This window comes from Dendropsophus ebraccatus, chromosome 1 (genome assembly GCF_027789765.1).
Source record: "Dendropsophus ebraccatus isolate aDenEbr1 chromosome 1, aDenEbr1.pat, whole genome shotgun sequence".
Lineage (NCBI taxonomy): Eukaryota > Metazoa > Chordata > Amphibia > Anura > Hylidae > Dendropsophus > Dendropsophus ebraccatus.
Window position 1 is genome coordinate 202,405,795 of NC_091454.1, and position 68,894 is coordinate 202,474,688.

The 68,894-nt window shown below is 44.4% G+C and overlaps 2 protein-coding genes and 1 long non-coding RNA gene across 5 annotated transcripts; 1 reads left to right on the top strand and 2 right to left on the bottom strand.

Moving 5' to 3' along the window:
• Positions 1 to 6,270: 6,270 nt before the first annotated feature.
• On the bottom strand, positions 6,271 to 38,086 carry BIN3 (bridging integrator 3). Of its 3 annotated transcripts, none has more exons than XM_069944726.1 (9): positions 37,955 to 38,086; positions 16,543 to 16,588; positions 13,215 to 13,251; positions 12,696 to 12,757; positions 11,937 to 12,073; positions 11,751 to 11,791; positions 10,979 to 11,120; positions 7,799 to 7,933; positions 6,271 to 7,719 (listed from the first exon to the last, which is right to left on the bottom strand). In XM_069944726.1, the coding sequence occupies exons 4-9, from the start codon at positions 12,721 to 12,723 to the stop codon at positions 7,573 to 7,575; spliced, it is 630 nt and encodes a 209-aa protein (XP_069800827.1). In that variant the 5' UTR covers positions 12,724 to 12,757; positions 13,215 to 13,251; positions 16,543 to 16,588; positions 37,955 to 38,086; the 3' UTR covers positions 6,271 to 7,572. The 3 variants fall into 3 exon arrangements, with proteins under 3 accessions (XP_069800827.1, XP_069800819.1, XP_069800837.1); XM_069944718.1 differs by having other exon boundaries at positions 13,215 to 13,255; XM_069944736.1 differs by lacking the exons at positions 13,215 to 13,251; positions 16,543 to 16,588; positions 37,955 to 38,086 and adding an exon at positions 12,159 to 12,326.
• Positions 38,087 to 42,243: 4,157 nt separating this feature from the next.
• On the top strand, positions 42,244 to 49,042 carry LOC138767305 (uncharacterized). The gene is made up of 3 exons (XR_011358786.1): positions 42,244 to 42,323; positions 46,510 to 46,734; positions 48,667 to 49,042. It is a non-coding gene; the product is annotated as an uncharacterized lncRNA (long non-coding RNA).
• Positions 49,043 to 52,281: 3,239 nt separating this feature from the next.
• On the bottom strand, positions 52,282 to 60,003 carry EGR3 (early growth response 3). Its single transcript, XM_069944749.1, has 2 exons — positions 59,853 to 60,003; positions 52,282 to 53,962 (listed from the first exon to the last, which is right to left on the bottom strand). Exons 1-2 carry the CDS (start codon positions 60,001 to 60,003, stop codon positions 52,974 to 52,976), a joined length of 1,140 nt encoding a protein of 379 aa, XP_069800850.1. The 3' UTR covers positions 52,282 to 52,973.
• Between the last annotated feature and the right edge of the window lie 8,891 nt (positions 60,004 to 68,894).

A 68,894-nucleotide genomic window follows, 5' to 3' on the forward strand; every position in this document is an offset into this window, starting at 1 on the left:
GCATTAGAGGACATTACATGGAGCACAATGCACCAATGGCTATACATTCACTGACAACAGACAACTCGCGGCTTAATCCTGCCTTTTCTGTGGCTGACACTGCCCCCTCCTGGTGTGATGTGTAAAGGATACACTGGCCCCTGCTGGTGTGATGATGTGGGGAGAACATACTGCCCCCTTCTAGTGTGAGGATGTGAGGAGGACACACTGTCCCCTCCTGGTGTGATGATGAGGGAAAGATACACTGGCCCCTGCTGGTGTGATGATGTCTGAAGGATACACTGCCTCCTGCTGGTGTGATGATGTGGGGATGACACACTGGCCCCCTGCTAGTGTGATGATGTGAAGGACACACTGCCCCCTGCTGGTGTGATGATGTGGGGAGAACATACTGCCCCCTTCTAGTGTGAGGATGTGAGGAGGACACACTGTCCCCTCCTGGTGTGATGATGAGGGAAAGATACACTGGCCCCTGCTGGTGTGATGATGTCTGAAGGATACACTGCCTCCTGCTGGTGTGATGATGTGGGGATGACACACTGCCCCCTGCTAGTGTGATGATGTGAAGGACACACTGCCCCCTGCTGGTGTGATGATGTGAAGGGCACACTGGCCCCCTGCTGGTGTGATGATGTGTAAAGGACACACTGCCCCCCTGCTGGTGTGATAATATGGAGAGGACACACTGCCCCCTACTGGTGTGATGATATGGAGAGGACACACTGCCCTCTACTGGTGTGATGATATGGGGAGGACTTACTGCCCCCTGCTGGCGCCCTCTCATCTTGCATTTTCCAGGGTAATCAAATTTTAAGGACCATAACAGAGATACAGGAGAATTAGGTTTCTGCAGCTCCAATGTATCATCAGTGTATAGAATATCATATTATTAAGTGTGCCGGCCCCATTCTGCACCACCGTACATACACTGGAATAACGTCCCTTAGAGAGCTTACCCCAAGATTAAAATGCATCCCCTATCTACAGGATATGTGATAAGAATCTGACTAGAGGGGTCCAAATACTGGAATCCCCACTGATCAGGAGTATTTGGATCCCATTGCCCACCAAGTAAATGTAGAGTTAAAGGGGTATTCCAGTAATAAATATATATATGTATGTATAATTTGCTGCACTTATATGAAAAATATCAAAGAACCTATCCTCTCCTACCTTGCACCCCCAGTGTCCTCCTACAATTTCTTCAGGTCCCCCTCTGAATGCTTTAGCCGCTACGGCCGCCAAAATTCAGCATTCAGCGGGGGACCCAGAGACACCACAGAAGAACCAGAAGGAGAGAACAGGCATACACTGTATAAAAAGGTATAAAAGGCATATAGGCAGACACTCTAAACAATGCAAATACTCCAATACAATGAAAACTCCATGGAGGTGTTTGGTGCACTAGGTATGAAGCAGAAGCCTTTAGGCCGGCTCACACTGCCGTATAAGCTTGAAAAAAGGCCAATAAAGCAACCAGCGGCCAGATGTTAGCTGGAGGTCAGTGGAAGTTTATGATCGGCCCTACACACATTGGAAGAGATTTATCAAACTGGTGTAAAGTAGAACCCTTTAAAGATCAGTTTTATTCAATATAATATATATATATATATATACACACACACACACACATTTATGTAATATGATAAACCCTACCATGTCTAAGCTTAACTGGCTGATGTCAATGGACGGGGAGTGACAAATGACCTAGATCAGTGATGGCTAACCTTGACCCTCCAGCTGTTGCAAAACTACAATTCCCATCATACCTGGCCAGCCAAAGCCATATCTTTGGTTGTTCAGGCATGATGGGAATTGTAGTTTTACAACAGCTGGAGGGTCAAGGTTAGCTATCACTGATCTAGATCTTTGGTACATGGAGCATAGGGTGAGGTAGCATATAGGGATCATTAATTACACTTATTGGGGGAGATTTATCAAACATGGAGTAAAGTAAAACGGGCTCAGTTGCCCCTAGCAACCAATCAGATTCCACCTTTCATTCCTCACAGACTCTTTGGAAAATGAAAGGTGGAATCTGATTGGTTGCTAGGGGCAACTAAGACAATTCTACACCAGTTTGATAAATCTCTATGTTTTTTTTTCTATCCTTTCGGGCATTTTTGAGGCTCTGTGGCCGTTTGTCCAAAACGCAGCATGCCGAGGGTGTGGCGTTTTTTTGTTTTTTTTTCTTTTTGTGCAAACTGTGGCCTTTTTTCTACCATAGACTTTAATGGGATTGTTCGCATTGCTGTGCGTATGGCGTTTTTTTCTGCTGTTTTTGTCACCTTTTGTGGTCCAGCAGCTAGGTCATGTGATGGCAAAGGAAAAAACAGTTCAGCACACAAAAACACCTAAACCCCAAAAAAGATCATTCGAACAAAGCCAAAAGCGCCAGGAAAAAAAAAAAAAAAAAGCAAAATGCATTAGAAAAAAAATGTCATGTGCCGTATTTGCCTTTTTTGTTTTTTTTTGGTCTGAAAACTCAGACAAAATGTGTGTGAGGGCACTTGGTTGGCGTAAAGTATGTAATATATGATATAGGAGACACAAGTACAACACAAAGTTGATATTTTTATTAAAATACAGAACTATGAAGCACAGGTCCACAGTATTTAAAGACAACATTTCAGTATACGGATTAATGACAGAATGGTAACTCTACAGACAGAGGTGAGAGACAATGCTGTGAGCCCAGGTAGGCTACAATAGGTAGGTCAGGCACCTGCAGGCTCACAGGGAATGGGGCAAAGTAACTATATAAGTGTCAGGAGAGGCAAATATCAGGGCTCGGAGCTCAGTCCAAAAGAAAGACAGGTCATAGTCTAAGTCAGGGGTAGGGAACCTTGGCTCTCCAGCTGTAGCAAAACTACAACTCCCATCATGCCTGGACAGCCAAAGCTGTAGCTTTGGCTTCCCAGGCATGATGGAAGTTGTAGTTTTGCAACAGCTGGAGAACCAAGGTTCCCTACACCCCTAGTCTAAGGAGTGTGCCCCCTGACCACTGCAAAATAAGAACAACTTGCATCATGCCCAGACACCTGAGAGGCCATCAGTTCGTGTTAGGAGTTGTAGTTCTGCAGCAGCTGGGGAGCTTCATGTCTGGGAGCACTACCTTATAACAAGCGTCTGCACCAAAGCCCCAAGTCTGTTAGCAGCTTTTGAGCTCTGTGCCTTACAAAGGATCACATCCTAGTTGGGTACAGGGCAGAAATGAGAAGAGACAGCACTACTCTTGTACATCCCCCTTGCCTGGTACTGCAGCTACATTTTTTTGTGTAACTTTGCTGCAGAGATATACTGTACCGTCACTGGTTTTGCATGGGCACATGACCAATATAGCCAAGCAAACAAAAACAAGCAGAGATGACTGGAACGGTGGTGCTGGAGTGGCTGGTGATCTATCAGGTGATAAAGGTTTTACATTTTATGGCATTTCCTCCTTTAGCCCTGGGTAACATGGATACGGCCATAGGCCATGTGCCCTTCTGTGACCCGGCCGGGTCACGGAAGAGTTGGTCTCTGAAAAGATCATCCCGGATGATCTTTCACGCCACAGAGTTCTGATGCAGGAGCATCGAAGTGCGCCCGCATCAGAAATCCCCACAGCACACTATAAAGCGTGTGGCTGCAGCCGCTCCCTCCACAGTGTGCACTGACAGGGCTTTCTGCTGCTGCTATTTACTGAATAGTGGCCGCGAGCACCGCGAGAGATCCCGGCCGGAACGTATACTATGTGTAAACACTCCAGCCAGGAACCTATAGAAGATAAGGCAGCGTGTCATTTCATACAAAGTACGGCCGTTGTTGCCGATTGCAACAACTGCCGTACTTTTACGAAAAGATACGCTGTGGGAACATAGCCATAGGCTGTATGCAGGTTTTCCTCACAGCTCTAAGGCAGCATCCAACTTCTTCAGATGCCGGGAGTCAAATGCAAAGCGTTCAGGTTCACAGAAAGGGTAAGGGCCCTATTCCACCGGACGATTATCGTTCAGATTATCGTTAAATCGTTCGGATCTAAACGACAATCGTTCGGTTGAAATGCAGTTAACGATTAACGACCGAACGAGAAATCGTTGATCGCTTTATAAGACCTGGACCTATTTTTATCGTTGCTCGTTCGCAAATCGTTCGCATTGAATAAGACGTCGTTTGGTCGCTCGCAATAGATACGAACGCAATAGCGAATAAATAGCGAAGAAAAACTATCGCAATTACGATCATAAGTAACGATTATCGTTCCATGGAAATGAGTGAACCTTTTCAGGTCTTTCGCAATAGCGGTCGTTTGAGACCGTTAATCGTTAACGATTATGCAAACGATAATCGTCCGGTGGCATAGGGCCCTAACACAGCATGATAAACCCTACCAAGCTTTACTGGCTGATGCCAATGGACGGAGAGTGACAAATGACCTAGATCTTTGGTACATGGAGCAGAAGGTGAGGTAGCATATAGGGGTCATGGATTACACTTATATTGTACACTCACGGAGTGTACCAAAACCTGATAACCCCAAAGATTTGGACCATGGGCTGAATTTCCTTCAACATCTTTATATGTGTGTAAGCGTCTGCTTGCAGCCCACTTATGGATACGGTAACATACAGATATCTAATGGATGAACAGCTGCAGACAAGTCAGATCCTTACTTCTATGTAACTTTCAAGCCTTTCCAGGAGACATGTGGAGGTTCACAACTTAGCATATCCCACCCAATAGCTAGATAGAACTGATCTGCAGGTAGAAAAAAAGGATGGAATATGACATTACATGACTAAGATGGCTTTCACAGTGGGTTTTGCTAATAGCAGTGTATTCCAATGCCTCCTTCCCTTTTGCTATACATGGGCTATATCCTAATCCTAAAGCTGGGTTCACATAAGGGTAATATGGGTGCATTTCTGTGTCTGTATTACAGGTCTAATAAATGGAACCAGTATCATCAAAGATCACTACACTTTCAGTACATTAGACCCACAGTCAGGACTGTAATACAGGCACAAAAAACAGATGTATTACGCTTGTGTAAAACTAGCAGAATGGCTCTGGAATAGTCTAGCTGCGCAGTTATAGAGACAAGCTGCACCAAGAGAGTATAGAGCACAGGCAGCTGATTCCAGGGTTGGCCACAAGAGGGAGTATGGGTACCATAAACAAGTGTCTAAGGCCTTATGCACACGTTCAGTATTTTTTTCTGGTCCTGAAACAACCCGTGAAAAATTGCGGATTGGACATCCGTATTCCATCCGTATTCCATCCGTATTTCCGTAATTCCATTTTTTTACTACTCATTGCTTTTCAATGCACTTCATCCGGATTTTTTTGCGGAAATACGGATGCCAACATGTTACAATCCGTAAACAATCCGTAACCAATTGATTTCAATGAGAGGATCCGCAAAAAAAAATGGGTCCGCACCCGGTCCGCACTAGGACATGTCCTTTTTTTTTTTACGGATTGATTTTCATCCATTTCTGCTACTGATCGTGTGAATAGCCCAATAGACTTCAATGTGCACTAACTCGGATCCGGAAATACGGATCCGTAAATTACGGAACGTGTGAATAAGGCCTAACTCTGGTCATCAGACTATACTCTCCTATGTAGGGGCAAGAAGTCTGGGGGACAGGTGCATTCTTCTATGAGGCAAGGTACTCACTCCTATTAGCTTAAATGACACAGATCTGATTAGTTTAGGAATATACAGGACACATAGCTTATGAACCTGGTGTATCTATCTACTTGGGAGAGTAGATATCACCCCCACCTTCCTCATACAGCTGGATGGGATGCTGTAGGAGATATAAATGGTCTCACACTAAATAGGACATGCTTCAATGGGAATAGTAATTACTGTCATATATTGATATGATGCGCCTTGTTTTTTTTAATCCTCTCATAACATCCTAATGTGTCCAGTGCTGGAGGTCGCACATGCTCAGTAGATCTAGATTCTCTTGTACACAGGCTTCTGAGTTACTTCAGCAAATGTACAGGCCAGTCAGTAAAAATTGTGCTGTATATCACCCACACTGGACATGACAGGGAGACACTCTAAGAGGAGAACAAAAGAACAGCAGGGGGCGCCACAGCCGCATGATTTTATCAAATTGAAAATGTCTAGAGGCATCTAACAAGAGTAATATAAATACTTAAAGGGGTTTTCTGGGCAAAATGCACCGATGAGTTATCCACAGGATGTATAGTGTGACACCGAATGCGATTGATGTGGGCTCTGGACATTGGCACACAGTTATTAGAGTCACCCTGTGGAAAGCTCATCAGAACATTTTGCTAAGAAAACCCCTTTAATGGTGAAACATCCCCTTTAACAACTAGTCTGCTTCAATTTAATGGAGCATCCCATACTGTTAATGGAGAAGGACATCTTATCAGCAGGTTAGACATTAAAGATAAGTTTCTTACAGTATCTCCATTCTCTGTGCCATTTCCGTATTAACAGTTGAATCCATATGCAAATATTTCATTTTGGTGCAATGGGGGTGGGATTTCCTCCCCAAGTGCATCAGTCCACCCCTCCTAATAAATAGCAGCAGAATGGATTGGTGCAGCCAGGGCGGATCAGTGGCCCCACCCCCATTGCACCAAACGACATATTTGAATATGGATTAAACTTTTAATATGGCAGAAACTTACCTTTATCCTCAGCACCCTGTGTGCTATAGGGATACTTCTAACCTGCTGAAAGTTTCCCTTTAAGAAGCCTAATATGAAAAGGTTATTCCAAGAGTTTATCTTATCACCTATCCTGCTAATCAGTGGGGTTAGACCCCTGGGACCCTGAATAATCACAAAAATGGGGCTCCCCTGTCCCTCAATTGAATGGAGCGGCAGTGTGCATGCTCGCCCAGAACTCAGTTTACTCGAAGGACCAGGGAGCCATTTTGATTATACTTATTACCTATCCTCTTCATTGCTGATAAAATATAGCTTTTAGATGTGGTGGCAAAATAGTTTTCACACATAAGCCTAGTCTGTTATATCCCTTCCCTCCACACAGAGTAATACACTGCTGAGTCCAAACATGATGAGGCAACCAAAGTTGCATATGAAGAACAACATGGTGTTTCAGTTCACCAATGCAAGTATGGGCAACAAACAACAATCTATATGAAACGTACATGAACTTTTCTGTCCTAGCAATGCTATGAGAGATACTAGTCATACAGCAGGAGGGAACTACTGTATTATGTGCAGCAGGTAGGAAGGAAGATGAAGAACACCGACGATGGCTGACAGGTTTGATGTTAAAAGTATAAGTATTGGGATTTTTTTTCCACACAAAAGGCACTTTAAAATCTGGTTAAGCTCCTAACCTCAACCATGCTGCCCCGATTTCCCCTTTTTGGCCTCCATCAAGTTAAAGGTCCATGTGTGGAGCCACGGGAAGAAATAATGAGGGCAGTAATGTATTACTCTCCAGTATCAGTAGTGTATGTCCAGTCCGGATTAGAATGTTAGCACAGACATAATTACAGTCAGTTCTTCAGACATCACCTGACGTTACGACATCACCTATAACCGTATCATTGGTCAAGTTCATGGTCAGTCATCAGCTACGATGGACAAGGCACGCAGCTCGGCTAGTTTTGCTTCATTTTCTCGCTCTCTCTCGAAGTCGGACAGATGCGCTTCATCCACCTGCTGTGCCAGCTCTCCAAAGACCCGAGACATCTCAGTGTAGTACACCACCTAGTGGAGGAGAGACGACAGGAGTGAGATAAGGAGTGACATCTGTAAGTGTGATCAGACAAAACAGCTCCTGCTATACCTGTGCTCTGATCAATGACTGGAAGCTAGGCTTGAAGAAATCTATGCGACTGTTGTAAAACTTTGGCATCTCATCCAATAGCTGACGGTTCTTCACCTCGAAATCCTCCCGGATGGGGCGCAGCTCCTCCCTGGCCTGTGTGAGACATGAACAGGATGTGAATCTTGAGGCCTGACACTAGATGGCAGTGTTGTGCATGCTACAGGTTAAATAAGAGGCATTAGCGGACTAAACTTTTGTTTGATCTGGAGAAACAATGCCTCCTAGCCCATGGGTTGTGCCTGGCTCAGCTCCACTGCAACCAAAGGCACGCAGAAGACAAAAAAGCAGACCCTAAACCGCTTCTGTCAACTGAAGGCGCAGTTTCCACTTTGCATAGACAGGAAGCGCACTTCTCCATCTCAGCCAGTAAATAGGCGCATTCTTGGTTATATACAGAAACATATAGCCCATAATAACCCAGTCCGCACAGCTAGGTGGTGTACTAACATTCACCAGTCTGGGCAATGGACTGTGAGCTAAACACAGCAACAGTGCAAATCTGTCACTTGTCCTGATGTGATCACTTAGACTGACACGTTGTAACAAACCCTCAGCTGTTTACGCAGGATTAGGCCGGTGCTAGGTCTCAGGCCGAGAATAATTGCATTCACTAAGGTATATTGAAACACAAAGCATATTAGCTAGATTACTATAATGCTTAATAGATACCATGGGCGCCTATGATGATACCACTGACTTATAATGGGGTTGTCAGGTTCTGCTGGGAGATATAGTGACACAGAGGAAGCACTGATCACTGTGGGCCATAAGACAAGCCCCTGCCCTCTAGGAAACCCTATTCACCTAAGGTCCTATGACAGGGGCTTCCATGCCTCACTCACTATTATAGTGGCCACTAGTTATATTTTTATAAGCCAGTGGCATGGTCAGCCTTCTTGCCTTGGAGTCCTGGATCCAGGACAACATCTGTATGGAGTTTGTATATTCTGGCCATGTTTATGTAGGTATTGTCCAAATAGAACGGATACTAATAGAACAATGTGGAATTTAGATGACCAGCCTCAATACATTATAGTTATATCAATAGGTAACCCAATCTTCACAGAGCCGGTCCCCTTTAAGAGCTGAGAGATGTATACTTGTAGTGTAATTTATAAATCCCACAAAGTTCAAGCTGCTCCACATCACGATTATGTATCCCACATCCCACTACTGAGCTGTAAATAAGATACTGAGAAATAGAAAACTAGCGTAGACTGGGAGGAAAAATGTTGATGCTTTGGTACTATGCGTATCGCTACTGCTGCCCCCACTCTACGTTACACAAATTACCCCCTCATAGGTACAACCAGTCACCCCCGACCCGAGATGAGTCTTACGATAAGTGCTCAGATTTTAGATGCTTCGTGTCTTCTTAGGTTTAGTATCTAGCCGGCATCTGCTTGTCAAATAACCCATAACATAAGAGATCTGGATGGTCCTAGATGCTGTGTAAATGATTGCTGATCTCACGGATCGGTGCTTACAGAACCAACTACATGTTTCCGTAATCGTGCAGGGAAAGTTAGTAATAAGTGTTCAGCTGCCCTGCAGCACCACCACAGGTGAAATTAAAGGGGTATTCCTCTCAAACATAACTTTTGATATGTTGCTGCCCAAGGTGAGACTAACAATTCCTTCCATACTTGTTATTATCTTTTCAATCTCCTTCCCCTAGTTCTCAGCTGCTGCTTTCTGCTGAAGACACAAAAATCTGTGTATGAGCTTTTCTCTCCGTCTCCTCCCCCTCCCTTTCAAGACGGCTGACGTAAACAAGTCCCTGTCTGCAACTTTGTAGCAACTCTGTAATGCCGAGAGGATTAATCACTGGGAGTTCATCAGCAACTGGACCTCAGAATAACCCTCCCAGCATTACACAGAAGCTACAATGTTGTATATAAAGCCTGACAGAGACTTGTTCACATTAGCTGTCTACGAAGGGAGGGGGGAGGAGGGGAAGATAGAAAAGCTCACACACAGATTTTTGTGTCTTCAGCAGAAAGCAGCAGCCGGGAACTAGGGGAAGGAGACTGAATAGATAATAACAAGTATGGAAGGAATTGTTAGTCTCACCATGGCCAGCAACATATCAAAAGTTATGTTTGAGAGTAATACCCCTTTAATTTCACCTGTGGTGGTGCTGCAGGGCAGCTGAACACTTGCTACTAACTTTCCCTGCACGATTACGGAAACATGTAGTTTGCTCTGTAATTAAGCACCGATCCGTGAGATCAACAATCATTTACACAGCATCTAGGGCCATCCAGATCTCTTATGCTATGCGTTATTTGACAAGCAGATGCCGGCTAGATACTAAACCTATGGAAGGAATGGAAGGAATTGTTAGTCTCACCATGGGCAGCAACATATCAAATTATATGTTTGAGAGGAATACTCCTTTAAGCATTGTGTCTATTTAAAGAGTACTGGTCATTAAAATAATTTTTGACAAATCATCAGGCGTAACCAGAAAGCAGCAACACCGGCAAATCCAACAGCACCAAGGAAGTCGGTCCAATGTAGCCACAGTAGAGTGTTTATGCACCCTGGGAAGCCTGCAATTCTAAATGCAGTCATATAGAAGAGAAGGAGGTCCAAGACCCTACACAACTGTAGGAAAGTACTCTGAAACAGCAATCTACAGATAGGGGAATGGCTCAGCTAATATCCTTAGTCATATTACAGGGTCAGACATTGACTTACAGGTTAGCTACCTATAGGTGGCACTAGTTTTCCTCCTTCTAATCTGCATAGGAATTTACAGAGAATTGCGAGGGATGAAAATGGATTCTGTGCAATGTGCCCGAGGCCTGTGCTGAAACAAGCGGAAACGGGTCACATTGCGCACACACCCTCAGAGTCCAATCACACATACTGATACTAAGCCCACGAACAGTATTCTACCTGTCACATGCAGCCGATACTCTCTAGAGGATATTTTTAGGAAGTGAAGGGGAGCTGGCTGCCTGAAATAGAGTTGAAAAGGAAGTGGCAGAAACAGAAACCGTAACTACATGTTTCAGATGACAAAGGGTAAGACATGATGCAATGACACTAGACAATAAGGCATGACAGGTACGACTACTGGGCAAACGGTAATAGGTTTGGTGATGTAGTCACTGGGATGAGAGTCCTCACCTGATGTAACTTGGCTATCACTGCCCCTGTTCTCTCCTTTTCTTCATATTTCTCAACCTTTGACTGAAGCCTCTTGTATTCCTGTAGTGCCTGCTCCCTGCGCTTCACCGCCATGTTCAGGGAGGGGAACACATTGCTATACCTGTGTGCAACATATATAGAAAATTATACATACACAAGTACATCCAAAGACTCATCTCAATGACTACTGTATAGTATATACTATATAGGCCTATACACAAATACAGAATATTTATTATATTAGAAGTAGAATATATTATATTCTACTATGCACTATGCACGGATACAGAATCTCCCATGTACAAACAATATATGCAATTACATATATATCTAAGCAACATGTAAAAAAAATTTTTTTTACGGGACACTGACAGGCATAATGCACTGCCATACAGAAGTACTGTGGTGTGTTATGTTTGTGATAAAACTCATATATGTCAAGTCTGCCAAAAATATAAAAAATAAAAATTATTATTATTATTTTTTTAAATACAACCTATTTTCCTCTCGGTTATGTCCCTGCCACTTAATATCACATGATATTGATCAGTTGGGTTCTGAGAGTTCAGCCCCATAAATACTCTCCCTTGGCTCCCTATGATCCTAGGAGGTGGGCTCCATGTTTTTGCAGCAAGACAGAAAGAAGCACTCAGCTGTATGCTTCTCCCTGCTCTGGCAATCATATACACAGACCCCGAGTGATCAAAACGTTTGACAAGTCTCACATGAGTACAGTGTATGTTCTCTATACCTTTTCAGTGGGTCCATTACAGTTTTCTGAATCTGGTTCACCTAAAAGCAGAAAAATGCATGTGAATAAAATAAAATGCATCCAACAAGCTACAGGTTGTTCAAACCTTGATCGTTCCCCAAATATATTGGCCTCAATCCATGTAGAGGCTGCGCATACAGTTACATTAGTAATGAAGCTCAGTACCTTTTCCTGATTAAAGGCGTCCATACGTTTCATTGCAGTGTCCAGAGCAGTCACCATGGCTAGGAAATCTTGGTCTGGCTCACACAGTGGATTCCCAAGAAGGTCTGATGAGATTCTGACCGCAGATTTAGACATGGCTGAAGGAAAATGTAGAAACATAAATTATATTACTGAATGGGGTTAAAAAAAAATAAAAAAAAATAATAAACAAGCTATACTTACCTTCCCTCAGCTCCACGGCTGCTACACCAATAATAACGGTCCGCCACTGATCTCCGCTCCCTCCAGGTTCTGTGCTGTCCTGTCCCAACAGGATCTGCCTCTGTGAGCCAATGAGGGACTAAGGCGGGACACTGCTGCACCCACTATTGGCTGAGTGGGATAGTTATTCTGCAGTAAGGACATCACAGGAATCAGGAAGAAGCCGTGACCAGTGGAGGTTAGGGGCACTGCAGTTGTGAGGAATCAGGGTAAGTGAGTATAGCTTATTACTTTTATGCCATCTCAAGCCATGGAGAATTATTTTTCCCTGGACAACCCCATAATTGTTTAAAAAAAAAACAATAATAATAAAAATACCAATCACTGACAAACTTTTGACATACCCACCAACCACTTAAAGTGGGCATAAAGCTCAGATGGCTGGCTCGGCTCATTGAGTGGTGGGAGCAGTGTATTGTATGGATATATAGAAAAACTACAAGGAAAGCAGAGTACTGCAAAGCAGGAACAAGCAGTAGTTTTACAAGGCTTACATACCTAGGTCAGCCTCTATACTTTTCTTCATGTCTTTTTGCAGCTTTTTGGTTTGTTCTTCCAACCTGTGGACATAGAGATATATTGTCATAATGCAGACACGATGAGAGTGATAGTACAGGTATGATGTGTCAAGCATCATGCAGAATGCTATAAAGTAATGGACATAAACCAGGAGGTAAATGACAAAACTAACCAAAACTAAGTGATACAGTTCTAGTCCTAAGGGTGCCTCCACACACACCGGATCTGCAGCAGATTTGATGCAGTGTTCAGTTATTTAGATCAAATCTGCTGTGGATCCGGTGTGTGTGAAGCTACCCTAAGGGTACCGTACCGTATCCGCAGCAGATTTGGCTAAATGAATGAGCACAGCATCAAATCTGCACCATCGAATCTGCTGCAGATCTGCAGCAGAAAATTCACTGCGATACGGTACGTGTGAAGCTACCCTTAAAGTTGAGATATGAAAGAAGAAGAAAAAAAAAGTCAGGGGGTGGAGAATACAGGTAGGTTACTCACTGCTGGAGTTTGCCATATTCCCGCTCAAAGTCCCTTTCTACCTGGAAAAAAAAAAAGACGACTCATGAGCGCCTCACTGAGGACACACAGAAAGTAACATGAATATGATTAGTCTACAGAAATGTTAACATATGGGTGACCTGTACTATGGGGGATACAGTCAGTGAGCTGGTATATAGCATCTATGAACAATGTAGGGACAGCTCCTCTGCAGTAAGAATACTTATTATGATCAGATCCTCATTGAACATTTTGCAGTATACAGCAGGTATAGGTCCAAGAAAATAAAAGGACACTTTCAACTATTTTACATAATAATAGAGAGTACTTGTGACCTGTATAATTTAGGAAATCCTTGTACTCCCCATGAAACAACAATTCTAGAACATATTTTCTTATAGCTCTGTGATGTGCAGCTCCTATTCTCATTAGAAAATGTGGGGGGCCGATAACACCCAACTGGCTATTTAGCCATGCACTGCTAGCCAGAATAACATAGGAACGGCAAATCACAGAGCTATAAGAGGATATGCGTCAGAATTGTTATTTCATACGGTGGTTATTAAAATACGGGTCCTCTTTAAAAATCACTTCTACTTAAAAAAAAATCTCAAGTCTTCCAGTACTTATCAGCTGCTGTATGTCCTGCAGGAAGTGGTGTATTCTGTCCGTGTCAGGAACTATCCAGATCAGTAGTAAATCCCCATAGAAAACCTCTCCTGCTCTGGACAGTTCCTGACATGGACAGAGGTGACAGCAGAGAGCACTGTGTCACACAGGAAAGAATACACCACTTCCTGCAGGACATACAGTAGCTGATAAGTACTGAGATTTTTTTTAAATAGAAGTAACTTGCAAATCTATATAACTTTCTGACACGAGTTGATGTGAAAACTATTTTTTTATCCAGAGTACCCCTTTAAAATTAGTCCTGGTATCCTTTAGCGCTAAAAAGACGGAAATGATTTGTCTTTTTAAATATAGCTATTTCTCTGGCAGCTTCTGAAAGAAACATTAGATAAAAGGTCAAACTTTCTGGTCCCTTACACCCACAATGCTGAGGGTGGGGTGATGTAATGGGTGCGTCTCGGCCGCTCACATGCATTAGTACTGGGGGTGATGATAAAACAGATGCCTTCCGGGACATTTTTTTTTTTCACCCTTTGCCTATAACTTGGCACAGAGTCAAGGCTGTTATTCACGTAACTTGTCTGTACCTTACAGATCTAGGAATGCTTATTTCACAACCCGGCTCCTATCTTGCCGATTACTAAACATCTACTTTCCATGACTTTGTTGTTCTTGTAGTGGTGGAAAGCAGGACTCGGTAGTGGTGGACATGAATGGGAAGTGTCTCTTAATCTCTGTGCGGGTGAGGTCACAGCTGCGTCGGCCCGCTCTCCGGAGACAGAAAAGGTGGAATTTATGCAGAAGATGTGGGTACGAAGATACACAGTCACATACAATGGAGGCTTTGTGGAGCCAAAATCCCAAAACATACAGACCACATCCATCTACCCACTTGGCAGAAGGGTAAGCACCCACAAGACTCTGCTCATCGTGGGCAAAGTATACATGATGATCAAAACGTCAATACATGGCTTCAGGGTTTATCAGACCTTGTGTACAAAAACAGCATTTACAGACGCCATCTTGGTGGGCCATTGGGTGTCTGGCCATGGCTTCTCAATACAAAGCCCCAGTGGTCACTTGTGAGCCAACCCCCTTTAACTAATTTACTCCTCCTTTTTCTGACACTGGGCGTAAAGACACAAGTACATGCTGGGTGATACATATTCCAAAGGAACTGTATGAGTAATAGTCTAAATATTAGGACCCATGGATGACACTTGTAGCCAACCCTTGTACTTGTCCAGCTATTTCTCTCCATGTCCTATTACACGGGCCAACTACGGCCCGATCATTTTAGTAAATGAGCGCCAATCTGCTACATCGCTGCTCGTTTACTGGACGGCATGATAATCGGGCAGTAAAAGCTGTATGGACATCATTAGCAATGTCCATGCAGCCCTTGCCCAAACACCTGATCCCTTACCTCTCCCCGCTCCCAGTCTTCTCTCCTGTGCTCTGCAGCTTCCCGCCGTGGGCTGTGATTGGCTGAGCGGCCTGTCAGCTGAAAAGCCACTCAGGCGCTGCAGCCTGAGTTACACGTATTACACCTAGCGATGCATGGTCCAAACCTAAACCAGCTATCAGCCGATGATTGTTGTCCAATTGTTGGCCCAATTCGGCTGATTATAGCTCCATGTAATAGGGCCCTATGTCAGATCACATTGTCCTAAAGAGTGGATATGACATAACATAGGTGAGATCCTCACCTATATAAAAATATGGGGGTCGTCTGGTCTCGGTTTTAGAGATGAAGGGGCCGCTTCTGTAATAATGTATTCAGCTGTTTATATATTCTGTGGCAAGCTGGAAATATCACGGACTGTAGATACTGGGTCCATGCCCAGCAGCTTTACTATATTAATGTGTCAATGACAACACTTCCTTTCCTGTTTTCTGGTAGTTTAGAGTTATCACAGGGACGCAGTGTGGATCCAAATCCCTATTCACACCAACGTCAGCATCTTAAAAGGAAACGGATAACTCCCAGGACATGTCTGGGTTAGTATATAGCCGTTGTGTTCATGAAATAATCCCAGAGTATTTATTTACTATTCTGTGTAGTGCTATTCCTCTGTTTCCCTCCAGCAAATGTATGAGTAAGTTGACATCTGGGCGTTACCAGTGGCGGGGGGTGGGGGGGGGTGGAGGTGGACTGTCCCTGCACAGTCTGACATTGTCCAATCGGTGCTGACGGTATCACACTGTGTAGGCACAGACTTTAATTTTTCAGGGTCTGTGTGTTAAGATCCCAACCAATCACTAGACAGAGCCGGGAGAAGTCCACAACTGAGTGCTTCACTCCTCGTCTTGTTCCATAAGACTGGCTCCATTGTAAGCTCTTATTTACACGCTCCATAAATTTAGGCCACATTGATTTCTATTGGGCTAGTCACACTGCCCAGAGTTATATGAATCTATAGAAGAGTCTGTATTTTTTGCGGATCCGTAATTTTTTACGAAAAAAACATTAGTAACGATTGGAAAAAAATATGTATTCCCTTAATTTAACTATTAGTGTTGAGTCGACCTGTCAAACTGTTGTGGTTCGGCAAAGTTCTCCAAACCCCGGAGTTCAGCATTTGCCTGCAGCTGCAGAAGTTTGATGCCACCCTAGTCCGGAAAAACAAGCATACAGCCTATGGCCCAATATAGAGACACCAGCCCCATGACTGATAAGAGTCTTGCATTTACTTACGGTTTTAGGAACAATCTGCTTTTTCGGCCCAGCTTTAAAGGGGTTCCTAGAATACACAAAAAAAAATACTGTTATAAATACAGAGAACATATATCTGCTTACTGCAGAGAGCTAGAAAATGGTGGCTCAGGTGGAAAGAAGGGGAACTCCTCACACCCCAATTTATACAGCTAGTATTCAGTCCACTGGGGGATATTTAAAGGGGTTTTTCATTAGAGCAAAACTTGTCCCCTAGCCAGAGGGTTAGTGATAATGGTCTGACCCACCGATCACAAGAATGGGGGTCCCATGCCCCTTAGATAAATAGAGTGGCAGTCGAGCATGCACTCGATCTCCAGGAGACTGCTGAAGATAAACCAAACACTACACACTGCTATCCCTGTCTGTCCCATACGCCTTGAAAATTATTTTTCTGAAAGAGTAGTAGATGCTTGAAGCAGTCTTCCAGCAGATGTGGTAGTTAAATCTACACAAAGAAAATGTAAACCTGCCTGGGACAAACATATATCTATCCTAAGGTAATATAAAAAGTAGCCTAATGGACCAGGGGCTAGTTTCTTCCCACAATCTTCTATGTTAGAATGGGGAGGCAGTGCACAAACTCATCTGGGTTCCAGCTGACAGTGTCTAGACCAGGGATTAGGAAACTTCTGCCCTCCAGCTGTTGCAAAATTACAATTCCCATCATGCCTGGCTGTCCAAAGGTTCCCCATCCCTGGTCTAGACCTTGACTGACTGCTAGAATGAGTAGGAAAAGAAGCACCTGGCTAGATGCTTCTCTCCCCGCCCACTGTGAGTGTGACCAACACCATCCCATTGACTTACGTGGCAAAGAGCGGGGAGAGAAAGGGCTCAGCATGAGCTTCTGTGGTTTGCTCTAGCAATGGGCCCCCAACCAAAAAAAAGAAAAAGTTTTGGCATCTTTCCAACATGTTAAGTGATAGTGCCCATTTAACTCATTTGGCAGTGTGGGATCTGGAGTTCTGCAATGTATAATAATCCATGATTCTCCTATGTTATTAGTCAGGAACGACTGTAGCCCCCTACCTCCATGGACCACTCTACCATTAAAGTGAAATCAATAGTACAGGCGATTTTAAGAAACTTTGTAATTGGGTTTATTAGTTGAAAAATGCATTTTTATCATGAAAAAGCAGTTTGAAGCTCTCCCCCGTCTTCATTGTTCTCCTATGGAGAGAGCTAAATAAAACACCAAAACAGGACAACAAAGAGTTAATTTGAAGCTACATAACTGGGCTATCTCCTCTAAGAGTCAGCACTGACCTCTGAATAGCGGCTTTCATACAGGTCCCGCTGTGTAAACCTTTGCTCTCTGCTTTCTGTTGCCGACTAATCCCCCCTCCCTCCCTCCTTCCCCCTCCCCTCTCCATAGAACAGACAGGGCCCGACTGATGTAAAAGAGTCGAGATTTCCTAATAATGAGCAGTGAATGAGAGAGAGAAGGGGGGAGGGGGGGGGGGGGGGCTGGGGAAAGGCTTTTTGAATGCAGATAATGGCATATTTGCCTAATAAACCCAATTACAAAAGTTTCTTAAAATCGCCTGGACTATTGATTTCTGCAATAAAAATAAATAAAAATAAAACAGTGACACTTTAACCATTAAAACCCCATACGTAAACACAAGCGATAGAGAAGACTGAAACTGACATGTACTATAACTGGACGGAGGAGCATATCCCATCTCTGATGGACCTCAATGTGCACAGCATTCAGCCCACTCAGAGGTTGGCAGACATAGCACTGTAGTGAATGAGATGTCTGGTTCTTGCCCCCTCTATACAGACTGCCATCCCACCCCTGCAGCGAGTGACACTCCGGCATATACGGGGACTGTCATATAGGAGTGAAGGGGAATGTATCCTGCCGACCTCCCCTCCCCGGCTGATATACCTGTGAATTCTGCGCTTTACTATTATAAAAAGGGGATTTTCGGCCATGATGTATTAATAGAAGCTGATCACGCCGATGTATTAACACATTACACCTGGTAATAGTCTATATATATCTGTACCAGCGACATATTAAGCAATCACAATAAATACTTTTATTTCCATTACACTAATGTGACAATAGCTTAAAAATGGAAATGGAAAAGCAAAGCAAGCAGCGTAAAAAAAGAGGAAGATAAGTGCAAGTATTACCGCTCCGATAAGCTAAAATTAACCCCCGCTTCTCTTTTCCTGTTTGCACTGTACACACCAGTGGAACAGACCAGGTCGGGTTTCCCTGGGTTCACGTCTGCTTACTCACACTGCCAGCTACGAAAAGCGGGGTTACTGCCCAGGACAATGGGAGGAACTTATAACCCCACGTCTGCCAGACTGAAGGCTAACATAAGGATTAGGCAGCAAATTGTATGTGGGGTGAATTGTCTATAATTCTATATAGTTCATGCTAAAAAGGTATGGGATTTTAGCCATGTTGGTCCCTATTTGACCACTAAAATAATTTCCTACATTTCCAACAATTCCTCTAGCTTTGCAAAGGGAGGAGTCCAGCCAGGAGACCGATAAGACTCATGAGTGCATTGGGGTCAGATCACATGTGCAGTTTTGATGCATTTCTAAAAAGGGATCCTCTAGGACTTTTTAACGCATACCTGTTGTGAATTTTTTTTTTCTTTTAAGAAATCAACAGGGGTTGTGATCGCAAGCTGTTTTGCTATGTACTCTTTTTATTCTGTGCTATGTACTATTTTATTTTCTATGATTAAATCAATGTTATACATCTTGTCAAACTGGGCTCCATGCTCCCTGCCGGAGCCGATATTAGTTTTTTTTTTTCTCTAAAGACCAAACACAGGAAGTCACTCTCACAAGGAAAGGCACCTGTCCATCATACAGGTTGTATATCAGCTGAGGGCAATTACCTTATACTATTATCAGCTCTGCAGCTTACCAGGAGACAATGCTCTTTGTTATGTAACAATGTAGTCAGTATAATGTCACTTTGTGGTTTCAGAGGTTTTGGTGCTGTGTGACAGGAGAGCTGACCATACAATGCGAGCACCCCTAGTATTTTCTGCTACTGAACTAGGAGATGCAGCAGCTGTACACATGTGCAGGGAAGACTTGTCCCACTCAGGAACGGCTGTCAATCAATACCAAGCCACTTCGTGAGTGTACAAAGGACTGGGACTTCCTTTGTTTGGTCTCTTTTTTTTTTAAAGAGAGGACCAAATACTGGCACACAGGGAACATGGACTGCAGCTCGAAAAGAAAGGAGACAAAAGACAAAAAAAAAGAAAAAGACAAAAGTATATTGTAAAACTGCTTGCGATCCCAACCCCTGTTGAGTCCTTAAAATAAGAAAGAAAAAAAATAGGACGGTGCCTCTTTAATTCAAAGCCATCAATATTTGACTGGTGGCACCCCAACAAATCAACTGTTTGGGTTGTTTCCAGGTGTCAGCACCCCACATTATATATCTATGTGTCCTATATTTAAAAAAAAAAGCTGCCCCCCCATTATCAGCAGCAGTACTTGGAGCCGAACATTAAAACCCCCTTTAAGGGGCACATTTCTCATGTATTGTTACAATGATACACATACTTGCCAAGCTACTTTGAAATGTAAATTTATATTTTTACATGTTTTAATCCCGTAGGAAAAAAAAAAAATGATTAAATGCCCAAAAAAACAAGATTTCTATTTGCTAGTTTAGAAGTAGGGAAATGTGGCACAGTAGAGATTTACTAATGTCTATGCCAAGCAACATATTCCCAACACATAAAGTAAAAGTGCTTTAATATGGAGACAGATGGTCCGGAAATATTGCTATAGCGAACAAAACTGAAGACACAAAAAAAAATTCCATGTACAAGTGGAGAATAGCCTGAAATACACCCTAATAAGTCCAAATCATTGGCTGCCATGGTCACGTGATGCTTCATCTCACATCGGAGTCATGTGAGGGCGATCAGTCCGACCCCAAGAGTGGCCACATAGGATATAATAGTGCAGTACAGCAAGGATAATCTAACGTCTACACGCTGTGTGTATTTTTTACCACCGGAAAAATTCATAAAATTGTTAAAGGGTTTTACTTTTCATGGACAACCCCTTTAAAAGGGATCTGACAGCCCCTGGGCTAGCCCCGAGGTGCTGGCGGTGTGGTATTAGTGAGGGCCCCCTTTTTTTTGGCCATCAATGCTGCAGATTTGTCGCAATCTTGGCGAACACATTGGATCCAAGTGTCAAAGGGGAGTAGTGGAGAGGTGTTAGTACCGCACATTGGCACGCCTCACCACTACTGCCTCCTCCCTGTTTGCGTGCATATTTCTTTCTGCCCGGCCTCCTGCTTTGTTCTCACGCCATCTTCTGGTGCGCATGCGCTGTTGCTGCCAAGGGCTCCTGTGTCCGGAACTGTGCATGCGCCGTAGTGTGGAGGAGCAGGGCAGGTGCGCTGAGCGTACCAAACGGGGACATTGGCTGCAGGCCCTCAGCACGCCTGCGTCGCACCACCGCATGCGCAGTTCCGGACACACAAGCGAGTGACGACCCAATTGATCCAGGCGTGAACTGTGAAGTGGGCGCGCGTGGCCCCTGGCAGCAGATGACGTGAGAAAAAAGCAGGAGGCTGGGCAGAAAGAGCTATGCACATAAACAGGGAGGAGGCAGTAGTGGTGAGGCAGGCCTAAGTGCGGCACTAACACCTCTCCACTACTACTCTTTGGCACTATACAACTTTGGTCAAGACTGCAAAAAATCCACAGCATCGATGGCCAAAAAAAAAGGTACACACACAACAGGGGTCACTCACTAACACTACATCGCCAGCACCTCGGGCCAGCCGAGGTGCTGAAAGATTCCCTTTAAATTGAGAGCTGGTCTGCGATTGATCGAGATCTCAAGATCATAAGATTGTAAAGTCGTTTTTGGTGACTCACGCCATAGGAACAGGTCCCCACACCTCCGCATCTATGTGCCGGATTTCCTATGTGGATATACTAGCCTTTGGCATGTGATGGAATTCGTGCAATTCAGGAAACGGTTATAAACCAAAATGACTATCTGGACAGGTGGTGACCTCAGCCTGTCCTTCACATGGACTCTCTTCTGCACATGTGCTCAGTCAGAAGCATCAGTACAACGTCTGAACCAACTGGATGGACAACATTCCCTTGTGTAAGGCATCCATGTGCAAACCAGGCAACTTGTTCAGGATTGTTCAGCCCGCTTTGTACTAATAGTAGTCACAGGAGCCCTTCTCATTCCCAAGTAGCTATTACCAGATATGGTGGGTGCCACTACGGCTACTGAGAAAGAGGTGATCTATCAGCAAGCTGCCCATCAGCTGGGATCCCAACTTTACACAAAATCTGGTCAGTCCAAAAGAACTAAGATTTATACTAAAGATGAGCGAATCGCCCATAAAATAAAGCTAAGCGCTTCGTTTGATCAGTGCTCTGCTCCCTGCCGCTCCACCCCGGATGCCGGGGAAAAGCTGGATCCAATCCTGGCAAACTAGAAGTTACCCAGGATTGGACCCAGCTTTTCCCAGCAACCAAACAAATCTGTATGTGTTTCAGTTATTCCTTTTTCTCCAGTTTGAGGCTGTTGCTATGTAACCCTCTCATTGCCTGCTCCAGAGTAATGGATCAGGCAACCTTGATTGCTCAGGTCTGAATACTAGTTTGGTGGGCATTTAGTAGTAGGTTCCTGTATTTGCCCAAGTTACTCTGGGTCTTAATGTCTTCTGGTTATTTTCTGTCAACATAGTCTAGGGGTATTGCAGGGTTCCGGGGGGTTGGAATGCATAGAATTATCAGAGTTTAGGGGAAAGTCTAGGGAAAGATTACGAAAAGTTTGGGCCATTTTTCGGAGTTTGTCTTCTGTTCCACTCAGTCGTTTGTCTGTACTATAGATGAATGAACATCTAGCTCACCGAGGTTCGTCTGATAGCGAGCCCATGGCATATGATTACTGGTGGCTGAAAAATTTGGATGTAGCCCGAGGGAGTCCAGGGAAACATGGATGTAGCCTATGGCTGTATCCATTTTTTCCAACACTCCCTTAGGCTACATCCAAATTCTTTAACCAATGGTTTTCAAATGCTGCATACTCTGTTTTGAACGAACCCCGACGTGCTTGAGGTTGGCTCTGTACCGTTATCTGAACCATGCTCTCCACTTCCAGTCATGAAATTGCCATCTTTTTGTTACCTTGTGATATTATTGTGGGGTTGTGTGCTTTTTCTTTGCAGTGCTTGTTGGTCATTCTATTGAGCGCTACTGTAAGTCCTGGGGGTATCCCAGTACCATGGAGGGGGAGGGGCACACTTAAAAGCTAAGAAAGGAAACTTTCTTGCCACCTAGTGACCAGTCAGTATTATTACAGCATCCCATCAGTGGGAGCCCAACCTAGGCCACGGATCATAGAAAATCCCTAACTCAACATACCCTGCACGAGTATGCCGCACACTGTTCTGCCTGCATGCTGACGTATACACCCAAAATGTAGTCTCCATCAAGTGTGAACATAGCCTAAGACAAGGTCCTCAGGTTCAGTATCTGGGCACAAATAACCAGCATTACTGGTAAGAATAAAAAACGAAGCAGAAACTGATGAGATGCCACCCTCAGATTTTACAGAAATATTTTATTACTCACTATATATTAAGTAGGTCATTCAGTTATAGTTTGTTCAGCAAACAGGGACAAAAAGCTGAAATAGTGATGCTGATACTCCCACAGGGAGATGAGACTGTATCTTACACCACACAGCCAGTGCACCGCACACCCCCGCCACCGGTGACCGCAGCCGTCTACACTCACTGATGGTGCTTTATCTGATCAACACGTATCAGAATAAGCAGGTAAGAAGTAGTGACCATACCAGCAGGATCAACGGCAATGAACTTGGTCAATGAAGTCGTTCACAAACAGCTTGGTGCAAGAAACTATATTTTAAAATAACCCAAAAACATGCAATTTTTTTTCTTACCACTAGGGTTAAAACTATGCTGCGAGCTGCGACTTCCGAGATGAAGCTCGCAGCTCAGTCTCCCCCCTCCCTAAGAGATGACCTCTTCAAAAGGTCACCGAGTATGCTCAGTAACGTTTTCAATTCATGTCGATGGGACAGCCCCTGTTTACCATTGCCGCCTATGTTCAAGAGGCTTGCTGTAAAGTATACCTCGAAATGCTGTTAAAAACAACTCTATTATAATGCACTAAAAATTTTAAAAAATAAATTGTAAATTTTAAAACAGAAACAAATTAGGAAAAAAAAAAAAAAGGGAAAAAAGTCAAGACGATAATTCCCTTTAAAGATTTTAAACACAAAGATCTTACAGTATTATAGGGGCAAGATCATCCCTTTAAAATTGTCCTCCATTAACTTAATATGTCATAAATATTAAATTGGTTGAGGTCCAGCCAACGGGAAGCTGCAAGCCCAACCTTTAAGTGTCACTATCGTTTTGTTTTTTTTGCAGAAACTTCGGGTTTATTAGCCGAAAAAATGCATTTTTATCATGAAAAATTAGTTTGAAGCTCTCCCTCCTGTCTTCATTGTTCTCTATGGAGAGGGGAGGGGTGGAGGGAGATGAGGCACCAAAACAGGACAACTAAGAGTTAATTTATCACTAGGCTTACTCTGAAGTCAGCACTGACCTCTCTGACCACTGAATAGCAGCTTTCACACAGTTCCAGCTGTGTAATCCTTTGTTCTCTGCTGGCGACTAATCTCCCTCCTCCCCCTTCTATGGAACAGACAGGGTCCGACTGATGTCGATATTTCCTGATTCTGAGCAGTGGATGAGAGAGAGGGGGGGGGGGGGACCAGGAAAAAGTCTTTTTGAATGCAGATAATGCCATATTTGCCTAATAAACCCAATTACAAAGTTTCTTAAAATCACCTGTACTAATGATTTCTGCAAAAAAAAAAAACCTGAAACAGCAGTGACACTTTACACATTAAGGAGCAGTGAATACCTGCTGCTCCTCTATACAAATCCTTAGAAAACAGCCGATCTGGAGATCGGTAAAACTTATGTAAGACACAACACAATATTCTGGCTGGTACGTGCTGATCTATAAAGTGCCATCAGGGTCACAACCTAGAGCTTTTGACTCAAAAGTTTTCAATTGTTGGGGATCCCACTGCTGAGACCCCCCAAGGACCAGGAGAATAAGCTTCCCCGCTGTCAATTTTCTCCATAGACTTATAATGGAGCTACGTGGACGGAGGTCACTCGAAGCCGGGGAGTGAAATGCTCTACCATGCTCTTCTATTGGCCCATTCTTCAGTGGGGCACGGACATGTCAATAGTTCTGTTTCTTATATGACAGTGCCCATTTACGTGATGTGTGGGTCAGGTCCAAGCTATTGTTGGCCTGTCCAGCTCTGTGTAATCCCCAGCACTGGTAACATTGCCACTGCACCAGCTCCCCCCTGCCTGCCTCCTCAGGATGCATGTCTTCTTCTATAGCATTCTAGTCTCCTCTCTAGTCTTTCCTGTTGCCTGGTTAAGGCCTCTTCTAGTCTGCATCTAGGAAGCAGAACCTGCTCCAGGCGAGCCAAGGACTTCCGATGACTTATTCTTGGCTTAGTCTCCCCCTCCTTCCGTCCGTGCCCACAAGGCATACAATTATGGGCAGGTAATGACTGGCTGCGGCCTGGACTCCTTCCTGTTTATTGTTACAGCACAGGAGGACACAGGCCGCGTCACTCACGGATAACGCTAAATAAAATATCCCGCTTCTGTGCACAGAGGATTGTCCCTCGTTCTTCACACTCCCTTCAGGAACGCCGTTTATGAGAACATCATACAGTTAACCCCTTTCCTGCCAGACACCTGGAGATGGGGGGGGGGGGGGAAACAGCATGAGTGAAGCGTCCAGGCTGGCAGGAGATGACACATATCTGGATGCACGCCCGCACGTGATCTCCACCAGTGTGCACTGACTCATACCTTGCTGTGACAGAAGCTCGCTCTAAGTCGGTACTCACTACGTTATAATTTACTACTAAAGCCTTACAAGAAGGCATGGGAGAGTCGGGCATGAGTTTCCTATGTGAATTCCTACCGGAAATCATCATGTCTAAAGCAAAGGCAATTTCATTTGGCTTTCTGCTGGAATGGGGAGGGGCATGCTGCAGCTTGACCACGCCTCCTTGACGCTTTAGCCTGATATAATCGTTGCCTGCTATTACACAAATCCATTATCTAACAATTTTTTGAATGATAATCGTGCCGTAGAATAGGGCCCTAACTGTCATTTAAATATCACTTTGCAGAAATCAATAGTACAAGTGATTTTAAGAAACTCTGTAATAGGTTTTATTAAGCAAAAGAGTTTCCTTTTATACTCAAAAGCTTCCCCCCTCCCCCCCACTTCAGAAGCAGGAGGTCTTCTGCATTCATTATGGTCATTATGGGCTTTCTGACCTGTGAATCAAGCATTGTATGTGGCCAGACAGTCTCCAAACTGCACAGACTGCTTGTCTGCTCATTCATCCCCCCTCCATAGGTTATAGGTAGGAAAATGGCTTTTTCAGCACAGAAAGAAACTATTCTACTTAAAACCTATTACACAGATTTCTTTTTTTAAATCACTTGTACTATTGAATTCTGCAACAAAAAAATTAAATGACAGTGACACTTTAGACATAAATCAAGGCTTTCCTGCCATCTCAGTGCTTAGTGTAACCCCTTCTTTGCTGTTGCCACTTTTAATTTCTACTTGCACCACACCCTGTAAAGCCAATTTATCAGTAACCCCTTCTCTATCCACATGCCATCTAAGGTAGTGTGCTCTGTAAAGTGTCCCCCCAATACAGTGTCAGTCGTGTCATAGCAGAGAGGAGTATGTGCTTTGCTGTAACTGGCCAGACAAGTAAGGTAGGAAGAAACTGTGTGAGTACTACTGATAAACAGCCAAGCTCTGATCAGCCCCCCAAAAGTAAAAAAAAAAAAAAAAAAAAAAAAAAAAGTAAAAAATAGTGGTGTACCACAGAGAGGGCTTTCAGGTTCTCAGAAACAACAGTGAGGGAAATAAAATTCTCTTACCAATTAAAGTGTCACTGGTTTTTGCAGAAATCAATATTTCAGGTGATTTAAAAAAAAACTTTGTATTTGTGTTTATTAGGCAAATATGCCATTATCTGCATTCAAAAAGGCTTTCCCAAGCCCCCCCCCCCTCTCTCTCTCATATTCACTGCTCATTATCAGAAAATCTAGACTCTTTTACATCAGTCGAGCCCTGTGTAACCTATGGAGAGGGGAGGGGGGGAGAAGGAAAATTAGACGGCAGCAGAGAACAAAGGATTACACAGCGGGACCTGTGTGAAAGCCGATATTCAGAGGTCAGAGAGGTCAGTGCTGACTTCAGAGGAGATAGCCTGGTGATGTAGCTGTAAATTAACTCTGTTGTCCTGTTTTGGTGCCTGATCTCCCTCCACCCCTCCCCTCTCCATAGAAAACCATGAAGACAGGGGGGAGAGCTTCAAACTGCTTTTTCACGTAAAAGAAATGCATTTTTCGGCTAATAAACCCAATTACAAAGTTTCTTAAAATCGCCTGTACTATTGATTTCTGCAAGAAAAATTAAACGACAGTGACACTTTAAGGGTTGAATTAAGAAAACCATATCAACCCCCCCCCCCCCCCCCCCCAATCCTTTAAAAATGCCAGGTACACTGCAAGACATCTTATATACCTATCTGTGCTTCCTTAACATAAAAAAAAATGCTTTTATTCTCTGGTGCAGCCATGCAAGTGTCAAAAAGGCGTTCCCAAGCTCCTGGAGCACTGACAGCAGTCACTTCTCCTTACTCCCCATCCTATCCTTGGTTGACTGACAGTCAGCTTCCAGCTCCGATTCGTGCACAGTAGTGAGATTTACAAGCAGGGCTCAGCTTCCAGCAATCAAGCAGAGATAGGGATGGGAGAGGGAGTGAGGAGATGTTACAGCCCTCAGCACTAGAAGAGCTTGGAAACATCTCTGACGCTTTTCACCAGAAGTATTTTTCTATGTTCTGGAAGCACAGACAGATATATGAAATGTGCCATGCTTCTCCTTGACCTAACAGCTATCAGTGTCAGCAATTTAAAGCATGACAGATTCCCTTTAAGCTCCCCTTTAACTATCCATATAAAAGGATCAGGACCATGGAGAACAAAGGAAACAAGACGACAGAGAAGACATATCCTCATAGACTGCAGTCCTTCTCTGTGCAGAGGATAAACATATCTATCAGGACTAACAGGGAATCCGAGAATGAATTGCGGCCAGGACCATCCGGTCTATTGGCGTTCTGCAACAATACGTCCTATGCTTCATCTCTATTATACGGCGCATCTGTGGCCCCTCAAGATACATGTATCACTGCCTCCTGGAAATAGATTTTCTATAAACATCAGAGGCCATCATACGCTCACCTAGGATAACAAGTATATACACTTATAGCAGACAGGAAAGGAAACTGAGAACAGGAAGAAGTGCGGGTGTCAGGAACAGACTGAGGTCTAACCACTAATGGATATGTATATCCCACAGCCTGCCTGGCCAAAACACACACTGTATGCCCATGTATCATAGAGAGCGGGTATCGGTGTATACAGACATCCAGCATTATCACACAGCATATACGTTATCAGTATATAGTGATACCCCAGGGGTATCTGAGGCCCACATATAGAACTGATCCTGGGGGCCCACCAATAAAGAACCAGTGAGAAGTGACCCGCTGATAGTGTTCTCACCATACCGTCACACTATTATTAACCAAATCCTGTAAACCACGACCAATATTACCACTAATACCAGTATATAAGAAACAAATACTATCGATACCGTGACCACTACCATTATCACCATCACAGTGACTAATACTACCATACCATTAATAAATAAAATCCACCACACAAAAAACAGTATTTCCCCCATACACTGACTTATACAGAAATAGCAATGGTACACAGGCTGTATGCAGTATATTAGTGATTACAATGCAGTTACATCCAGGGACTCACAAGGAGCATCTTCCCTGATCAGAGTCATTTAACTTTTCTTTTTCTTCTCCTTCTGGTCCGGCCAGGGCTGTGGAGTCGGAGTCGTGGAGTCGGAGCTAGTTTTGGTTGGAGTCGAAGTCGGAAAAAATGTACCGACTCCAGCTTTAAAAAAAATCCTAGAACAATTAAGAATTGAGTTTTCATATGAATTTTATAAGTTTTGCTCATCAATATATATTATGAGCAACATTCTAATAGGACACTGGCCCTTTAAGATAAGGGTGGTCAGGGAATATATCAGTAATAGGACACTGGCCCTATTAGATAAGGGTGGTCGTGGAAAAGTTGTCGGTTACTATTTGGCAGCTTGTTTCTGAGCTGGAAGAGTCTATTGTGTGGGGGGAGATCTGTGCTGTTCTCTTCCTGGATAAAAAGAACATTTATTTTAAATAAGGGAAACTTTATTTATAAAGTAATATGGTTCGTACAGCCCTGACAGTCGGGGGGGGGGCATCTCTATTCTTGTGGGGTTTTTAAAAAAATATAATGTATTAAGTATCAAATTGGTATCGAGCATTGAGAAAAAAAGTTGGTATTGGTATCGAAATCAAAATTTTGGTATCGTGACATCACTAGTATACACTATCAGTATATATAACGCTCATCATTATACAGTGTATACATTATCAATATATATATACCCCTAATCATTATACAGTGTATACACTATCAGTATATAAAGCTTAATACAGTGTATACACCATCAGTATATATACACTGCTCATCATTATATAGTGTATACATTATCAGTATATATACCGCTCATTATTATACAGTGTATACACTATCAGTATATAAAGCTTATTATAATACAGTGTATACATCAGTATATATACACTGCTCATCATTATAAAGTGTATACATTATCAGTATATATACCGCTCATTATTATACAGTGTATACATTATCACTATATACAGTGTATACACTTATCAGTATATAGAGATACTGCTCATCATTATACAGTGTATACATTATCTGTATATACTGCTCATCATTATACCGTGTATACATTATCAGTATATACCGCTCATCATTATACCGTGTATACACTATCAGTATATAAAGTTTATTATAATACAGTGTATACACTATCAGTATATATACACTGCTCATCATTATATAGTGCAGTGATTTTCAACCTTTTTTGAGCCGCGGCACACTTTTTATACTTAAAGGGAACCAATCACCCAGAAAATCAATGTAAAGACAAGGATATGTGCTGATAGATCACCCAGCACACTTCCCAAATATGCCCCTGTAACCTCTGTGCCCCCCTCAATTAGACAGTAATCTTACTTTGTTCAGGTCACGCGCTGTATGTAAATTTTTGCTAAGTAGTCCTGGTGGGCGTATGTAGTCCTGGTGGGCGTATGTAGTCACGGTCCGGGGGCGTATCTAGTCACGGTCCGGGGGCGTATCTAGTCACGGTCTGGGGCTGTAATCACGCCCAGAGGGGCGTGATTCGGAGGCTTGCGGTCCAGTGACGTCATCCGGCGGGTTGCGTTCCGCGTCGCGGCCGCGCCGACGTGTTCGGGAACCCGCGCATGCGCAGTACGTCAGCGTCGTCTCCCGCCGTACTGCGCATGCGCGGGACCCCGAACACGTCGGCGCGGCCGCGACGCGGAACGCTAGCCGCCGGATGACGTCACTAGACCGCAAGCCTCCGAATCACGCCCCTCTGGGCGTGATTACAGCCCCAGACCGTGACTACATACGCCCCCGGACCGTGACTAGATACGCCCCCGGACCGTGACTACATACGCCCCCGGACCGTGACTACATACGCCCACCAGGACTACATACGCCCACCAGGACTACTTAGCAAAAATTTACATACAGCGCGTGACCTGAACAAAGTAAGATTACTGTCTAATTGAGGGGGGCACAGAGGTTACAGGGGCATATTTGGGAAGTGTGCTGGGTGATCTATCAGCACATATCCTTGTCTTTACATTGATTTTCTGGGTGATTGGTTCCCTTTAAAAAATCCCGGGGCACACCACCAACCAAAATGGCACAAAATGACACTAAAACTTTACATATTATACATATAGTTAATAATATAGATTCTAAATGTATTTATACTCACTCAGTGTGAAACATGGGCCTGTTTTCTTCTCCCCCCTGTGCTTCTCTCCACCATACTTCTCCCCCCTACTTCTCTCCTGTGCTTCTCTCCTGTGCTTCTCTCCACCAAACTTCTCTCCCCTCTGCTTCTCTCCCCTGTTTCTCCCCATCCCCAGGTTTCTCTCCCCCATTGTTTACTCCTGTTTCACAGGGGCACCATAGTTTGGGGAACTTTCCCCGCGGCACACCCGACCATGTGTCGCGGCACACTAGTGTGCCACGGCACACTGGTTGAAAATCACTGATATAGTGTATACACTATCAGTATATATACTGCTCATCATTATACAGTGTATACACTATCAGTATATTTATATATATACTATATATGAGATATTACTCATCGCCATATATAATCAGTATATACAGTTATCCTTATATATCTAACATTTTTCAGCAGTACACTTGCTTTCCGTCCTAACACAACCCTGAAAACCATTGGCCAACCACGCCAGCGATCCCCCGGGTGTCACTACACTTTCACAAGTTTCGCTCCTCGTTCTCTTCCCCATAATGGGGCTGTGCCCGTGTTCTGGCACCGATGGCTCTTTGGCAGCAGAGGATAATTAAAAAGAAAAAATAATTATGAAAAAAAAAAAAAAAACACACTCTCTGCACATGGCAACCAGCTCGCCGTCAGCCAATGGGATGGCAGTGTGGCTGGACGGCTTTTTGGAGGCTGCCGATGCTGCGTCGGTATATTTAGAAGGCCTGACTCACAGCTTGTTTACAGTACAGATCTCCAGATGGACTCGTGGAAAGCACAATCCACTGCAGGGAAAATATACAGCTATATTACTGCTTTTTAACATCTCAAGATGCAGGCTCTATTAACCCCTTCTCTGCGCTCCCCCCCCCCCCCCCGAGCATGATGGCAATGCTGAAATACCATGACTACACAACAAACCCAGAGCTTAGTGTTAAATGCCTGACAGCCTGGTTCACGGGTATGTGGCAGTAATGTCAGTCCCATCTACATACCGCCCCATACCAGTCCATTATTAATCTCTTTCTCCAAATCCAAGACAAACAGTGTACTGATAGAAGCGGTCCCGGGTGGCTTCTCCATGGAAATTCCTGGCATGGTGGAATCGTGCAATCTGTTCAGGGAGCAGAGAATATAGCAGCTTGTGCAGATTCTTTATAATGTATACCATTATCTGTTACTATTCCTATAATGTGTCAGGACAGACACTGGTCCACCAGGTCCTGGCCAGAACCGGGGCTCCCCTCTGCTCCAGGGCTGATGCCGACGCTGCACAACAGCTTGGAAATAACAGTATTGGGCAGATGCCAGGCACCCGATCTACCCCCAGAATTACTGCTACCCCAGCTGGCAAATACACAAATAGGCCTGAAGGCGTGCCAATAAACGGAGAGGGTAAAGTTACACTGAAAGTGCCCCTTACTGCCAGTTAAACCCAACAATTTCCCCAGGACAGATGGGTAGGGTCAGATGACGGGAAATAGAGGATTGGGCAATTGGAATTCAACACGCCTGATCGTTTTGCTCTAGGAAAAATAAGCCACCAAGAAGCAGGGGCTTATTTCCTAGTTTTCTACATCTTAAATCTAGTTATTAATGGTACGAGATTATCAAGCAACTTATTTTCAGTTGTCTAATTAATAAAAATATATAGTTATATATAGTTAATAGGGTTAAAAAAAAAAAGGTCCATCACGTTTAACATTTAACTCTACTGTGTTGATCAGTTAGTTAAATAAAGTTATTTCTACCTGCTACTTGCTACACCCCATCCACAGAACATAGTGGGAGGGAAATGGAGTTGGCTGAATTCCTGGCTAGAGTGTACTGTAATGAACTTCCTGTTCCTGCTGTACATGCTGGCCAGGGCAAACTCCATTGTTGGTGGGGTTATAGTAAATTAAGTAGCTGAATTCCTAGCTAGAGTGTACAGCAGGAACAGGAAATCTGTTATGCAATGTATGGTAAACAGAATGTGGGGCAATGAAAACAACAGAGCAAATATTTTGGTTTAGAATGAGGATAGAATAGAACAACATAGGAAGGTGTTTGAGTCCAATCATTTGGTATTTAGATACTGCACCTAGGAAGTCCAGAAAAACATGGATACATCCTATGGCTGTATCTCTCTATTGGTTGGTACTGCCAAAATCCTCTATGTCCTTGGTAGGACCCCAGTGTTGCAGGGCAACAGCAGCGGTGGATTAAGTGGACAGTGAGAATGTAAAGCCAAAGGAAATGACTGTAGAGAGCATTGTAGCGGATTGTGTTACAGAACTCACAGAAAGTGGTGCAAGTGAAACTGGCCTAAATGTCTCTGTGACATGTTTAAAACTTTATTAAAGGGGTTATCCAGGCCTAGGCCAGGTTTACATTCATCTGGTGGAGTTTCTCTCTGGCGCAGGAGAAAAGCACCCAAGGGAAACAGATCTTTAAACTGATTCCATTTACTTCATAGAAACAGGAGTAGTCCGGCGCCCGTCCCCCTCTCCTCCCCCCCCCCCAAAAAAAACAAAAAAAAAACAAAGACACACACAGATAATATACTTACCTGTGATGATCGCCGTTCGAATTTCCCACCAGCCGCGTCCCCGCCATCTTTGGCCGCTGTCCGGCATCGACCAAAGATGGTGCCCGGGAGAAGAGGACAGGGTCGACAGTGATTTGGTATAAGGGGACGCCATACGTCAGAAAGCTGCCTGCTGCTATAAGACCTTGATGTTTAATGTGAAAAAAAGGATAAGACAATTGATGACAACTGATGCATCTCTGCGAACAGTTGTATCATCAAAGAAGGACGCCGGACCGCCATGTAAACCCGGCTTAGAAAAACATGGCCGCTTTCAAAAAGAAATTGCACCAATCAGTTTGTCCTCAGTTTGGGTGTGTGGTTTTTGCAGTTCCGTTCCACTAAAGTGAATGGAGCTTAATTGTAATACCAGACACAATCTGAGGACAGGAGTGGCGCTGTTTTTGCAAGAAAGTAGCTGTGCTTTTTTTTTTTTGATCCTGGATAACCCCTTTTAAGACATCCAAGACTCTTTGCTTGTGATTCTATAACACAGACTTGCCTGGACATTTAAAATGAATGAAATTTTCTAAGAGTCGTCAATTATTACAGTGAAGAAAAAAAAAAAAATACGGATAGCATCTTCGCTGTTTGTTGCCTCATAAACCTGCAAAGAAGTAAGCAGCCCTGACGCCTTCCAAGGTGACACTGCCAGAAACGGGACACGATGATGAGGATGATGATCTGGTACTGGTGAATGTAGAACAAGGTGAGTCAGGGCTCAGAGGAGCGAGGGAGGAGGGAACTTTACATGGATTCTGTTTGCAGAACATACTTGGCTGCATAAGATATTTTTCTCTAGGAGCTGGAGAGTGGCCAAAAATACCCAAGAATGGGCTGTGCAGAGAGTTCTGCGCTGTCAAAGCTGTGTAACTCATGTGCTGCCAGGAAACGCACATCTCCAGGCACGTACCAGGGACCATGCTATCTGCTCAGTACATAAGCAGCTCCTACAAGGAATCAGACACCCACAAGCTCTTAAGGCCCCATCACACAAACAATATGGAGTCTTATGGATGAGCCGACCAATGCTTGGCCAACTGATCCCATCATTGCTGCAGTCAGCTGCACATCCCTTATTACACGGGGAGAAGTGCGGCTGACATTAGTCCCTGTTCTTAGATGGAGAGTAGGATGGGCAAGAGAAAAGCCCACTTATGTTTGGTTGCTATGGGCAATAGACAGTTTCCATTTATCATCCCTGTGTGTTGCCGCTTTTCTTCCTTAAACTGCACTGTCATTGGTTGCTATAGGCAATGGAGACAGGTCTCTTTTTTTTGGTGCACTGACAACCAATCAGCACCCCACAATAGTGTTCCACTTAATACATCCTTAATCCCACCTCAGAATGTTATCCCTAATACACTCGATGGGAATTGCCCTTGAGTTCCACTATAAGGGTATGTTCACACTGAGCAAATACGGCGAAATTCCGCAGCGGCATACCACCGTATTTGCTCAGTGTTAACATACCCTAATGGACAAACACATCATTGGTCATTAACAGCGATGACTGAGCCTCATGCACACTGGAGTTTGTCAGAACCCAGTCGCTCTGCATTTGATTACCGTTGGCTGATGAAGCTGGATACAGTCATAGGACTCCCCAGGGTTGTATCCAACTTCTTCAGCCACCAGTAAACAAATGCAGAACTGATGAACCCCAGTGTGCTTGAGGTTCACTCATCTCTCACAGCGAACACTGTGCTGAGGATAAAGGTAAGAAAATGACTCCATTCTCAGTGTCCAGGCCCTATGGGAACATAACGGAACAGTAGACTGAAAGATTGTACCTACCAAGGGGAACTATATTAACCTTAAAGGTGTAGTACACACACATAAAAAATCCCTGCAAGTGCCAGAGAGTTGTAAAAAATCTCAAGTCTTCCAGTACTTATCAGCTGCTGTATGTCCTGCAGGAAGTGGCGTATTCTTTCCAGTCTGACACAGTGCTCTCTGCTGCCACATCTGTCCATGTCAAGAGCAAATTCCAATAGAAAACCTCTCCTGCTCTCCAGACTGGTATTGTTGGCTAACAATCCACCACAGTTGGTTTCTGTCAAGGACACAATTGGGAATTCAGCCATAAACGCATTCTACATCAGGGATGTCAAACTCAGGTCCTCCAGCTGGTGCAAAACTACAATTCTCATCATGCCTGAATAGCTAAGGGTAGGTTGAAATTTAGTAAATGGAGCGGAATCCCGCCTGCCTCAGTGTGACACTGTTAGTCTATGAGAAGGCTCGCGCGTCTCCGCTTCCCAAGCAAGGAATTGACAAATCATAACTACAGTATTTTGCAGGTATGTGATTGGCCCACTTAGTCACACATAATATTTCAATCATACAACTAGGATACAATTTGCTGTGTCATCGAATAGCCCTGGCCTTAGCCAACAAGTGGCCTTACAGCTACTCCTCCTATGGACCACATACATCAGTGTGTATTTGTATTATGCCCTGGCGGCTTAACAACAACTGAACACATCACAATCCAACTGCATAAGGTTCCTATAGCTAAACATATTCCAAAGGGAGAGAATCAGGAGGCTGCATACACATTGCATGTTTTCTTGTGGACAATAATGTGCATTTGTGTGCCCAATGTGATGGTCATTGTCAGGAGGATCATGGTCGGCCCTGCCCCCTACAATCATACTACAGCAATCGCTTTCAATGTAATAGCTAGCAACAGAAATGATTAATAGGCGTCATCTAGCTGACTCAGAGTGGCCTCTATTGTTAAAGGGGTTATCCAGCGCTAAAAAACATGGCCACTTTTCCCCCTCTCGTCTCCAGAATGGGTGGGGTTTGGAACTCAGTTCTATTAAAGTAAATAGAGCTTAAAGGGACTGTACCACCAGGCCCAGGCTGAAGCACTGGAGGCGGGCCGACCCACCCCCAGTGGGAAGAAACCCCAGCCCCTCCATGATGTGACTCCATTAGAATCAATAGAACCCTATCATAGAGGGGCGGGGGTTTCCTCCCACTAAGGGTGGGTCGGCCCGCCTCCAGTGCTTCAGCCTGGGTTTGGTGGTACAGTCACTTTAATTGCAAACCGTACCTGAACTGGAGACAAGAGAGGGGGAAAAGTGACCATGTTTTTGAAGCGTTGGATAACCCCTTTAATAAGACCTTAGGGGGACTCGTACGCCTGTGTTAAATAAAGCCCCATCCCTTTTCCCCGGCTGGTTTTATTAAAAGGCAAACGCCTCTTAGTACAGCTGGCTGACCCTGCAAAGGCGTTATACAGAAATCTACCCCTGATCAAAGCAGGCATAAGCCTAAATAAATCAGGGCCTGGAGGAGGCCATGTCACCTCCTCCTGCCTTGCCACGTAACCAACCCCCAATCAGGCGAGCAGGGGGTACGGCTGGCATTCGCCACAGAGAAGCAGTGTATCTGTGCTTTTTCCCTATCACGTGCCAGAGACGCAGCATTCATAAATCTCCCCTTCTGGGTATGTCCACACAGAGCTTCCGCTGTGGAATCCCGACTGCCCCAGTGCCTAACAGTGTCTCTATGGGAGGGCCCATGCAGCTCTCTGCTGGAGGAATCAACATGTCAATTCTTTGGGCGAAAGAAGCGGAGGCGCGCGAGCCCTCCCATAGAGACGCCATGTGACACTGAGGCAGGCGGGATTCCACTGCGGAGAGCTCTGCTGCGGGATTCCGCCAAATTTGCTCAGTGTGAGCAAATTTGTGAGCTGTTGCAAGACTACAATTCCCATCATGCCTGGACAGGCAAAGCTAAAGCTTTGGCTGTTCAGGCATGGTGGGAATTGTAGTTGTGCAACAGCTGGAGGGCCGAAGGTTCCCCATCCCTGTCCTAAGTCATAGGTCGCCAATCTGCGGCCCTTTAGCTGTTGCAATACTACATTTCCCATCATGCCTCCAGGCTCCAGTCCCGCTCAGCTGATCTGATCTGATCGGGACCGGCAGCCTCACTGCAGCCGAGCCGCCAAGCAGGTACTGTATGCTCTCGGCAGCGGGCTGGGGATGGGCTGATGGGGGGATGTGCCGCCGCCGGGGATGGGGGATGCGACGGCGGGGCTGCGGGCACCAGGGAGTTAAAGCACATATTCACAGCGGGACATTAATCCCGCTGCGAATATGTGCTATCATAGGGGTGAATTGATACCGGATCCGCAGCGGTTCTCGCTTCGAATCCGCAGAAGTGAGATCCGCTGTGGATCCGGTAGGTGTGAAGGCACCCTAAGGGTAAAACACACACAGCGTATACGCAGCAGATTTGATTCTGTGTTCAGTTACTTAGATTGTATCTGCTGCGTATTGTGTAAATACGCAGCGTATATGCCGCGTGTGTTTGTACCCTAAATGTTCAGTTTCCCTTCAGCGCCACCACAGGACATTGTAAGTATTACACAGTATACCCATCAGAAGACATGTCGGTCAGGAAATTAATTTACAGAACTACAACCCCCAGCATGCCCTGACACTGCAGGCTGTAGCTGATCATATACATTGCTCCATACAGATCAGATAGAGAGAGAGGATGCACATCCCTGAGAACCAATATGACCTCCACTACTACTCCCCACTCAATACCATGTCCAGACACTTTACAATATGCCGTCTCCTCACACCCGGACACCTGACAGGCATACATACAAGAAGCGTGAACCTATGTCAGTCACCACAAGTCTGCATGAAGGCTCCGCACTCACCAGCTCATCTTCCCCCGGGACTTGAGGACGTTCCCGTTTTCTTACTCCCGTCTCGTTGTTTACCTTCTCTAACTTCCGGGTTTGAGTCGGTCTCTAGGAAGTTGACATGTCTAGCAACGCCCTGAGCGGATCTGACGTCACGCAATGGGCGGAGCTAGGTAAGTGCGGAGTGCAGCCGGCAAGCGTTTCCATGGTGACTCGCTTGTGCCGTTAGTGCGCATGCGTGGGGCTAAAGGCGGGAATTGTCAGTAGAGATGCGTGCGCGGAGCCGGTAGCCCGTGACGTCGTGTTTCTTATGTTCCCGTTCACACTGCCTTGGTGTATTTATTTATATAGTCCTGACACCAAATTACTTACATGTCCACCAACACCTGAAAAACAGGGAATATATAGAGTCTAACCAGCCAGGCTAGGTTCACACATTATGGTTAATAACTTTTTGTTCTTTTTTTGCTGCGATTGTGACGCTGTATTTTCCGCAGGTTAAACACGCATTAACCCTTTAAAGACGGAGCCATTTTCATTTTTACACATTTGCTTTTTCCTCTTCGTGTTATAAAGACCATAGCGCTTGCATTTTTTTCCCCTACAGACCCACATGAGCCCTTAGAAGCCTTATGACAGGCTTCATTGCTCCATAAAAACGGAGAAAATAAAAATTATTTGCGCTGTGAAATTAAAAAATATATTTTTTTTTCATCGGGGGTGGGGTTGTGTTTACATTGTTCTCCTTATGATAAAACTGACAAGTTACAGTGGTGCCTTGGATGATTATATATGAGTATAATTCGTTCCGGGACCGTGCTTGTAATCCAAATCCACTCTTAGACCAAAGCAAATTTTCCCATAAGAAATCATAGAAATGCAGACAATTTGTTCCACACCCCAAAAATAATGATTTATTATTCTGAATAACATGTAAAACAGATGAAACAAACATTCAGGAACAGCAGAATATGTGATATTATAAGTTACTGTACAGTAATAGAGAGGATGGGAAACACAAGGACTGACAGAGACTGCAGGGAGCATGGAGGAATGAGCAGGGCAGATGTGGGCACATACATGCAGCACTCTCTGTCCGGGGAGAGAGGGGTTACAGATATGGAGAGATTACCTCCACAGTCCTGTCCTCTGATGTAAGCCCCAGCCTGAAGTGGATCTTCTATGATTTGGAAGGTGAGGGAGACTTCCTGGGTCAGAGTACAGTGCTGTAGACCCCGCTATGCAGACCATGCCCCCCCCCCCGCTCCACCTCCCACCCAGTACAGAGAGCTCTTAAACCAAAGCAATCATCTTAAACCAAGTCACAATTTAAAAAAAAACTGTCAGCTCATAACCTCGTAAGGATGCATGACGTACTGGTACATCGTGCGTCCGCAAGAGGTGTTCAGAGCGGGGCCGCGCGGCAACTCCGCTCTGAACCGCCGCGATTCTGGGTGCCGCATATAGCCGTGGCTATTAGTGGGCACGGTCCGATCACCGTGCCCGCTAATTAAGTAATCAGAGGCAGCTGTCAAAGTTGACAGCTGCATCCGATCACTTGTATGCAGCCGTCCCTGGTGTCTAGTGGCGGAGATCACCCCCCCGGGACGTTGTCCCGGAGGAGTGATCTCCGTGTCTTCTACCTGCCGGGGTCTTCGCCAAAATGGTGCTGATCCCGGCTCGGCACTTGGTAGTTTTTGGCTGCAGCAGCCGGAAGCAATCAAGTGCCAATCTCATTGATCTATGCTGTTTAACTATATACAGCATAGATCAATGAGAGACCAGAGTGCATATACTAGAAGTGTTGTTAATAAAAAGCCCCCTTCCCTAATAAAAGTCTGAATCACCCCCGTTTCCCCATGTTATAAATAAAAATAAATAAATAAACATGTTTGCTATCGCCACGTGCGTAATCGCCCGAACTATTAATTAATCACATTCCTGATCTCGCACGGTAAACGGCGTAAGCGCAAAAAATCCCAAAGTGCAAAATTGTCGGATATGCGCAATCAAGGTACCGAGAGAAAGAACACATCATAAGGAACGTATATTTGTTAACAATGGTTTGAATTTTTTACAGGCCATCAGATAAAAGAAAAGTTATACATGTTATATATCGTTTTAATACGTAACGACTTGAGGAACATGCACAACAAGTCAGTTTTACCCCAGGGAGAATGGCGTAAAAACAAATACCCCCCCAAATAAACAAAAAAAATTTTTGTTCAATTTCACCACACATTGAATTTTTTTCTGGTTTCGCAGTGTGCTTTATGCAAAAATTCAGCCTGTCATTGCAAAGTACAATTAGTGGCACAAAAAATAAGGGCTCATGTGGGTTTCTAGGTGAAAAAATGCAAGTGCTATGGCCTTTTAAACACAGAGGAAAAGACGAAAACGCAAAAACAAAAATTAGCTCCGTCCTTAAGAGGTTAAACCAATGCGCTCTTAAACCAAGTTACTCTTAAACCAAGGTACCATTGTATATATGTTCCTCAAGTCAGTACGATTACAATAGGCAACATATAACTTTTATTTTATCTGACTGCTTTTAAAAAATTAATGCCTTTATAAAAGAAAAACCTAAGGGCCCTATTCCACAGTAACGATAATCGGCTGGATCGGCCCCATTTGGCCTGATTCGGACGATTATCGTTCGGTGAAATAGAAAGAACGATCAGCCGATGATCGTGTCATCGGCTGATCTTTCATTTAGGGCCAGACCTAAAATCATCGTTCCCCCACCGTGCATCGCTACGGTTGAATAGCGGTGCACGGCGGGCGACCGACGATTTGACAGCAGCAGCATCATCATACATTACCTTCAGGTCTTCTCCTCCGCGCTGTCTTCCTCCCCGTCTCCCGCGCACGCTGAATGGCCGGTCAGCTGACGGAGCGCTCAGCCAATCACAGGCCGGGACCACCACGGCCTGTGATTGGCTGAGTGTGGCCTGTCAGCTGACCGGCCATTCAGAAGATAGAGCGCGCCGGACCCGGGGATGAAGACAGCGCGGAGAAGAAGACCTGCAGGTAATGTATGATGCTGCAAGGGCTGCAAGGACATCGGTAACGATGTCCTTGCAGCCCTCGCTCAACGATCATCAGGCCGTTGAAAAGGCCCAGTAAATAGGCCCTCGTTTACATCGTTGATCGGGCCCTCCTCGGCCCGTGGAATAGGACCCGGGAGGTGTTTAAAATTGCTCTATTCCTATGCTTATAACGCTTTCATTTTTTTGGTCTAGTGGGCTGTGTGAGGTGTCATTTTTGTGCCATGATCTGTTGTTTTGATCACTTTTTATTACAAATTTTCTGGATTTGATGTGAGCAAAAATCAGCGATTTTGCACTTTGGCTTTTTTTGCGCTTACACTGTTTAGCGTACGAGATCAAGAATGTGATAATTTAATAGTTCGGGCGATTACGCACGTAGCAAGACCAAAAATGTTTTTTTATTTATTTTTATTTATAAAAGGGGGTTGATATATACTTTTGTTATGGGATGGGATTTTTTTTATTAATTAAAAAAACTTTTTTTTTTTTTTTAAACACAATAGTTTGAAGTCCCCTTGGGACTAAAAAACAATCATATACACGGCGCTGTAAAGCCAACTGTTATGCTGCTAAAGTGTAGCAAAGGATTCCATGGTCCCTCCTAATAGTTAAAATACGCCAAAAATATGTGTGTACACTTAAAGCGCTACAGTGTGTGCTTTAATGATGGAAAAGAAGTTTCCTGAGAGATACTGTCGTATAAAAATGTTAATAATAATAATATATCTTATGTAAAGTATGTGAGTAAATAGTAACTATTGTGACAATGGTCCGTTCAAGCAGTTTAAGGCTATGTTCACACTACGTAAAACTACGGCCGTAGTTTTCGCCGCAGAACTACGGCCGTAGTTTTGCGGTGTGTAACAAAGCCTTATTTTCAATGTCATCCCGGCCGGAGCGTACACACATGGTATGCGTTCCGGCCGTGATCCCATGCTGCGGTGGAAAAAACTGACAGGTCAGTTTTCTGCGGCCAGAATTCAGTGAATTCTGCCCGCAGAAAGACCTGTCAGTTCACACAGTGAAGCAAGCGGCTCCGGCCGCTTGCTTCACTGTGTGCTATGGGAAGCTCTGATGCGGGCGCGTGCTGATGCGCCCGCATCAGAGCTCCGCGGCCGGAAAAATCACCCGTCCAGTACTTAAGTAATCTAATGTGAACATAGCCTAAGTATCCTTAGTAATATATAGCTATACTGCTGAATAACTGGTAGTTTTGTGATGTGGTATAGTATCTTCGATTCTTCTGTATCTTTTTAGTAGTTGTAGGTGTTGAGGTGTCGGGTTGGGAACAGGCCCTGGCCGGTGACTCCACGTCTACCAACTCTCAGCGTGCGGTGAGTAATCCAATGGTTTTCCACGGAGTAGCAGTGACGTCACTGTAGTAGTTGCCGTAGTTCATGCAGGTCAAACATCTAACATGTTTCAGCGATCAGCGGTCGCCCTCATCAGAGATAATTTTGGCCTTGATGCAGCTGCGTCATGTAATAGGCCCAGTAAACGAGCGCCGATCTAGCAGATTGGCGCTCGTTTACAGTTATTATCGGGCCGTGTAATAGCACCCTTATTCTGCTTCTGGGGCTGAAATACAAGAGAGCAATGGCTCATACAGTACGGTATGCTCATTCCACGCTAACAGGGAGAACACCTCAAAGTGATGCAAACTGGAAAACTCCATGGATAAGGAAATTACAAACCTATTATATGTTTAGAGCACCTATTGTTTTAAAGGGTAAACTATCAGCTTGTTAGACAAATCTACCCTGCTGATAGCCCCCTATTGCACACGGGGTGACGAGGAAGAAGGTATGTCTCTTACCTTCCTCCTCGGCGCTGTTCCCGGGCTTTTAGCAGTTTAATCCCCGGTCTGGAGTACCATTAGGAACTCTGAACCAAGGATAACACTGCTAACAGCGCGGGAATGGGGCAGAGGAGTCAGGTAGGAGACATACCTTACTCTTTGTTGCCCTGTGTACAATAGGGGGCTATCAGCAGGTTAGATTTGTTTAACGTGCTTTAGGGTGCCTTCTCGTAACGGATCGAAGCGGATTTCTCGCTGCAAATTTTGCGATCCAAGGTTTTGACAGTTCCTGTGTGAATAAATACTTAATCTTAATCTACTGCGAGTATGTAAATCACCCGCCCCCTTAACCCAAACGCTGACGGCACATACATCAACCGTCCTCGCTCCAGCTTGCTGCACGAGGTCCTGGCTTCCTGCTGTTCTGCTCAGCCAGTCAGTGCGTTGCCCAGCCACAGCCACTGGTTGGCTAAGCAGGAGAGCAGGAAGCCTGGGAGCCTCTGCAGCAAGCTGGAGCGAGGACGGGTGATGTATGCGTCGGCAGCGTGTGGGTTAAGGGGGCGGGTGATTTACATACTCGCTGCGTCCTGAAAGATCCGCTGCAAGTATGTATTCACATAGGAACTGACAGGACCTAGGATTGCAATCAGGGATGGTCCGAACCTGCCGAGGTTCGGGTTCGTATAAACCCGAACGCTCGGCATCAGATTCCCGCTGTCTGGCCGCTCCGTGGAGCGAGCGGATACAGCTGGAGGAATGCCTGGAAAACTGGGATACAGCCTATGGCTATGGCTGTATCTCAGTTTTCCAGGCGGTCCTCCCGCTGGATTCGCCCGCTGCACGGAGTGGGAAGACAGCGGGAATAATTACCGAGGGTTCGGGTTCGGACCATCCCTAATTGCAATGGATCCCGCATTAAGATATCCGCTGCAATCTGTTACATGTGACGGCACCCTAAAACATCATTTTTTATGCCCAGAATACCCATAGCACACTTTATAAGGCTAAAAGTTCAACCTTTCTTCAACTTTTCCCACTTGGGGGGAGGGCGGCTTAGGAGCAGACGCCTCCCCCCCCAAAAAAAAAATAAAATAAAAAATAATAAATATATATTTTTTTTTTTATTTTTTTTTTATGGTAGCTGTATTCAGTAATGACCATCGGAGACAGAATGTTGTTATTTGACTCTGTGACTATGTGGAGGAAAGCCTGAGAAACAGATGAGTGTCAGGCCTCCTCCTATTCCAGGGTATAAAGAACCAAAATTATGAAGCCCCTGTGGACTACATTTTCATGGGTACCTCAAGTGGGGAAAGTAATGTTGGGCTATTGAGCTCAGCTTTCGGCTGGTCCTCCTCTCCTGAAAAGTATTATTATATACAGTTTCTAGTTTCTATTCACACACAGTCCTTCGTATGCGGTTTCTGACGCACTAACTTCCCCCATTCTGTATGCACTTAAAATGACCTCTTATGACTTTCCCTTTTATATCATTCCCTTTTCTGCCGTTTTTTGTCATCTCTGTTCCTATACGGCACAGGTTGGTTTTCCTAGGCCGGCTTCTGTGCATACATCCCGTTTTGCAGCCATCGGCAGCTATCCACCTGCTCACATTCCCATGCACTTACACACACACATTGGTTTCCTTACACACATTCTAGACACAAATGTTAATTATTTGAGTTCTTTTCTTGTGCAGTTTGCTTCTGTTGCTATGGCAACTGTGATCTGTTTACCTCACTTTCGCTGCATGAGGCCAGCCAATCATAAACCCGGGATCTGCGTCTGGTCCTCCGATCATGTAAATCATTTACTAAACACTGGCAATCTGAGAAGAAAATGTATGTTTTTTTTGTTTGTTTTTTTGTTCTAGGTGAGAAACGATTGAGGATTTTATGAACAGCTTTAGTGGATTCTTCTGTGTGTTTCAGGATGGCTATATATACTGTGACGATTCATTCTGTCTCTATGTAATACTAATAACACAATGGCTGCTGTGCACTGGTCTATATACTAGACCTCTCATATCATCAGACCTTACACTTATTTGTGCAGATTGCATCCATTCATGACAATGGGACCAATCCTCCTCCAAAAATCTGAGGCCCAGCTTTGTATTCCTGCCATGGAAATACATGTCCGATTATTGTCGATTGTGATCGTATTCTACATCCATATCAAGTGATTTCAGACAAAGTTATTTAACCATATTAGATCAGACTGTACAGTAGTTCACATGGTTTTTATAAAGTGAAAATTAGGTTTATATGTGCTCCCTTTGTATAATATTAAAGCAGTCCATACATACGTGAAGCTTGGATTACCCAGATATGCACTGTTAAAGTGCCCAGTGGGTGGGCGTTTCTTTTTAGGTGCCCTGAGCTCTTTGCATTGAGAGTGTTCCCAGCCCTTCCACTTAGCTCTGACTGATAGCTCTAGCAGTCTTCTGATTGGACGTTTGAGCTGTCAGTCATAAATGAGAGGAGAAGGTATCATTCTCAATACAGAGAGCTCTGGTCACCTAAAAAAAAAAATCCCACCTGAGCATTTGGACATTCAACCTTGATCATACAAGCTACAACACCTACACATCAGGTATGTATGGACTCTCCTCCCTGACCTCCCATCACCAGCTTTGAGCTGAGCATGAAATGTCCAGGTCCATAGAAAGCCTACAGAGTCCCTGCATCTTACCTTTAGAACCAATCAGAAACTAAAGGATATATCTTTTGCTACTTTAATAATTGGAGGGGGTCTCAGCATCCTGACCTCCACAGACCAAGACTTGTAATGGTGTGTTTACACAGACAGATTTATCTGGCCAATTTTTGAAGCCAAAGCCAGGCATGGATTTGAAAAGAGGATAAATCTTAGACTGACCTGTTCTCTGTTTGTAGTCTGTTCCTGGCTTTGGCTTCATTTGTCTGATTATCTGACAAATCTGTATGTGTAAACGCACCCTAACATATCAGTGTGACACTTTTTTTTTAAATGATGGGTACCTTTAAAGGTTTAGTATTTTCTCTATTGTTTATAGGTACTATCTAGTATACAACTAGGTGTCTTTACGAAGTTAAAGGGGTTGGACAGTATATAGTAAACTTGTTCAGTGTACAGTATTAGTAAGTTTACTCACTGTATGTACTGACAGCAGCTCCCTGTGTACCTCATAGAGCTAAAATCAGACTCCCCTTCTCCAGGCTGTGCTGTCCTACTCTGTGGTGAGTCTTTCCATGAGATGGCTGACATGGAGGAGCATGTGATCATGCCCCGCCCCCCAGTGTCCACCACTTAGCCTATATATGCCCATGGAGGACACTGGGGGTGTGGCATGGTCACATGATCTTCCATGTCGGCCATCTTTTGGACAGACTCACCACAGAGCAGGACAGCCCAGCCTGGAGGAGGGGAGTCTGATTTTAGCTCTTTGAGGTACACAGAGAGCTGCTGTCAGTAAGTAATGTGAATACACTATACTGTACACTGAACAATTTTACTATAAAGTGGCCAACCCCTTTAACCAGTGCATAATTTACCAGTAGTAGAACTACAATGATACCTGGACTGTTAAGAGTACAGATAAAACCAATGGATGCGAGCCACTAAATGCAGGGATAGGGAACCTTCAGCCCTCCAGCTATTGTGGTTGTAGTTTTGCAAACGTGATACAAATATTACACTAGTGTCATTCATGTCATCTCTTTTTACCCATACTATCTTAGATTTCCGTCTTCATTCAGTCATCAAGCGTCACTCAGCCACCAAGCATCACAATGAATAAAAGACACCGGGACACGTACGTAGAGATGACATTTTTACCAGTCTTCAATTGAAATGCTTTTATAGATCAGCCTGACACGTCCACGTTACAGAGGGAGCAAAAAACGTGGGATCTGGCAGCATAGTATCTCTCTCCCAGACAGAAGGTCCCTCTGCCTAAGATCAAGGTAAGCCACTGGTTCCTGGAAATATAGCTTTATATTTATATATATTAATTCACCTTATTATAAGGTACATAGAAATCTCTCTGGGAATATAAACAGCCACAAAATATATAGGACATCTGCTTTCACTTTTTTACAATTTTATACAAAAAAAAAAGAGAAATAATTATAAGCGAGTATTAAAACAGCCGCCATTTTGGAAAATATCCCCACAAAAGCAGCAGTTCCCCCTCCCATGACTATGAACATTTAGTGCGCACATAAAAGCAGTGGCAAGTGGGATCTGTACCATGTGGTCTTGTGGGGAGCATAGAGGTACTCAGTGTCATTATACATTATTGGGGAGATTTATCAAATATGGTGTAAAGTGAAACTGGCTCAGTCGCCCCTAGCAACCAATCAGATTCCATCTTTCATTTCCCAAAGAGTCTGTGAGGAATGAAAAGTGGAATCTGATTGGTTGCTAGCGGCAACTGAGCCAGTTTCACTTTACACTATGTTTGATAAATCTTCCCCTATCAGTGTATAGAGATAGTCGGTATCATTATACAGTGCAGCATGTTCAGACACCACTATAAAGTGCATCACATCAGGTCACAGCACCAGCATCATCAAAATGCTCAATGTCGTGATATAAAGGGGCAGGGATGGCGGTGGAAACACCGCCTTCCTTCATAGCCCATACTGTTACATGCATACGTAGAAAAGGGCTTCATTGGCTTAACCTCTCCACTGATATACAGCAAAGGCTACTTGAATTATGGCTGGGTTCACACTGCGTTTTTGCAATCCGTTTTTTTTTTTCCATCCGTTTTATGCAAAAAATTTATAAAAATAAGATGCATTTGTGTGCATCTGTTTTTCCATTGACTTCCATTATATAAAGAAACATCCATTTTACATCCATCTTTTTGCAAAAAACAGATGAGAAAAACAGATTGCAAAAACGCAGTGTGAACCCAGCCTTACACGTACAGATACATTCCACCTTAAAGCAGATGTACAGGTCGTCGCTCTAGAACTTTATGCACAGATTTCTTGTAGGACTCTATATTAAACGTGATGATTTGGTTTGGGTAAAAAATAGAACTAAATATTATCTAACTTTTGTAGCTTTTCACTCCCAGGATCACATAGATTAGATACGGAATATAATTCAGAATAAGGGCCCGTTCACACTGAGCAAAACAGTCTGCGGCATAAGTTGCGCCCCAGAATTTCCGCCTGTTTTTCTCAGTGTGAACGGGCCCCAAATCTAAGAAGTCAGAGAGAGAATGTGCTATTTCTTAAAGGTGACTTTATGACTAAGGATGGCCATACACATTGGAAAAATATAATTTGGCAGGGTTGGCCAACCATCTATTGTGTATAGAGGTCTTCAGACTCTTGCTCAACGGCAAGTGTCAGGGGGACGAAAGGATCGGGTAGTTGAGCTTCGGTATTCCTAATCCTTTTGTCCTGACGAGATATGCTACACCAAAGGTCTGGGAGCGGCATATTCTCCTTGAGAACATATGCCCATTCAGCTGAACATACGTGTGTAAGGAAAAAGGGGATAGCTGTCACCAGAATGAGCTATTACACAACAGCTTCCTTATATAAGTTATATGGCTCTGTGTGGTATCTGTATAGCTGCCCAGCAATGGATGCTCAAGGGAATTTATATTTTGTTCTACAAATTAAATATATGAGCTAACTTTGTAACCCTGTCTATGATGATAAAGAAGAGGCTGCTGAGAAGGAATCTTTACAGAACAGGAAGTGTCTGCCTATTATTAGGCTTGGTAGCCAGAGTGAAAACTGCAAGATTTCAGATTTTTTTTCCCAGCACAATTCTATAAAAAATGTAACATAAAAGATAAAAAAAAAAAAAAACTTGCTGTAAACAATAGGAGATTATCAGGTGACACATTCCTATAACTTAATTTTTTTCAGCACCCAACTGAATGAGGAAAAAGGAGTCAGAAGTAGAGATGAGCTGAACCCGAGCGTGCGGCATTTGATTAGCGGTGGCTGAAGAAGTTGGATGCAGCTCTACAGAGCTCTGGAAAATATGGATACAGCCTATGGCCTATGGCTGTTCCCATGTTTTTCAGGCAGCCTTAGAGCTGCAGCCACCAGTAATCGGACAAACCCGAGCATCTTCGAGGTTGGCTCATCTCTAGTCAGAAGTATAACCTGGTGCCCTGGGAAACACAGCACACACAGTGATAGAAAAAGACACCACAGCACAGGTAAGTCTGGATCTTTGACCACAGATCTGCTTTAAGAAGAAAGTGCAGCATTCATAGAGACAAAGAGCAATGTGAATAAAGTGCCTAATAACAATTCCATAATGTGTTCTTAAAACTGGAATTTCTTCATTGCAAGTGGGACAGAAAAAAAGGGAATCTACATGTAAGCAAAATCCAAGTCACCCCACTGACAAGAAATGACTTCCTACCCATCATAAAGTGATAGCGTATCTCAGCGATACCATTGCCCATTAGTGCACAGTAAACAAGCACCCATCTACAAGGCTTGACAGTCATGTGGGCTAGGATGCACGAACACTCGCTCGTATGACCCCTTGCTGCCATCATTCATCAACCTATCACAAGGGAAGACCTGCTGCCTCTGAGCCATGGTTTTGGCAGGTCAGAACAAAGTGATAACCTGAAGAACAAGTGTTTGCTTGTTCATTGGCTGATCACTGGCCATGTTACACAGAGAGATATGAGCCTGTTAAACTGCTATAAGAGTTGGGACTGCCGAAGATAGCCAAGTGCTGTACTCAGCAGTCCCATAGCGAGTAAACAGAGTGGTGATTGAGCATTGGCGCTACCACTCACCATTCTTGTGAGCCAGCCGCTGAACCTCCATTGTTGTCATTTTTATCGTCTACCATGTGGATATACTATAAGTTATAATATCGGGATAACCCATTTTTAGACGTTTCGATTGTGCAGTTTCTACGTCAGGTTAACATTATTTAGATTATTTAGGTGGAAAATGGACATTCCAGGATAGTGTTACAAAGAAATAAAATGAAAGCTGTCCTTTCCTTTACCTCTACAGCAGTATGGTATGTTTTGCAGAACATGAGCTCAAGGTGGTCATTGACAGGTTAGTACTGAGGCCCCATACTGCACAGGATGGATGGGGGACCTGTCCACCTCCTCAGCTGCCTGGTCTTTGCCCACTTACATGTAAAATTCATAGTATACTTTAACTCACATGGTAAGAAGGTGGTGTAGCTGGGAGCTTTACTATTACTCCCCCACATATCAATGACGGAGAACAGAACTCTTAAAGCACGTCTGGGTCTTCATAAGCTCCAAAGCATCGCCCTGTTGCAAAGCATTATGGTGTGCAAATCTGGCATCCATGCAAACTATATTTTTCCCTTCCTCTACGGTTCTAGTAATACATGCTGGGTGACTTCATTGATTTATAAAAGCACATTGCATGTCGTTGCCCTTTATATGAGCCAATATTCCCTTTAAAGGTGAATATTAATAAATTGCTCAACAATTTATCTCCTAATACCAGTCAATATACACATATGCCATACCGCACAGGCAGTATTTTCAGTCATAGGAATGACAGAAAAGTTGAGAATTTTTTCTTCTTGTTTGTTTCGCTGTTTGGGTTATTTTTATATTTATAGTATTTTTTTTTTACCATAGCAGCAAAAAAGATCATTAAAACAAAAAATATGCCGCATCTTTTTTAGACCCGACTGTCATGCAGAGACATGCAAGAGAGAGAGAGAGCGAGAGGTGGGATGGCTCACCCCCCAAACCCTGCCCCCACCGACTCTTCTCAAAGTGACAAACACATGTCATTTTATAAAAGGAGAGGGCTGAAGCACAGGCAGGATTATCTGGGAAGAAGGGAGAATGACAGCAAATGGAGAAGAGCAAGTGACAGGGAGAATATAGGGAGAGGAAAGAAATTAGGAGAGTGAATTAGAGATGAGTAGCTGACACAGACTGAAAGTGATCAAGGGAAAGAATTGAGAAATACCTGTAATCCTATAGGAATTTAAAAAAAGCATTCTATGAAACAAAGCAGACAGCCAATGACACAGGAGAGGGTATTCCTTCACAGAATCCATAGTCATTAACTAATATCATATGTCAAAAATGCACATACAATAACAGCTGATATGGGCAAATGGGGCAGCTGCTCCCTCTGCACTCCCTATTACTACACCCATTCCCATGGTAAATGCAGACTTACAGAGAGCGGTCCTTTTCCAAAGAAAATCAGTGCTAGCAAACAAGGAAGAGGGGCCAACCCATGGATCACACACCATTCTTCTCTCCAATAGTCGGAGAAATCGGATGGAGGGGGTACAGTATCAGATAAAAAATATTGTGAGATTCTCTTTCTCCTCTATGCAAACTTCTCTCATGTCTTAAAGCAGTGATCCCAAACCTGTGGCTCTCCAGCTGCTAAATAACAACAACTCCCTCCATGGCTGTCAAAGTACACTGAGAGTTGTAGTTTTGCCACAGCTGCAGAGCCACAGTTTGGGAAAGAGTCTGTAAGGGGTTTTCTGGGTAAAATTTATTGATGGCGTATATTCAGGATAGCTCGCCAATTTTAGAAAGGTTGGGTGCCAGTCAGCTTTTTACAAGAGCTGCAGTGTCGGGATACGCAGTGAAACAAAGCAGGAAGCAGATGGTGCCATATATTGTGCAGTGGTCACGCTAGGTTACTGCAGCACAGCTTTCAGTGAAGTGAATTGGAGCTGAGCCACAGTAACCTAGAACTGCCATTACACAATGTACGAAGCCATCTGCTTCCTGCTGAGGGTAAAATATTAGTTTATTTTTACTTTTAGGGGACATTCACATTTTCTACGGTATGTGTGAATCTACCCAAAAAGATTGTCTTTCAAGCATAATCCCTAGCCATATGTCCTATTAGGGCAAATGGATGTTATAATAGGGTATTCTAGGTATTCTGTTCTCAATAGGTGTACCAATATTGTACCAAAAGAACCCACTTCCAATGGATGAAGAGGATCTTGGTGCTCTACACACCTTTTAGACAGCAATAGATTTATGGAGCCGTAGACACCACCTTTTTGCACATAAACTGCTTAAAGAGTCTTCTGTTCCCCAGCAAAGAGGTAAGGGGTATTTCATTTTCAAGTATTTGTCGTTTGGTCTAGTCTGAGCTGGATGCCATAACCACACCTTATTCAGCCCTTGTAGAGAAGATTTGGAATAGTCGCCTTCTTGGCCTTTTCAAAGACTCATTCAGATAAGTTTGGATCATGTGTGCTGATATGACTCCTTATATATCAATGATCTGTCTTGACCAATACAGCAATAAACTATTGGTAAAGCAACACTTATAAAACAACTGCAGAAAGACACCTAACTCTTTGGTCAAATAAAAAAAAAATCCTAAAAAATCAATGTGCTTCTATTCTTCCCTCTGTGGCTGAAGACAATGAAGCTTGGACTACTGATAGAAATCATATATTATCATGCACACACTGACTCAAGCTGTAGTTGTTTTTTCTTTTCCCCGTTATAAAATTGTGTGACAGACGTTGAAAAGAAATAGTGGTGGTGATGGGGAGGGGGGGGGTGTACAGGAGAAAGAGAGCTGAGGGGGGATGGAAAGGAAAGATCTTTAAGGAAAAGATGTGATATCTGCCAGATGTGATACTAAAAGGATGATGATTGCAGGATGAGTATGGAAAGAATGACGGACAGATAGAAAAGGAATGACAAGGACAGCAGGCACGTGAGGATTTAACATTTGGACGTAGCAGCAGAAATTTTTTGCCATAGCAGCAAATAAGCGACCCTGCCTCATACTTAGGATTTAGCTTCTCCAAATCCTATATACCCTGAGACCTTTGTGCCGCCAGATTCTCATCATTGAGGTTGTATAAGTCAAAGAGGATTGCCGTTAGGGTATAGGGGAGAGGGTATGCACAGGAGAGAGCAGAAGGGCTCTACAGTTAGAGTAGACTTACAAAGTAAAGTCATTCTCTGCATATTTATCAAGGTGGGGTAAAAAGGTCTTCAGGAGTGTGAGGGTTTAATGCTCCGATAATGGAACTTGAAGGAGTAATGCTCTGAAGAAGTGAACTATTTGCCTTAAACCCGTGACAACTCAACAGATGTAATAACCAGTACTGTATATAGAATAAATAGTCTGCAGAGCATTCAATAACCACGATGAGGACACAGATCTAAGCATTCTCCTTCAGGACAAGTGCACTGGCTGAGAAGTCAAGCGCATGTGGTTACTGCTGGTGCCACAGAGGGCGAGCATACTGCCTTATCCCCTCCTTTCTTGTCTTTCTGTTTGAGGTGAATCTTGGCGTGTCTCTTCCTCTCATCGCTGCGTGCAAACTTGCGCCCACAGAAGTCACAAGCGAAGGGCTTCTCCCCTGTATGTGTGCGGATATGGGTTGTCAGGTGATCGGAACGGCTGAAGCTCCTCATGCAAATACGACACTGGAAGGGCTTGTGGCCCGTATGGATTCGAAGGTGGCGGGTCAGCTCATCGGAGCGTGAAAAGCGCCTATCGCAGCCTTCAGCAGGACACGCATGAGGTCTCTCATGTAATGGGGTCTTGCTAGGGCGGTTGGGGTATTTTCTTGGCCGGATAGGTTTGAGGGTAAGCGGAGGTTGATGGTTCATACCCCCAAAGCTTGGCAAGACTTGCTTTTCCTTGAACGCTTTGATGGTTTCCAGTGGAGTGATAGGTGGTGGGTTGACCCGCATTGCTTCCATGTTTTGGAAAGGTTTTTGGTCCACTGTGGGTATCTCTGTGTTGTGGTGAAACAAGTTATAGTCTGGTATCATTGGGAATACACTAGAGTCTAAACTTTGTTTAGATGATGGGTACTCCTGCGAGGAATACGGGGTCATACCACCTCCTTGAAAACCCACTTGGTCATGATAGAGATCCCCACAGCTAGAATAAGGTGGAAGACTGTGGAACATAGACTCCACATCACTTTGTGCCTGACCCATAATGCTTCCACTGCTCCCACTGCTTCCTCCCCCACCACCGGTGGGCGCTTGAGAAGTTGGCACACCAAGGATACCCGCGCTCATTAAGCTGATGATGTTTTCTTGGCACCAGTTGGAAGGGGAGTCAAAAGAGAACTTTCCCAGATACGTGACAGTCTTGTTGCCAGGCTGGAATGTACTTGTGTAAGACAGATCCTGGGACGTCTTGTCATTTGTCAAACCTAAATCCATTACATTATCTGGGGAGAGAGAGAAAGAGTATAAGGGGCTCACATATACACAGGGTCAATTTAGTCACACTGTCTTCTCTCCAGTCACCATACGACGTGGTAAACACAGTATATATCAACGGCATATATATCATACAGGCAGAGACTTCAGGTTGAACCCTTCTCCATGACCAGTGTGCGGCTATGGCAGGTTCTTATTTTCTGTGAATATTTTAGCAAAGAAAGGGAGGAACTAACCCAAGAGTCAAACAATCCTCTCCTATAACTTGTAGGCTACAATGGAGGTATAGGGAAAACAAATATTGGGTGCAATAAATTGCCCCACAGACTCTTTTCTATCTTTAGCTATAAAGACAGGATGCCCTCTTTAGACCCTTACTATTAATATATAAGTATGAAAGACTTAACATAGGTTCTGTGCCACTTATTCACTGTTATTGTATGTATACATCTATTATAACTGCATTGATCTCCTTTTTTTAACAAAATGTTTAATTTTTCCTATCACAATGCAGATTCTGAACCTACTGCCAGCAGCGAGAGAGTTACAGAGCTTTAATATATCTCCATAGCACCAGAAGTCAGAGAAAATAAAACGTGCGGGTAATTCAGTGAGAAGACAACTAAGCAGCATTACTAGTAAATTGTTACAATACGGTTCGCTATTTGAGCCCCGTTTACATGATATTTATGGCCTCAAGGTAACATATACGCAGAAACGTATACATTAAACATGCACCTCCTATAGATGTCATACAATAGCATATTACCCTAAGGATTTCATTGTAAAAAAATGCATACATTAATAACGTACATTCACAGTATGGAATAGACTACTATCATTTTTTTCTTTTCTTTCCAGTATACTGACATATACCGGCCAGGCAGTCAGCTATGTAGCCCTATGGACATATTCAGCATTTACATTGGGGGCTTTTCTGGCATATGCGCCAAACATATATCACAGATGTGATGTGAACATAGTTTGAGTTGTATGCTAAGTATGTGGGGGAGTAAAGTAAGTGTTACACGATAACATTTTATATAGACAGTGTATGTGTATATAAAGTGTCATATACTATATATACACAGCAATATATAAGGTAGATATTACATTGTAAAACAGGTAATTCTATGGGAGACATAGGGGACATTGTATTGCATGTGGTCCCTGTGTGTGAGTACTGTGGACCTGCAGATACGCCGCACATTGTAATACTTCATATTCTTCTTAAGAAGCAACACTTCAATAGGAGAAAACCTATGCAATATGGAACATGATTTTTGTCTTGTGGATTCTCATGGGATCTATGAGAATAAAGACTGTGCCTTCTTATAATACAGTATAATCGGAGGTGCAGAATTCAATCAAGGCTGTATTATGGATCCATACCACATGGATTTGTAATAGAAACGGGTGCATGAGGCCTAAGAAATGAATGATCTGTATAATGGATAATGGCAATTCTGTCAGGTTTACCATGTGGCTACTAAAGACCACAGACTACTAAAGAGCATACAGCTAAAAGAAACATAAACTCTCTATACATTACAGAAACTGGGGTGTGTGCGCTCTGATTCTTTACTCCAGCATAAGGAGAGGTGTGTGGGAACCATATACCCCACATCCTCCATAGGGGGCAGTATGTAAAGGGGGTGAAATATCTTTTTACTCATCTAATGTACAGTCAGTTTATAAGAGCATTTCCACCAACACATCATATAAATGTGTGAACAGGTTACGCCTAATATACCGTATATACGCTTCCACCCTTTGGGCTTAATTTAGCCTTTGGCAATTGTGTCTTGTGTATGACACAACCGAGGAAGACCACACTATGAGATCATCTGTAGGCTGGCCTGCCATTTTTATCCGCCAGAACAATTAAAAGATTAGTCCGAGTTCACATATTCTATCTTAAATGTGGTGTTCCCTTTCATTTGTGTCAGGAAAGGGAATGGATCCAAGAGAGCGACAAGGAAAAAGAATCCATGTCTCCTTCCTGCTTTAGGATCTATTCCAGTTAAAAAATTTAAAAAAAAATTTAATGAAGTATAAACGCTTAGAGCAAAAAGAATAAAAAAACTAAATGTAAACCCATTCTTAAAGGGGATGTCTACTTTGGATAACCTTTATTCAGCAGCTGGTGGTAGAGAAATGGTACATTATACTAATTTCATTAAGTCATATACTGTATGGACCTCACTACACACATAGTGGTCTTGGTTGTAAGTGGGGCCTTCCTCTTTTAACTCCATGTAGCCTCATACATATAGAGCAGGGACCGGGAACCTTTTTTGAAAAACTGTGATTCCCATCATGTACGGCCAGTCAAAGCTTTGGCTGCCCAAGCATGATGGGAATTGTAGTTTTAAAACTAGCTGGAGGTCTGCAGGTACGTAAATCAAGGCCAATGAACAGAGCACTACCCATGCTTCTAATATATTCAGTCCCCTAGCTTTGTTATTAGTATTGGTCTACTTATACCTCATCCGTTAGTAAGGGATATGTCCAATCTATGTAGGTAGCCACCATTTGTGGACGGGTTTTGTCCCTAAGTATGCATTTGGGGACCTATATTAAGAACGTGCTATGAGCCTTATGTCCTCCCTTCTGTATTAAAAAATCTAATTTTCCATACAATAAGACCCATTAACATTGTGTACATTATACATTCTTTATATAATGGGTTGGGTAAGGTTAGGGTCACACTGCGTTGTTGCTGTCCTTTTAATGTATCCCATTTATGGGAAGGAAAAAGAAAACGGATGCAGTTGCCTGCCATCCATCAGGATCCGTTTCCCATTGACTAACGTTATAAGAAAAGATTCATTGAAATGGATCAGTTAAAAAAAAACAAAAAAAAAAACTTTTAGCATACACAAGAACGTTTTTCTGTACAGTAAAATTAAACATTCAAAAACAGATATGATGAAACAGATGCAGAACTGCAGTGTGAACCGGGCCTTACACACAGAGCTTTTATCCTGAATCAGACTGAAGTTTTATACTCCCAAACTCTTCATAAAAACAGTCATCCATGGGAAGTCCACAGATATTTCACTACTATGGGGACAGTTTTTTTCAGACAAAAATAATTCCCATGATAGGTACATAAAGCTTTCCTATTCTCTATAATGTATCTGTATCAGATAGGTTACTTATTGGGGGAAATCGTCTTGCCCATGAAGTTTGCCCCTAGTTATTTATAACCTTTAGGTTTGGTCTGGGCTCAGCATTTACACCAATAGATTTCATCACAGCACAGTAAATGCCATTTCCGATAAATGAGGTTTTCCAATCTGGTTGCCCTTTACATGCAGATACTGATACATATCAGATATTCTACATTTCCTGTATATACATAGTGTGACTATGATCAGACCAGATCAGCTACTAATAGGATCTATCACATTTCCCTGTATATACACAGCATGACTGTGATCAGATCACATACTATGCGGATCTATTGGACTTTCCTGGGGCTCTGAAGAAATCACATACTAAAAAGATCAGATTTTTCCTATATATACAGTATATAGCTTGACTTTGATCAAATCACATACTAATAGGATCTATCAGAGTTTCCTTGTATATACATAGCAGAAGTGTGATCACATAGGGTACCTATAGTAATAGGATATATTAGATTGTCAATGTATATACATGGCAAGTATTATTATGTGACCTATATAGATAGATAGATAGATAGATAGATAGATAGATAGGAGATAGATAGATAGATAGATAGATAGATAGATAGGAGATAGATAGGAGATAGATAGATAGATAGATAGATAGATAGATAGATAGATAGAAGATAGATAATAGATAGATAGATAGATAGATAGATAGATAGATAGATAGATAGATAGATAGATAGATAGGAGATAGATAGATAGATAGATAGATAGATATAGTGGGGTGCCATAGCCTCCTATTGCCCCAGGTTATGACTTTGCCCCTGGGCAGTGCAGTTGCTGTACAGTCTGTGCCCACAACGTTAGGAATCGTCCATATACATGTGATGCCAACCTGTGGCTCTCCAAATGCTGCAGCACTACAGCTCCCAGCATATCCTGGCAGCCACAGGTTGGGGGATTAGTGATGTAGCTGATGACATGTAATGTCTGCAGACCACCATGCCCCCATAGTCCCCCCTGTACAGCCCTCAGGTGAAGTTCCCTCCACTTTGACCCTTTGTGCGCAGTAAAGTTTTAAAGGTCATCTACATCTTTCAAGGAGTTAAAGCTGGAAATCCCCCCTCTGCCCCCCACTCTACACCCACTCCCCCACTATCCTGTGAGCTGTCACCAGCTGCCCCCACGTGTCACCTCCCAGTCGCCTGCCACCCCCACACACCGGGCTGGGAGCTCCCCCACCTCCGCAACCATATTTATAAGACTTCTTCCTTCCCCCACAATGTGACGTGCTCCTCGGTGTCTGAGGAGGGAGCGGGGGCATCTGGCAGCGCCTATGGGGGCACTCTGCTCATACACTGGGCAGTCAGTGCCCGCTGCCCCTGGCTACACACTCAGCTACTCACACCTACTGCCTGGGACACAGGGATAGGTGGCATCATGTATCCAACACATTCCTACAGACACCAGTGCCCCCATACACATCACTGCCCCCCTAACCCTTTATATGCCTAGCAGAGCAATCACAGTGCCCCCCCATACACATCACTGCCCCCAACCCCTTTATATGCCTAGACAGAGCAATCACAGTGCCCCCCATACACATCACTGCCCCCTGACCCTTTATATGCCTAGACAGAGCAAGCACAGTGCCCCCCATACACATCACTGCCCCCTGACCCTTTATATGCCTAGACAGAGCAAGCACAGTGCCCCCCATACACATCACTGCCCCCAACCCCTTTATATGCCTAGACAGAGCAAGCATGGTCCCCATGGCAGTGCCCCCATACACATCACTTCCCCCCTAACTCCTTTACATGCCTAGAGCAAGCACAGTGCCCCCCATACCCATCACTGCACCCTAACCCCTTTATATGCCTAGACAGAGCCAGCCCGGTCCCCATGGCAGTGCCCCCATACACATCACTGCCCCCCAACCCCTTTACCGGTCCCCATGGCAGTGCCCCCTATACACATCACTGCCCCCCAACCCCTTTATATGCCTAGACAGAGCAAGCACAGTGCCCCCCATACACATCACTGCCCCCAACCCCTTTATATGCCTAGACAGAGCAAGCATGGTCCCCATGGCAGTGCCCCCATACACATCACTTCCCCCCTAACTCCTTTACATGCCTAGAGCAAGCACAGTGCCCCCCATACCCATCACTGCCCCCCTAACCCCTTTATATGCCCAGAGAGAGTAAGCACATTGCCCCCCATACCCATCACTGCACCCTAACCCCTTTATATGCCTAGACAGAGCAAGCAGGGTTCCCATGGCAGTGCCCCATACACATTTCGGTCCCCATGGCAGTGCCCCCATCACTCACCTGCAGACATGGCAGTGCCCCCATACACATCCCGGTCCCCATGGCAGTGCCCCCATACACATCCCGGTCCCCATGGCAGTGCCCCCATACACATCCCGGTCCCCATGGCAGTGCCCCATACACATTTCGGTCCCCATGGCAGTGCCCCCATCACTCACCTGCAGACATGGCAGTGCCCCCATCACTCACCTGCAGACATGGCAGTGCCCCCATCACTCACCTGCAGACATGGCAGTGCCCCCATCACTCACCTGCAGACATGGCAGTGCCCCCATCACTCACCTGCAGACATGGCAGTGCCCCCATCACTCACCTGCAGACATGGCAGTGCCCCCATCACTCACCTGCAGACATGGCAGTGCCCCCATACACATCCCGGTCCCCATGGCAGTGCCCCCATACACATCTCGGTCATCACTCACCTGCAGACATGGCAGAGTAGTGCTGCTCGCTGCCCCCTCCAGGGTAGATGGCCAGGGCTCCGCTCAGATCCTGCCCCTCCTCGGAGTACAGAGTGTCCGGTAGAAGGGATGTCATATTAACGGGGAGTTTCTCCAGCAGCTTCCCGGTCATAGCACCGGCCAGTGCCGAGGAGTGAGTGATGCCCACCGAGCAGCGCAGGAGAGATGCCACCACAATGTGCCAGCGATGTGATGTGCCCGAGCAATGCCTGCCAGCCACTGACAGCAAGGAGAGGGGGACTAGCTGTGTGCCATCCTGCCGGAGAGGGGGCTCTCACACCTGCCCCATGCAGAGAGATGCCCCTGGCACAAGCAAGGAGGGTGGCAGCAGCTGAGATGGGTGCACAATGATGGAAGATGCTACCCCATAAGATGGTGGAGCAGCTCTAACCAGAAAGGTGCTCCAAGAAGGGGGCAAGTAAGGGGCATCTGGAGGCAGCGAGGGGTAACAGGTGCCCTGCGGAATGGATGAGGTATACACCTACCCTGCTAAGTGGCCAGCTGGATGGAGGAAGGTGGCATTTAAAGGGTGTGGTTATTTCAGGTGCCCCCCTCCCCTATAAGATCCGGTGTAGAAGTGGCAGCTAAGGGGTTAACAGCCCTTTCCCCCCCGGGAGATGCTCTGTCTATTATCTCCCCTGTCCTCTCTGAAACCCGATGCTCTGTCCGGGGACTCCGGCTGCTTTTTATCTCCGCCTGGGGAAGCTCCAGTGACGTAACTGTCCATATATGGACACACAGGGCTGTGATGTCACCATGGAACCTCCTCATAATGGAACCTTGAGAGTATGCAGGAAGCGGCTGCTTAGTGGAACCACGTTCTATTCTATGCATGCACACACACATATATTATATATATATATATATATATATATATATATATATATATATATATATATATGATAGTATACCTCAGACACTATAAAGGTCTTATGGGCAGGAGTACACCGACAGGTATTGCTCCCACCCTATAGGCAGCCTGGCAGGAGTATTACACTGACAGCTATAGGGTCCCCCTCACCACATCCTGTCATTCTGCAATTCTCCCAGATCGGCTGTAATAATGACAACCGGATTGGGAGAACTGCTATGAGCTGTTCTCTTTCTATTCAAGTGTATGGGTTCATCACTGATACAGCTGAATAAGGTGCTGACAGGAGCCAAGGAGCCATATGCTCCCTGTCCTGCCATCTCCTATGTAATGAGCAGAGCCATTAGCTCCGCCCCCATACACAGCATCCAGACCTGACCAGAAGAGTCCAGAGCACTGGAGCAGGAGCCAGGAGAGGTAAGTACACTAATATTGGCCATGCATTCCAACCCAACCATCCTCGAAATCAGTGGTTCCACCGGTTTCCAGGCTGCAGAACTACAACCTCCATCATGTCCTGCCGACTGATCATGATGGGATTTGTCGTCTTGCAACAGTTGGAAAGCCACAGCTTGTGAAACTGGGAATGTTTATAGGACTGCACAGTACAGGAAGGGCAAACAGTGGCACAGCACAGTACAGTACATAAAGAGAATGGCACAGCACATGAGGGGCACACAGTGGCACAGTACTTGAAGGGCCAGATGGTGGCATAGCATAGTACATAAAGGGTTAGACAGTGGCACAGTGCATGAAGGGGGAGACTAGAACGATACATAGTGGGATACAATGGAACACTACATGGCACAGTACATGAAGTGGGAGACAGTGGCACAGTACATGAGGGGGAGACAGTGGCACAGTACATGAGGGGGAGACAGTGGCACAGTACATGAAGGGACCGACAGTGACACAGTACACTAGAGCTGACGGGGCACAGTACATAAGTGGGAGACTGTGACACAGTACTTAAGGAAAGACACTACAGGGGGACAGGGGCACAGTATACTACAGGGGGGAAGGGGCACAGTATACTAGAGGGGGACAGGGGCACAGTACACTAGAGAAGGACAGTGGCACAGTATACTAGAGGGGACAGGGGCACAGTATACTAGAGGGGACAGGGGCACAGTACACTAGAGAAGGACAGTGGCACAGTATACTAGAGGGGGACAGGGGCACAGTATACTAGAGGGGTAGGGGCACAGTATACTAGAGGGGACAGGGGCACAGTATACTAGAGGGGACAGGGGCACAGTACACTAGAGCAGGACCGGGCACAGTACACAAGAAAGGGACAGGGGTGCAGTATACTAGAGAAGGACAGTGGCACAGTATACTAGAGGGGACAGGGGCACAGTATACAACAGAGGGACAGTGGCACAGTATACTAGAGGGGTAGGGGCACAGTATACTAGAGGGGGACAGGGGCACAGTATACTAGAGGGGGACAGGGGCACAGTATATTAGAGGGGTAGGGGCACAGTATACTAGAGGGGGACAGGGGCACAGTATACTAGAGGGGGACAGGGGTACAGTATACTAGAGGGGGACAGGGGCACAGTAAACTAGAGGGGTAGGGGCACAGTATACTAGAGGGGGACAGTGGCACAGTACACTAGAGGGGTAGGGGCACAGTATACTAGAGGGGGACAGGGGCACAGTATACTAGAGGGGGACAGGGGCACAGTATACTAGAGGGGTAGGGGCACAGTATACTAGAGGGGTAGGGGCACAGTACACTAGAGGGGTAGGGGCACAGTATACTAGAGGGGGACAGGGGCACAGTATACTAGAGGGGGACAGGTGCACAGTATACTAGAGGGGGACAGGGGCACAGTATACTAGAGGGGTAGGGGCACAGTATACTAGAGAGGGACAGGGGCACAGTATACTAGAAGGGGACAGGGGCACAGTATACTAGAGGGGGACAGGGGCACAGTACACTAGAGAGGAACTGGGCACAGTATACTAGAGGAGGACAAGTGCACCGTATACTAGAAGGGGGACAGGCACAGTGCACTCGAGGGGATAGTGGCACAGTACACTAGAGGGTGACGGGCACAGTACACTAGAGGTAGACAGGGGCACAGTACACTAGAGGGTGACAGGGGGACAGGAACACATTATATAAGAAGGGAACAGGGGCACAGTACACAAGAGGGGGACCAGAGCACAGTACACTAGAGGAAAGGGGCATAGTTCATTTGGGCATGATGGTACGTCATTAGGGGACAGTGGTATACAGTACATTAGGAGACAGTGGCACCATTCATTAGGACACAGTAAGGGACTGTGGCATCATTGAATGATTGAGTGGGTACAGTGGCACAATTAGTTTCTTTAGTAAGCTAACCTCACCTGTTTTATTACCGCCATATGCAGTGCTGCCGCCCTGGTCCTCCATGCCATCTTTGTTTACTTCCCTACAGATATTACCTGCTTAGTCACTGGCTTCATGGGTCCTGTGCCATGTACTGCTGAGGCCGCTGAGTGACTACAGGGTATGCGGGCACATCATCTCTTCAGGGAAGTAAACTGAGGTGCCAGGCAGACAACAGGGCTATTTCTTCAGTAGGTAAGTACTATACAAAAACTGTACAGGCTGGCAGGGTTGTAACCCTAGGGTGATGTACAGAAAGTACATTATACTTAAAATGCCACCAAAAAGACCAAAATTGCCACATGGCTTTTTTTTGCTCTAAATGCTGAGGTCAGATGAGATTGTTTTGTGAAATTGCAGCGGGGCCTGCATTTGACGTTTTCCCCCCATAACTTCTATAGTGGGGTAAAAATGCCATAAAAAGTCATGTCTATATGCATCCTGGCATTTTAAAAAATATCAATAGGCATATAGACATGACTTTTCCCCCAATTCTTCAATTTAAAACCTGGTATCACATGATAAAGAATCAAATGTCCAAAAATTTAACTGGATGAAGGAGAAGGAGCTGGTAGAAGACTGCGCTAAGTGCAATCCTCTGTGTCACATGATCAGTCGGGCTCCGTCTGATTGCCTATGTAAGCCTATGAAGCCCACCTGATGACACAGAGCAGGGAGAGAACACGCTGCAGTGCCGTCCTTTCCCTGCTAGTTCTCCCCATCGGTACAGGTCTGAACACTCATTTGTGAACGGATCAAAACTTTTGACATGTCTCTATGACGTGTTAAAAGCTTTTCAAAAGGACGGTGACACTTTAAATAAGATCACGTTTATTGAATGATAGGCTGTGTTCACACAATGTTCACTCGTTGTAGTGAATGCCAAAAAACGACCATTGTTGCATTGAAAATTGCATTGATTTCAATGCACAACGGCCGAAAATAATTGACATGTCAACTATTCCCATAACAGTACCAAACAACAGCCGTTGTTCACATTGACTTCAATGCAACACATTTTTCTATGACAAGAATGGCCGCTGTTTTAATTGCAAACAATGGCCGTTCTCGTCACAGAAAATACATTGTGTGAACATAGCCTTAAAGCGTAGGTCCAAAAAGGATAACATATAACCAAATATAATTATACTATAAAAATCATCAACAGAAAATGCAAATAACATTCCCTCCCTCCCCAGGACCCCCACCCCAATTCTAAATCAGTGCTGCAGTCCCTTCCTTTACAGAATCTGTGGGGGTCATATAGGTTGGACTTCCTCCAGCCATAAAGTCATGGCATTTACCACCCATAAACCATCACTGTATTAGATTGGAGTACCCCATTAGTGTGTTTCTCAACCCATTCTGATGCCATTCAGAACAAAATAGCTATGTGCGCTGGAATGTATAAGTGCAGATAACCACAACCCTGCTTGCTGACAGCCTGCAGTTAGCAACAGTTTTCTCCACAGAGTGCAGAGTAATGGCCCTATTACACAAATCGATAATCGGTCGAATAGGGCCGATTATTATCGCTCTGTGTAATAGAGACAATGATCAGCCGAGGATTATTGGCTGATTGTTGGTTTAGGTTTGGACCTAAAATCATCGGGCGCCAACCACGCATCACTAAGTGAAATAGCAATGCACGGCCGACGATTGCCCAAACACCTGATACCTTCCTTCTCCCGCTTACGGTCTTGTCTGTTGTGCTCCACAGCTTCCCGTTCCCAGCGGCTGCAGCGTCTGAGCGGCCTGTCAGCTGCGGAGCACAGGAGACAAGACCGGGAGAGGTAAGGTAAGAGTTAAGGTAAGGTATCAGGTGTTTGGGCAATCCTTAGCCATGTCCATGCAGCCCTCACCGCCCGATTATCCGGCCCTCTAATAGGTCCCGTGCACTCCAGGTTCAGACAGCTCAGACAGGCCGCTCAGCCAATCACAGGCCGGGACTGCCGCGGCCAGTGATTGGCTGAGCGGCCTGTCAGCTGAGACAGGCCGCTCTGAAGCTGGAGCGCACGGGACCCGGTGAGAAGCAGAGCGCAAGAGGAGCCCTGCAGCCTGGATAGGTAATGTATACAGTTTAAACAGGGGCTGTAAGGACATTGGTAATGATTTCCCTGCAGCCCTTGTTAAACGTTTATCGGGCCGTGTAATAGGCCCAGTAAATGAGCTCCGATATAGTAGATCGGCGCTCGTTTAAAGTTACTATCGGGCCCCCATCGGCCTGTGTAATACTAACCTTAGGCTGGGTTCACACTGCAGCTTTGCAATCAGTTTTTTTTTATCCATTGTATGCAAAAAAAAAAAAGAAAAAAAGGATGCATTTGTGTGCATCCATTTTGCTTAGTTTTTCCATTGACTTCCATTATAAGAAAAAACAGATTAAAAGAAAAAAAAATCAAAATGCATCTTTTTTTACACGTGCACAAAAATCTGGTTGACCACATTTTACAAAAACGCAATGTGAACCAAGCCTAATAAAGAACTGAGGAACTGTAAAGCAATGTTACCTAGATGCTAGACCTTCTATAGAGCCAGTGTTAAACAAATGTCACGTTACCGCACTCAACCCAACAGTGGGCGATAGAGCCATAATGGCTCCAGCCTCCACCACTAGTCATTTCCCTTTAAATAATGAAAGTGAAATTAGACAGGGAGCCATAGTGGAATTTTTAGCGTCCGCTCAGCCTGCCAGCTGTTAGTTACTATTGTCAGCAATAGATAGTTTTGTAAAAATTGATTGCTACAGGGTAGGAAAATGGTTACTAGGCAATGTGATTTCACGTCTGGTCATGTGTTCTTGTGTTATTATCTTTGTTATGCTTTGTTCACATCTCGCTTCTCCTTTCCATCAGAGATATATGGCTGGAGTATTCCCTGACACACACTTCCTACAGAAACATACGTTGTCTTTTGACTTGTAAAAGCCTATACTGTGTGATTTTTTTCCCTTCCTGTGGCCCTTTGTATGAGTAAGCAGAGTAGATAGGACTTTCCTACGCAGTAAAGATGAAGGTATGCTTATGCACAGCATCCCATTACAAGGACACTCTATTGGCATATTCTGAGAGCAATGATTTATAAAGGGGTACTCCGACAACATGCTGCAGAGGCATAAAACATTGCTTACCTGCCCCAGTTCTGAAACTACTAATTTGTTTTAAAGTGACTCTGTACCCACAATCTGACCCCCCCAAACCGCTTGTACCTTTAGATAGCTGCTTCTAATCCAAGATCTGTCCTGGGGTCCGTTCGGCAGGGGATGCAGTTATTGTTTTAAAAACGACTTTTAATCCTGCAGCGCTGTGTCTAATGGCCGGGGCTTACATTAGTATATGTATTAGGCTGTCACCACCTCTCGGTCCTTCCTCCCCACCCTCCTCATCATTAGGAATGCTCCAGGCAGATTGCTTCCTATTCCCCACCTGTGTGCATAATGAACATGGGCTGGATGGTTAATACACCTGTGCAACGCTCAAACAGCAGTTAATGTTCCCGGATCATTCCTTAATGCTGAGGAGGGCGGGGGAGGAAGGACAGAGAGGTGGTGCCAGCCTAATGCATATACAAATGTAAGCCCCGGCCGTTAGACACAGCGCTGCAGGATTAAAAGTTGTTTTTATGACAATAACTGCATCACCTGCCGAACGGACCCCAGGACAGATCTTGGATTAAAAGCAGCTATCTGATGGTACAAGTGGTTTGAGGGGGTCAGATTGTGGGTACAGAGTCGCTTTAAAGGGGCACTCTGGGTGGGAGCGCTACACAAGCTGAGGGTGACAAACAGAAACATAACAAAATCAAAACATGTTACTTAAACAGGGTAAGTAGCAAACTGGTACATAGGAATAGAGGACCCTGCCCGCGAGGGCTTACCATCTACAAGGTAAGGACATCACAAGGCACAACTCAGTAATTATACCACACTCATCCTAAAGGTCCCAATAAAGATATATAGGTACCTGTGTATATGACAGGCCGGTAGTGATGTAGGCTGGAGGGGCTGGTCAGAGACGGTGACATCACATGGGGGGTGGGGCCATAGAGCATATCCAGCCAAGCCCTGTGATGTGTAGTGTATGCAGTCACTATATGGTGGTTGTTATAGTGGCCAGTGCTGTATGTTTTGTCTCTTGGTATACTGTGTTCTGACCAGTAACAGACGGTAGACGTTCGGTTGAATAGCAGTTAACGATTAAATGACGAATGAGAAATCGTTGATCGCTTAATAAGACCTGGACCTATTTTTATCGTTGCTCGTTCGCAAATCGTTCGCATTGAATAAGACGTCGTTCGGTCGTTCGCAGTAGCAACAAACGCAATAGTGACAAGAAGACGACCGCAAGAACGATCATAAGTAACGATCATCGTTCCATGTAAATGCGTGAAAGATTTCAGGCCGTTCGCAATAGCGGTCATTTGAAATCGTTTATCGTTAACGATTATGCGAACGATAATCGTCCTGTGGAATAGAGCCCTTAGGCTGTGTCCATGTTTTCCTGGCAGCCCTTGGGTGGCATCCAACTTCTTCAGCCTCTGGGTGCCAGATATCGAGCGTTTGGGTTCAGAGAACGTTGCCAAATAGTTCAGCAAGTTTGCTAAACACTATTAGTGAGTAGACACGTGGTCGCTGGAACCAATGGTCTCAATGTGCTCCTCTCAGTGTTTGCCCCTTTGGCTTACAGGTCAGATATTTCCATATCTCTCAGCTGTGTGGTTAGGTTCTCCATTGACATCAATTTCATTTGAAAGGAAATAAAATTATTTTCTGGCGGTGCTCAGCTTGATAGGCCATAAGTGAGCCTTTAAAAATCAGGAATGTTCATATGCAAGCCATTGTTATACGCAGAGATGGGTGAGTCATCCTCTCCATGCCAGGGTCCTTTCTAAAATAGTTATATGCAGAAAATGTGAAAGAAAAGCTCACAAGGTCGACCTGCTTAAAATACTATCTCCAGCTAGTCTAACACCGATGACCAGGCCCATTTCAAGTCATTCAGATCAATGGATTTTCCCTTCTTATGTGGACTCTTAAAGGGGTTGTCCAGCGAAAATCTTTTCCTTTCAAATCAACTGGTGTCAGAAAGGTATATAGATTTGTAATTTACTTCTATTAAAGAATCTTAAGTCTTCCTGTACTTATTAGCTGCTGTATGTCCTGCAGGAAATTTTTATTTTCAGTCTGACAGGAACTGTCCAGAGCAAGAAAGGTTTTCTATGGGGAGTCATAGAAAACCGAAACAGAGTTCCTGTCTCTGACAGAGAAGTCAGCAGAGAGCACTGTGTCAGACTGAAAATAAAACATTTCCTGCAGGACATATATTAGCAAATAAGTATAGGAAGACTTAAGATTTTTTAATAGAAGTAAATCACAAATCTATATAAAGTATCGGAAGATTTGAGATTTATTTATTTTTTTGGAGTTCTGGTTCAATATTTATATTGAAATCTTTTCAAATTTTTACGAACATTTTGACAGCCGACATTCTAGGTATAACAGGAATTTGTATAATAACATGGACAAGGCATAAAACCTAGCAACAATAAGACTTGAGATTTTTTTAACAGAAGTAAATTACAAATCTATATAACTGATATCAGTTGATTTGGAAGAAAAAAGATTCTAGCTGGATAACCCCTTTAAAGTGATCTAAAAAAAAACTTGCTAAGGGGCAATTCACACATCCACAAAATACTGTCCGTGCACAGACAGTATTCTGTGGACCAGACCTTGGAGCTCCTGCCATCA

Bases quoted from the DNA above. Each gene is read 5' to 3' on its own strand.
- BIN3 (XM_069944718.1), bottom strand. The intron at 12,758-13,214 runs GTGAGTAACCTA...CTATGTCCACAG, and splicing joins GAATATGGCAAACTCCAGCA to GTTGGAAGAACAAACCAAAA. The intron at 7,720-7,798 runs GTATAGCAGGAG...CTCCTCCACTAG, and splicing joins AGTCATTGATCAGAGCACAG to GTGGTGTACTACACTGAGAT.
- EGR3 (XM_069944749.1), bottom strand. From the start codon at position 60,003: ATGACCGGGAAGCTGCTGGAGAAACTCCCCGTTAATATGACATCCCTT. The intron at 53,963-59,852 runs GTGAGTGATGAC...CTCTCTCCCCAG, and splicing joins CTACTCTGCCATGTCTGCAG to ATAATGTAATGGATTTAGGT.